This window comes from Oncorhynchus gorbuscha, linkage group LG24, assembly GCF_021184085.1.
Source record: "Oncorhynchus gorbuscha isolate QuinsamMale2020 ecotype Even-year linkage group LG24, OgorEven_v1.0, whole genome shotgun sequence".
Lineage (NCBI taxonomy): Eukaryota > Metazoa > Chordata > Actinopteri > Salmoniformes > Salmonidae > Oncorhynchus > Oncorhynchus gorbuscha.
Window position 1 is genome coordinate 15767913 of NC_060196.1, and position 72089 is coordinate 15840001.

General features: G+C 43.4%; 3 protein-coding genes across 7 annotated transcripts in view; all 3 read left to right on the forward strand.

The window, feature by feature from the left end:
• The first annotated feature begins 9233 nt into the window (after positions 1-9233).
• LOC124012309 (platelet glycoprotein Ib alpha chain-like) lies at positions 9234-35693 on the forward strand. Of its 3 annotated transcripts, none has more exons than XR_006834699.1 (3): positions 9234-9959; positions 16090-16403; positions 17554-18822. XR_006834699.1 is itself a non-coding variant. In XM_046325789.1 (3 exons), exons 1-3 carry the CDS (start codon positions 9914-9916, stop codon positions 35339-35341), a joined length of 546 nt encoding a protein of 181 aa, XP_046181745.1. In that variant the 5' UTR covers positions 9234-9913; the 3' UTR covers positions 35342-35693. The 3 variants fall into 3 exon arrangements, 1 of the variants encoding a protein (XP_046181745.1); XM_046325789.1 differs by lacking the exons at positions 16090-16403; positions 17554-18822 and adding exons at positions 32213-32313; positions 34943-35693; XR_006834698.1 differs by lacking the exon at positions 17554-18822 and having other exon boundaries at positions 16090-17464.
• Positions 35694-49206: 13513 nt separating this feature from the next.
• LOC124012307 (SLAM family member 5-like) lies at positions 49207-67372 on the forward strand. Of its 2 annotated transcripts, XR_006834693.1 has the most exons (6): positions 49207-49375; positions 61147-61464; positions 61544-61825; positions 61921-62041; positions 63150-63329; positions 67318-67372. XR_006834693.1 is itself a non-coding variant. In XM_046325786.1 (5 exons), the coding sequence occupies exons 1-5, from the start codon at positions 49306-49308 to the stop codon at positions 63175-63177; spliced, it is 819 nt and encodes a 272-aa protein (XP_046181742.1). In that variant the 5' UTR covers positions 49207-49305; the 3' UTR covers positions 63178-64214. The 2 variants fall into 2 exon arrangements, 1 of the variants encoding a protein (XP_046181742.1); XM_046325786.1 differs by lacking the exon at positions 67318-67372 and having other exon boundaries at positions 63150-64214.
• A 4530-nt stretch (positions 67373-71902) lies between these two features.
• LOC124012308 overlaps positions 71903-72089 on the forward strand; it is a 26045-nt gene continuing 25858 nt past the window's right edge. For both annotated transcript variants that reach the window (XR_006834695.1, XR_006834697.1), the window contains exon 1: positions 71903-72089. This exon is cut by the window's right edge and continues 80 nt beyond it. The gene's annotated coding sequence lies outside the window, so the exon portion shown is untranslated.

A 72089-nucleotide genomic window follows, 5' to 3' on the forward strand; every position in this document is an offset into this window, starting at 1 on the left:
GCGAGGGCCAGCCGATTAGAACATACAGGTCGCAGTGGTGAGTGGTATATGGGGTTTTGGTGACAAAACGGATTGCACTGTGATAGACTGCATCCAGTTTGCTGAGTAGAGTGTTCGAAGCTATTTTGTAAATGACATCGCCAAAGTTGAAGATCGATAGGATAGTCAGTTTTACTACGGTATGCTTGGCAGCGTGAGTGAAGGAGGCTGTGTTGCAGAATAGAAAGCCGATTCTAGATTTGATTTTGGATTGGAGATGTTTAATATGAATCTGGAAGGAGAGTTTACAGTCTAGCCAGACACCTAGGTATTTGTAGTTGTCCACATATTCTAAGTCAGAACCGAGCAGAGTAGTGATGCTAGTCGGGCGGGCAGGTGCAGGCAGCGAACGGTTGAAAAGCATGTTTTTATTTTTTACTAGCGTTTAAGAGCAGTTGGAGGCCACGGAAGGAGTGTTGTATGGCATTGAACCTCGTTTGGAGGTTAGTTAACACAGTGTCCAGAGAAGGGACAGATGTATACAGAATGGTGTCGCATGTGTAAAGGTGGATCAGGGAATCACCCGCAGCAAGAGCAACACTGTTGATCTATACAGAGAAAAGAGTCGCCCGAGAATTGAACCCTGTGGTACACCCATAGAGACTGCCAGATGTCCGGACAACAGGCCCTCCGATTTGACACACTGAACTCTGTCTGAGAAGTAGTTGGTGAACCAGGCGAGGCAGTCATTTGAGAAACCAAGGCTGTGAAGTCTGCCGACAAGAATACAGTGATTGACAGAGTCGAAAGCCTTGGCCAGGTCATTGAAGACGGCTGCACAGTACAATCTTTTATCGATGGCGGTTATGATATTGTTCAGTACCTTGAGCGTGGCTGAGGTGTACCCGTGACCAGCTTGGAATTGCACAGCAGAGAAGGTATGGTGGGATTAAAAATGGTCAGTGATCTGTTTATTAACTTGGCTTTCGAAGACTTTGGAAAGGCAGGGCGGATATAGGTCTGTAACAATTTGGGTCACGAGTGTCACCCCCTTTGAAGAGGGGGATGACCGTGGCTGCTATCCAATCTTTAGGGATCTCAGATGATACGAAAGAGAGGTTGAACAGACCGGTAATAGGGGTTGCAAAAATGGTGGCGGATCATTTTAGAAAGAGAGGGACCAGATTGTCTAGCCCAGCTGATTTGTACGGGTCCAGGTCTTGTAGCTCTTTCTGAACATCTGCTATCTGGATTTGGGTGAAGGAGAAGCTGGGGATGCTTGGGCAAATAGCTGCGGGTGGTGCGGAGCTGTTGGCCGGGGTTGGGGTAGCCAGGAGGAAGGCATGGCCGGCCATAGAGAAATGCTTGTTGAAATTCTCGATTATCATGGATTTATCGGTGGTGACAGTGTTACCTAGCCTCAGTGCAGTGGGCAGCTGGGAGAAGGTGCTCTTGTTCTCAATGGACTTTACAGTGTCCCAAAACTTTTTGGAGTTAGAGCTACAGGATGCAAATTTCTGTTTGAAAAAGCTAGCCTTTGTTTTCCTGACTGACTGCGTGTATTGGTTCCTGACTTCCCTGAATAGTGGCATATCGTGTGGACTATTCGATGCTATTGCAGTCCGCTACAGGATGTTTTTGTGCTGGTCGAGGGCAGTCAGGTCTGGAGTGAACCAAAGGCTATATTAGTTTTTTTTAAATGTGCATGCTTATTTAAGATGGTGAGGAAATTACTTTTAAAAAACGACCAGGCATCCTCAACTGACGGGATGAGGTCAATATCCTTCCAGGATACCAGGGCCAGGTCGATTAGAAAGGCCCGCTCGCAGAAGTGTTTTAGGGAGCGTTTGACAGTGATGAGGGGTGGTCGTTTTATCTCGGACCCATAGCGGATGCAGGCAATGAGGTAGTGATCGCTGAGATCCTGATTGAAAACAGCAACACTTTGTCCAGCTGATCCTCTGAGAACCGGCACTGTTTATTTGGAAGCACCGCGCTAGGATTAGCCCCCTTGATAGCCTCTGGAGCTAAGTAACTTGCCAGCTTTCCATTCATCAGTGGTGTGCAAATGAGACCAGCCTCCTCTATACCCCCTACACGGCTCCTGAGTGGCAGAGCGTTGTAAGGCACTGCATCTCAGTCCCTGGACTGAATCCAGGCTGTATCACATCCAGATGTGATTGGGAGTCCCATAGGGCGGCACACAATTTCACCAGCCTGGCAAAAAGGGGGGTATCCCATGTCGCCAAAATCTTTAAACATGGGTTAGCAACGCTTCACCTCTGGAGGGACAGGAGGTAAATACCTTCCCCCAAAGCTGGTGGAACTCTGCTGTGGCGGAGAAGACCAATAGTTAACTCTCCCCCACTGAATCCAAAGCCAGGGTTTTAGGCTGCCCTGGACTGAGTTAATCCTATTCACACTCTGAAAATCCTCCAGAGCCAACCAGGGATAGTATATCATCCCACTGCCAGAGAAATCGGCTCTGCTCTCAGACAACCCCATTCCTGAAGTTGCTTCACCGGAAGACCCTTTCCCAGCAGCCCCATCTCTTTCACAAAGTCAGCCAAACGCTCAATGAAAGCTGATCGCCGGAGGCAATGGTCACACAAACTGGCACAAGCCAAAGCCTCCTGTGTGTGTTTCTACTCCAGGCAAACAGGACAGCACTCCTGAGTATATTTCATTTTCATTGTGAAACCACATGCCTTAAGGTATGGCCGGAGGTTCAAACTCGGCTGGTTAGCTTTGTGAACTTACACTTACCACCATCTTACTCAAGCAAGGAAGGACTGGCTACACAAGTAGAGCTGAATGAAGTGGGGTTTTAGCAAACACAAATCCTTCCCAAGCAAGGAAGCATTAGCAGAGCAGAAAATAGTTAGACACAAGACACAAAACTCACAACATCTAGGGGCACGAGTACTCTCAAACCACTAACATAGACCTAAGTCAGAACCGAATTTTGTTAGTCTTTGTGCGAATGAACATTTTGTAAATTCCTTGACACATTCTTCCTTCGGGCGATCTGAAGAGCAAAGAATTGAAGAAATAAATGCGTGCCCCGGTATTAGAGCCAGGAAGGCAGGGCTTCCAAGTGCGGACTCGGCCCACATTGACCCGTTGGGCGTGATTTCAGTTTTCAGATAAATATGATTGGTCGCTAACTCCACACAGTATGTTATACCAAGTGACCGACTGAAAGAGAAGAGAACAGATAGAAAATATGTAGAAATGATAATGGACCTATATATTTTAAAATAACTTGCCCTTCTTCTGGACAGCAAACAGATTTTAACATACAAATCTGTCAGAAAAAGTCAGCTAGCGGTTTCATTCTGCTTCATTCACCTAAAAGAGCCGGCTCTGAACTGCCCTTCGTTCAGCAACTAATGATTGTGTTTAAATAGACATGGGTGGGTGCCTCAGACATGGCCTCCAAATCACCAAGTCCGCCCTGCCATCACACACACACCACTACCCTTGCACTCATAACAACAACACCCATGCTCTCTCTCACCCGCTGTCTCTACCTCCTTTGTAAATACTAGTGTAATAAAATGCCGTAGACAGGCCTATGCTCAGATAGGATAAACAAGAGGATGTCTCTATAAACAGCAGTGGAAAGATAAATTAATCTGCTGATAGGCAAGCAACTGGTAGCCTAGCCCATGATGGCTAGTCTACTCCTTTACCGTCCACAAATGTTCTATTTTATGTCCACAGGTGAATGGGCTCTGACAGACAAAACAGTCTGAGTATTTTCAGTTACAACACTTTTCTGGCTCTTCCCTCTTCTGTTACACACAGGTGTTCTGAAATGCTGGATAGCTAATTTTGGTTGACTTTCTGTTACATAAAAATAAAATCACACAGAGTTGGTGTCACGATTGTCTTCGGGTGAAAGAGAGGAGGACCAAGATGCACCGTGATGATAATCCTTATTTAATGGGAATACTTAAACACCGAACAAAAACAACAAACCGGCAAAAGGAACAAAGACGAAACAGTCCCGTACCGTGAACACTGGAACAGTGGAACAATCACCCACAAAATACCCAAAGAATATGGCTGCCTAAATATAGTTCCCAATCAGAGACAACGATAGACAGCTGCCTCTAATTGAGAACCAATCTAGGCAAACATAGACTTACAAAAACGCCTAGAATAGAAAACACCCCCATAAACATACAAAACACCTAGACAAGACAGAAAAACACATGCTCCACCCATGTCACACGCTGACCTAACCAAAATAACAAAGAAAATAAAGAATACTAAGGTCAGACAGTTGGTGTAACATGGAAATATGGCCGTGGGATCCTTTTTGCTTTTGAAAATGATTTCTCTATGATTTGAAAGTAAAGTTTCAAAGGTTTCCAAAACCGTATTGCAACCGAGGATTATTCAAGTTTACACAGAGCGTCATCGGGACTGCTGTAGAATTGTAACAACTGATTCTTGTTAGGCCTATCTAAAAAACACATCAATCTTGAATTCTTGCATTGATCTTGAAATATTGATGGCTATTCAGAGTAGGCTAAGCAATCTTTGGATAAGACATCCCTTCACTACAACTATATTGCAGTGCAGTAGGAAGGTATATATTGCAGTTACTACAAACTTACTGCAAACAAGATCCATCGTGACGTATTTAATTATGCCGTACATCATCTTCATGCAATTTAGTTCCGGTACTGGACAAAGAGCTCAGGGAGGAGGAGCACGTGATGCCGCGGAGCTGAGCAGACATTGACAAACCGAGCTCTTCAAAGTTATTCTATTATTATTAATATTCTAACATCGGCTGATAAATTGTCAAGTACTTACCTTCCCAAAGAGCCATGGGACCTCCGACCGAGAGGCAAGAAGGGCGACCAAAACTTTGTTGATTCCCAAGATAACGATAATGCTACAGCTAGCAAGATTAGCATTAGCCCTCACAACTCAGACGACAGTTCCAGACTGTTGCTCTTGCGAGCCTGCCGACATGCTGGCTACTCTCCTCCGGGAAATTCAGGGTGGTAACAAAGGTCTTTCTATGAAAATTGATGAGAAATTGGCTGAACTCCATTCTTCCATTGACGACCTTAAATCCTCCATGGATGATCTCCTTTTGAGAACGACTAAGGCTGAGTTGCGCATTAGCACAGTTGAAGATACCATCGCTCGACATGACCAGGTCTTGATACAACTGCAAAGGGACAATGCCTACCTCAAAAACAAGGTAGATCAGATGGAGAACCAGAGTAGAAGTAGTAATATCCGTGTGGTGGGATTGAAAGAGGACAGCGAGGGCCGTGACCCGGTCCGTTTCTTCACTCAATGGATCCCGGATGTCCTAGGCATAATCAACTTCACCAAGCCACTGGAAATCGAACGCGCCCACAGAACATCAGCGCCGAAACTCCGGCCAGATGAGCCCCCACGGGCCGTCCTAATCAGGGTCCTCCGTTTCCAAGACAGAGAGAAGATACTGCAACTCGCTAGTGCCAAAGGGGACATCAGCATCGATGGAAAGAGGGTCAGCCTTTTCCCGGATATTAGCGCAGATCTCGCCAGACGTCGCAAGCAGTTCAGACCTGCCGCCAAAGCACTGAAGGAGAAGAACATCACCGACTACCTCATCCACACTGCGCGGATGAAAGTTCAGTACAAAGGCCGAAGCCATCTCTTCAACACACCGGGAGAAGTGTTTACTTTTCTCAAAGAACCAAACAGCGTCTGAGCCAGGACAGATAAGATGCAGTTTGTTTTATTTTCTCTTATCCGCACTGAATTGCTGATATCTTCCGGTCGCTATAATTGATTTGTAAATTTGCAACGAACCATATTTTTCCGGGGTGAGTTCTATTACATTTACAGGAGAGTATATTTTGGTTTAGTCCATATCCACTGGGCGAAGCAATAAGTGGGATTAGGCCCACTGCTTCCCCCCCATTTATGTTAATCTTTCGAAAAGACTCAAGCAGTCCTTACCGTGGGCCGTATATATTGAGCCATAAATGTCTATTCACAACGTTTGTTTTCAACTTAGAGAGCTCGTAGGTTTTAATTTGTTTACGCCAAGATTTAGCTAGTAAGAGCAAGATGGAAAGCGAGCAGCAACGTATCTCTACAAGTGTATTCATGTTTGATTGTTGGGATTGTTGTTTTAGTCTGACAATCGGGGTGGGCGGGATTTTTCCCCCTCCTTTTTCTATGTTTATCGTTTCCTTCCTAAAAGAGACACATAGGTCACTTCTGTGTTCAAACCAAAGTTGAAACATTTCCTAACTATTTACAGATTTCCATTCAGTTACATATTTGAAACCCAACCTATGCTTAATCCACTAAAATATGTCACATTCAACGTAAAAAGGTCTTAACAGCCCGATTAAAAGGAAAAGAGTCTAAACATACCTTCAGAAATTAAAGGTTGACATTGTGTTTTTACAAGAAACACATCTTACAGCCAGTGAACGAACACAAGAAATTGAAGAGGGAATGGTGAGGACAAGGTTTTGCGTCCTCTTTTAACTCCAAAGCAAGAGGAACTGCAATTTTGATAAGTAGACACATCCCCTTATGCGTCAACAACACCATCTCTGATCCCTCTGGTAGGTTTGTTTTGGTGCAGGGGCGTACGTTTTCAGAGTCTTGGACCCTATTGAATATTTATGCTCCTAACTTCGATGACCATATGTTTATTCCGAATGTCTTCCTTCAGGTCGCTCAAGCACCACCAGGATGGCTACTGGTTGGAGGAGATTTACATTTTTATTTAGATACAGTTCTTGATAGGTCCTCTGATAAACCCTCACTTCTTACCAAAGCCGGCAAGCTCACCATGTCATTCATGAAAGATCTCAATTTACTAGACATCTGGAGACCGTTGCACACAATGGCGTCTCATCGTGTAACCCAAACATTTCATTTGGGCAAAACTGGTTGTAGTGACGTCAGGCCGGGTATCAAACTCAGGCGGTCTGTGCAACTCACATTAACTCACTGACACTGACTTAAAAATCATACAATGTGATTTTCAGGATTTTTGTTTTAGATTCTGTCTAATGATAAAAAATTACAGACAAATACATACTTTGTAAGTAGGTAAAACCTGCTAAATCTCCCCACTGTATATATAGTTGAAGTCGGAAGTTTACATACACCTTAGGGGAATACATTTAAACTCAGTTTTTCACAATTCCTGACATTTCAGCCTCAGTGGGTAAGAGGTTTACATACACTCAATTAGTATTTGGTAGCATTGCCTTTAAAAATTGTTTAACTTGGGTCAAACATTTCGGGTAGCCTTCCACAAGCTTCCCACAATAAGTTTATTTTTATTTTGGCCTATTCTTCCTGACAGAGCTGGTCAGGTTTGTAGGCATCCTTGCTCGCACACGCTTTTTCAGCTCTGCTCACAACTTTTCTATAGGGTTGAGGTCGGGGCTTTGTGATACCTTGACTTTGTTGTCCTTAAGCCATTTTGACACAACTTTGGAAGTATGCTTCGGTTCATTGTCCATTTGGAAGACCCATTTGCGACCAAGCTTTAACTATCATTGTGTTTACTTGATACCTACCTACACAAATAGCTAGCTAGAACAAAGTGTTAATAAGATAAATTCATTAAAAAGATTAAAAACAATACAAATAAGTTCTCCAGTAGACATCTACTGAGGGAGCTAAGAGCTGTGTTGTACTGATGTCTTGAGATGTTGCTTCAATATATCCACATAATTGTCCTGCCCATCTATTTTGTGCGCCAGTCCCTCCTGCAGCAAAGCACCCCCACAACATGATGCTGCCAACCCCGTGCTTCACGGTTGGGATGGTATTCTTCGGCTTGCAAGCATCCCCCTTTTTCCTCCAAACATAACAATGGTCATTATGGCGAACAGTTCGATTTTTCTTTCATCAGACCAGAGGACATTTCTCCAAAAGGTACGATCTTGGTCCCCATGTGCAGTTGCCAACCGTAGTCTGGCTTTTTTTATAGCGGTTTTGAAGCAGTTGCTTCTTCCTTGCTAAGCGGCCTTTCAGGTTATGTCGATATCGGACTCGTTTTGCTGTGGATATAGATACTTTTGTACCTGTTTCCTCCAGCATCTTCACCAGGTCCTTTGCTCTTGTTCTGGGATTGATTTGCACTTTCTGTGTAACGGATGTGAAACGGCTAGCACAGATGAACATGGCATCTTCAGGTGTTTGGAAATTACTCCCAAGGATGAACCAGACTTGTGGAGGTCTACAATTTTTTTTATGAGGTCTTGATTGATTTATTTTGATTTTTCCATGATGTCAAGCAAGATTTTTAAGGTAGGCCTTGAAATACATCCACAGGTACACCTCCAATTGACTCGAATGATGTCAATCAGAAACTTCTAAAGCCATGACATCATTTTATGGAATTTTCCAAGCTGTTTCAAGGCACAGTCAACTTAGTGTATGTAAACTTCTGACCCACTGGAATTTTGATACAGTGAATAAAAAGTGGAATAATCTGTCTGTAAACAATTGTTGGAAAAATGTAGTGTCATGCACATAGTAGATTTGCCAAAACTATAGTTTGTTAACAAGAAATTTGTGGAGTGGTTTAAAAACAAGTTTTAAATGACTCCAACCTAAGTGTATGTAAACTTCCGACTTGAACTGTATATAGAAGCAACATTCACCATCGACAGTGAGATTGCATTTCTGAAATGTTTTGTGTGTATTGAAAATGTCTAGCTGATAAACTCCAGAGTTGTAGAGGGTGAGATCTCTGATGCTGAGAGATCCAGTTTCTCTGTCCAGCTGCAGTCTGTCTGGGAATCTTCCTTTGAATTCTGTGATGTTCTCTCCTCTGATGACCTGACTTTGAGGTGTTTGTAATGACTGGACCACAGAACCAAAATACCAAAATATCAGCCTGTAGTCCAATTAGTCCAGTGTGTAGAGTGACCGACTGCCTCTCTGTCTGTGTAAATGTATTTACCTCCGCATTCACAGCTCCCCGAAAATAATCTTTGTTCAGTAGCAAAGACAAATGGCACAAATCATACTGTGTTTAGTGTTTATATATTAGATTTTTATGTGATATTCAGTTTAGTTTCAGTTAGTTTTCAGATCCACTTGACTAGTTTTTATTTAGTTTAAGTTTTATAGAAACACTACTTTGATTGTATGTTATTTAGTTTCCGTTTTAGTGTTGGGGACAGAAAGACGTGCATTTATGTGTTGTATAGTTTTTGGGGATGTCACTTCTTGCCTTTCTGAGGCGTAATGCATAAGTTGATGGGTCAGGTCATAGGTTAGGTTAAGTTTAAAGGTAGACTCAGGCAGATGAAGTACACGCACAAAGTAAACTGTAGTAGTGGGTCAATTTCCACAGCAGCCAGGGCCCGAATTCCCAAAGGCATCTTAAGTTCTTTGTTCAAACCTTAGTAGGAGTATCGTCAAACATGGCGCGACTCGCTACACCTCGGTCTCAGGGGAGAACTGCAAGCCTGCTGGAGCGAATCATACAGTCAGTCTCCTGATTTTGCGGTGTAGGCACGGTCTCCGAACAACAAAGCAAGTCGCAAGGTCAACAAATCCTCAGCACCTCAATACTGGCAGCACACAGGTTGGTACACTGTCACAAGTAATAAAAAACAAGGACACAACCCAAACGATGGCACAAGCGACAGCAGAGCACCCTGATGGAGGCTAGCTTGCTTGCTGCTCCAAGCTATTGAATAGATTCCGGTATCCTATACTTCTGCGCTTATACACTCTAACATTGAGCTCTTACCAACGAGCCCTTCCTGGAACACGCGGAGAGAAGGAAGTGGAAGTAGTGCAGCGGCTGTTATTTAAACGGGTTATCCGCAGCACAACAGTACATAACTCAGCCCGCCTAAAAGATTATTGGAAATACTGCGGCTGTGAAGAGACTTATGAAGTCCCAGCAATAGAGAACTAGAAAATGACAACGCTTCAATATTTGGGAATATCAGTACGTTTCATCATCGGTAAGTAGGCTATTCCTGTAGAAGTTGTACTTTGTGTTGGTTACTGTTGTAATATATAGGCATGTCTTCTCATAATGTATAGGCTTGCCTACTAGACCTACTGTTATTCATTTATACATTTCATTCGTTGTCAATCTATTGTTTAGCCTATAGTCCTTGTCCTTTTTGAGCACCATTCCCCACGAATAAAGTCGCACAAAAAGTATACAGCTCTGGTATCAAAATCTGCCATTTCTCCGGAAAGAGGTTGTGAGTGAGAACAGTGCTGTTAGTCTGGTTCAGTCTCTCATCTCTACCGTACCACGACAGAGTCACATAAATCTCTCACACAACACACCACTGAACAGCTCTCACTGCCAGGGGGAAATCGCCAGTTATGATACCAGATGACACGGAGTACAAGGAGTGGAATGTCATACCTGAACATGCTAACCAAACATGGGCTATCAGCAAATTGTAAAAAGCATTCCAAAAATAAATGGTGTCAAATTTGAATGTAGACTAGATTATTCATATAGCCTATGACTTATCATCGGATAAGATCAAAATGTGTATATTTGTATTATGCCTTATGGACTTTAAAAAAAAGAGAAGCAACCCCGACACATGGAGATGGATATGTAAACTATCTTGTGCTGACTGACTACCTCAAATTATAATAATTTAACAGAGAGCGCTTTGCGCCATGTAGTCTCTAGCCATCTGTTTTCTTTCGTTTTGTGTGCACTATTTAGCCTACTAACTTAGGATCAAGGTAAAAACAGTTTCAGGTTTGATATTCATCAGAAATTCGGGCTTTCAAACCTCAATAGCTTTAAACCACTTAGGCCACAGACTCCAAATAAGTGTCATGATGTTAGAAAAATTGTGCACAACATTGCAGAGGTCTTATTTTCACGATTTTGACATTAATTCGCATTCCAAAGCTAATAAACATTTGGAACTGTGAGCATCATTCCGTATTCTGTGTTGAATTAGTTATGGAGCGCAAACAAAGTACAAACTTTTTTTACATTCTAATTTCAATAGCTCCTTGGTCATGTGACCTACTGACCTCAAACACAGTTCAGAATGTACATTCAGTGCGCCTATGTAGCCGATGTGAAGTGGCTAGCTAGTTAGCGGTGGTGCGCGCTAGTGGTGTTTCAATCAGTGATGTCACTTGCTCTCAGACCTTGAAGTAGTGGTTCCCCGTGCTCTGCAAGAGCCATGGCTTTTGGGGAGCGATGGGTAACGATGCTTCGAGGGTGACTGTTGATGTGTGCAGAGCGTCCCTGGTTCGCGCCCAGGTCGGGGTGAGGGGACGGACGTAAAGTCTATACTGTTACACCTACAGATTGCACACCCTTTAGTTTGTCCATTTTCATCTCACACTTTGTTACATGAATTTTGTAAATTCTCTCATTTCAATACCTCCTTGGTCTTGTGACCTACTGGACTCAACCAAGGTTCAGAATGTCCACTGACTATCCTATATTGCACACCCTTTTCACACGATTTTACATGAATTTGCCTGCTATGCCCCGCTGAAAGACAGTGTCACTCACACACCTATTCACTTGGGTCTTCTCCCTGGAGCCTTCCTGACCTCCAGGCAGGCCCCCATTGACCTGGTGACCTCTGACTCCAGGCCTCTAAGCCTACACTCCATGCCTGCCTGCCTGCCCTCTCCCTGGGCCTAAGAGTGTATAGCTTACTCCCTGGAACTACAGACGTCTAGGCCTCCACCCTTATTCTCCCTACCCGGTCAACACCCCTCTCACTGGGCATCATCTATCACAGTGTCCTGGCCGGGGCTCAGCCAGCTCCATAACTTTGCCAACCAGGTGAACCAGGGCACCCACACTTAAGCACCCCTCCCCAGACACTAAGATGTCTATATTCCCGCTGTCAGGAACCACGTGCACCTGGAAAATCAAAACAGGACATGTGCACCTGGTAACCTGAAACAGGCTCTGTGCACCTGGTGACCCGCCCACTTTGTGTCCCCACTCAAACCTCCATGGCCTGAGTGCTGCCCATAGCCCCCGAATCCGGCTGCCAGTGCTCGGACTCTTGAGTGCCCCCTCCTTGTATGGAGGCCTACTTGTGCACCTGATAACCTGACTCACAGTCACACTAGAGGATGGGCCTGGTTGGATGGGCGACCATCACCTAGCCCCCTACCTATCCATAGCCCCATGTCAATATGTTATGCCTTCTACCCACCTGCCTGGTTTCTCTGACACTCAGTGTCTGGCCCCTGGCCCTTCTGCGTGCACCTGGTAACCCCTAAGTAAAAAATGAGGATGGTGGAGGAAGACGCCTTCCGTCCCTGACAAAAGCTTGGATCGAGGGCTGACTTTCAATAGATCGCAGCGAATGAGCTGCTCTGCTACGTATGAAACCCTGACCCAGAATCAGGTCGTCTACAAATGGTTTAGTACCAGAATCTCCTTAAACATGCTGTGCGCATCAGGAGAGGGGCGGCAACTCATCCGGCCACACCCCAACCCCGTCACGAATGGCTCTACTCACCTGCCAAAAGAGGCAGGCTATCCCGGGCCAACCAATGGTCCGTGGCGCTACGGTATCATTGCATTTAGGCGGGATTCTGACTTAGAGGCGTTCAGTCATAGTTCCACAGATGGTAGCTTCGCACCATTGGCTCCTCAGCCAAGCACATATGTACTTGGGTGATTTGAGTGCGAACGCAACAGGTGGATATGCTCCTTTGAATTTGATCAAAGTTGACATTCAGTGATCCGTGCATGGTGTGAACCTAGGCTTCATTCGTCTGTTTTATGGGTCCACAGCAAATGAATTGGCATGGATGGTACTACCCACATCAGATGTAGGCCTCCCTCCTCAGACGAGCTGTAGCTTCCTCTCCCCACTTCATAGGGCATGAGCCAGATCCATGCAATGCCCTATCACTGCGGGGCCAATGGGTTTAGTCTCCGCCTCGTCTTGTGAGCCTAGAGGAGACCTCGCCACCTACAATGTGTGGTGTCCCACACTCAGGTAATCCTAAGGCCTGGTAGTGTCAGCAAATGGTTAGGCACATGCCATCTCCACTACATGCTCCAAGGAGCGTAGAGGAGAGCTCCCGCATAGAATGTATAGAGTCCCGCACCCAGGCGGACCTGAGACCTGGCAGTGTCTATAACCGCTGAGCACATTCCATCTCCATTTAGTGCTCCACTGTTAACGGGTCCAGCCGAGGCCAGCGTTCGTTTCAAATTTTCAAAGTTTAGAGTTAGCTAAGTATACACACATCCACTCTGTGATCAGACTGATGCCAGTAGTACACTTTCATCAGCATCTCCCAGGACTTAACTCCCCCTCCTAGCTAAAGCCAGGGATGTGCTAAAGCCATCATTCTCTGATTGGCTTCCTGTCAAGGTCAGGATTCACATACAAGAGCACCACAGCAAATCATTGAGTCTTGTGGAACCGCCCTCACATTTTCATGCTTGACCGAAAGCCCCATATTCCAGGACCGACTGCCGCCTTCCGTTAACGATCAACAGCAGTCACCATCTGCAGGACTCTTTGCGTACAGACTAGTACCGAGGTAACTGCCGTTTGGTTTACATCGTTAGCGACACCTGAAAACAGGTGACATACAGGGAGGGATTGGAAGAGCCCTGCTAGAAGGTTACCTTGTTATCTCCCTTACCCCCACTGTCCTAACATGCTAGAGATAGTTTGTCTTCTAGCCGTTGGCTAGTATAAACGAATGTGTATCATTTATTATTCAAGACTAAATTCACATTCTACAGCACACCGGCAAAGTCATCAAAGACTCAATAATCCATGATTTCTGGGAATGCTATAAAATCCCAAAGTTATGGGCGGAGATAGAACGTTGGCTGTCAGAAGTAGCCTATTACAATGTAAACATACTTTTAATCCGTCTGTCTACCTATTTCAAGACCTGGCATATGGAGGTGTAGTGAGATACCCGATGGGCTGGACAATTCTCTTATCACTCATCTTGAAAAAGTATACTAGAAACTTGTAAATCAAACAATCCGCCATCATTAACAATGGGCGACCAATAATTTGTTTTGTACAATTTAAGGCCTTGTGGCAAACAATTATGCAGGCACTAGGAGGCATGCGGGTCTGGGCAGATGTGTGTGTGTGTGTCTGTCTGTACGTTGTTTTGCGTATGTGTAAGTTTGTATCGGGTGTGAAAAAGAAAACGAAATAGATTTAATAATAGAAATAAAGAAAGTAGAGAAGGTGCATCTGCGACAGCCGAAAGTCAGAAACGAATATCGTTTTCCAACAGCAAGACTCAGATCAACATGGCAGTGTAAGGCATTGTTTATAAAAGGTTCTTTAAAATGTAAAAATAAACATGCATCTAAACCCCCACGTCACACACTCGCAAACTAAAATCATAATGTAATATGTGTGTGTAGGCTACATTTTAAATATTTTTTTTTATTTAACTAGGAGAGTCAGTTAAGAACATCCTTATTTACAATGACGGCCTAGGATCAGTGGGTTAACTGCCTTGTTCAGGGGCAAAATAATATAATATAATAATAACAACAGATTTGTATCTTGTCAGCTCGGGATCCGTTCTACCAGCCTTTCGGTTACTGGCCCAAAGCCCTAACCACTAGGCTACCTGCCACCCCATTACAATCACTTAGCGAGGGAGACTCAATTCGCATTTATTTGGGTATATCCACTGTACACATACATTGCAGCAAATTGGTTCCCGTTTCAGTCATGTCTTTGGTCACGTTCGCATGTGTCAAATAAAAACACTCTCATGATTGGTTGACAATTGGAGCCTCCCAAAATGTGATGGCTGCAGGAGTTTGTAAAAGAGCAACTGCAGAAACTTGCAGTCAAAGTTTAATGACATATAATTAACATGATTTTTGTAAAGTTAACGCAGTTGACATGTAGACGCAAGTTGGAAAATGTTTATCCCCAGAATGCAACAACACACTTGTTGCTGGAACGAGCACATTGAGATGAGCACAATGCGACGGTTTCCGCTTCATGTTGCTAAAAAGTGGTAGCTACGGGACCAAAACAGCAGAGAGTTTAGCCTTGTTGTTCAACGCTCCAGGGCCCGGTTTCCCGATTGTGGTGGATTTTAGGCTTAAGAGTTTTTTTTTAATGATGCCCTTATAAATATATTATCACTTATGGCTGCAAATATTGAGGCGGCTCATTCTAATGCACATCATGTAATATATTGAGACAAATTACAGACAACCTATAAGTATTAAAATATAACTAAATTGACTGAACATGAAATACATTTGAATATTATTCTCCCACTGTATTTACATTTTAATGCAGTCATCTCGGTTTTAATTTGAAGCATATTTTTATACGTCGCTGGTTTGCAAAGACCGTGGCAACTTTATTTGTAGTCCACTTTGAAGTTATCAGCGTTAGATTACGAGCTTGTTCAAGTGCAATATTAATAAAGATTGCTTTGGGAAACAGTTTGGAGATTTAAAGATGTTCTTATGAAGGTTCTGTAAATTAAATGTTTTGGGCTTTTGGGAAACCGGGACCAGGTTGTGGCAATTGACCCACTACTACAGTTTATTTTGTGCATCTACGTCATCTACCATTAAACCAAACTATCACCACCTTATGCCGATTTCAAAACTACTGGGAACTCGGAACCAAGTGCGTTTAACACAACTAGGAACTCGGAAGAAAACAAGCTCCTACAGGGAAAAATCTTTTCATTTGTTCCAACTCAGGCCTCTTTCTAGACCTCTGACTTTCCTACCTGAAGTTCATTATTTTTTTTTCATTGATATTTAAAAAACAATATACTTGCAGTGAAGCCGCTGAACAACTACATCACATGTCATGATTTTCCCAGTTGTCTTAAACGCACCATTACTGCCCCACAGCTGCCTGAAGTGACGTTCCCCAAAACACTAAAATATAAATGGCAACAGAGGCAACTTTCTGTCCCTAACACTACATTTTTTTAAATAAAACTAACTAAAAACAAAGTGGATCTGAAAACAAACTTGCGCTAAACTGAATTTCAAATAAAAAATTCAAACAAAACAATAACCTTGACACGCACACAAACAGTATGATTTGTGCCCTTTCTCTTTACTACTGAACAACTCATATTCATTGATTCCAGATCTATTGGGAGCTGTGAATGCTGAAGTCAATACATTGACAGGGAGAGAGAGGCAGTCTGTTATTCTACACACTGGACTAACTGGAGGCTGATAAGATATTTTGGTTCTTTGGTCCAGTCATTCCAAACACCTCAATAGTTGAGAGTCAGGTCATCAGAGGAGAGAACATCACAGAATTCAAAGGAAGATTCCCAGACAGACTGCAGCTGGACAGAGAAACTGGATCTCTCACCATCCGAAATCTCACCCTCAACAACTCTGGAGTTTCAGACATTTTCAATACACACAGAATTTCTGAGATGTTTTATCGATGGTGAGTGTTGGTTTTATATATAACTGTGTTTCAAGTGGGTCCCAATGCCCAAGAGTATTGTGGCATGTATTGTAAAACAGAAGCCTACATACAGTAAAAGGTATTGCCGTTGTGTACTGAATACCATTTCTGCCCCAAGCAACATTACACAATATCAACTTTTCTATGTGACTTGTTACTGTAACTGCTACAGTATCATCAGCTTACAGTGTATCAATTATGATGTTTACAACCCAATTGTAGCGATTGTTAGGAATAGGCCTAACCAGACATTGAGAATGTTTATGATAATGACATGTATGTTCTTCTAATAATGTCGGGTTAGTCATGTTACCCGATGTCTTGTTTTTTGATCACCTGTCAAATGAAATGACCATTTCCAGAGTGTGTGGTCGAACGCAGACAATCGGTTTGTGTTCGCAAAACCTCGTGTTGCTCGGTTGCCTAAAATGCTCTGTCTAATCATATATTTAGTCTAGGTCAACTTGTCGAAACTTAAAACCACAATGTGATCATATAAACAATTAAAACGTGAAGGTATATCAAAACGAATATTTAACGATTACCTTGTTTATTGGTACGAGTTCTCACTGTCAAACAGTGGGTGCGTTCAAGGTCATAGTTTATTCAGTGTAGCCTGCGGGTATAAAGGAAATAGTTTATCCCAGAGGAGGCAGGAGCTGTATGTTTTGGGGATTATCCTGTTTGTTATTTTTGTTTGTATGTTGTGTTCAGTCAACGGCATAATTCTTCACTTTCTAAATTAAAAGCCTCAGTCTGGCAAGAAAAACTAGATCCGCATTGTTGCCTCCTACCACTGTGTCAACGTCACACCAAGTTTTGCTTTGTGACGAGCAAATACTTTGAATATGAATGCCAATTGAAAGAGTGATTTTGTGCAGTGAACAAGTGACTGTTTGTTGCACTCAGTCAATTGAGAATGTGCTTAGTTTTGAATTGAGCAGTTTTGATCTGTTTAGATTTGTGCTTAAAGTTGTGAAACTGTACCACATACTTATGAAAATGGACCAAAGTGATAAATAAAAAACTGAATGTGCTCACCACAATTTTGTTACTAGTGAGAGTTGTCCTCCTACCCAGAGGACCAATATTAATGACATGAATCATTGTTTTAATTTTAAAATCCCAGCTCCAGTATCACTTCCTCAAGTCAGAAAAATCCCTCAAGGTGATTTTCTGGACAGTTCATCAGAGAAGGGGAGCTGTTCAGTGGGTGTTCTGTGGAGAACCAGATAGATAGGAACGTGTCCTGGTACAGAGGGGAGAAGAGACTCAACCAGACCAGCAGCCTTGGCCTCTCCACCAACCTGTCGCTCCCTCTGGAGACAAAGCTACAGGACAACAATATCTACAGCTGTGTGGCTGCCAACCCAGTCAGCAACCAGACAACCAAATTCAACATTGAAACACTCTGCCTTCAGTTTGTAGGTGTCATTAATTGTAATGTGAAACATTTTCTTTGTCATTGGACTGGTTAATTAGTTTACTTTGATCCCCTGTCACTTATATTCTTCCAGCGTTGTGGGTTAGACACCATATAAAATAATATTATACTAATAATCTAATAAATATTAGTATTTACTACGGTATTAGAAGCCTCCAACTGGACTCACCACATCATTTCAATGTGGAAATTTGGGTAATATTTGGTTGAGACATTGTTCAATGAGATTTCCACCTTTATTCACCCACCCAAAAAGACAGAAGTTGGATGAATTCCGAATATGTTCAACTATCTAAAAGCACAACCAAATTCCAATAGAAAAACAATGTCGGATTTTTGGTAAAGTTGTCATCTAAATGTGTTCTCATGCGCTTTCAACCATAACTGCAACAAAGTTCAAATCGGAATACATTGTCAGATATTTTATAGTTGTACAACAACTAAATGTATTATCGTGGTACTTCATCTAATGGCACAACCAATTGACCTAGAATGCAGTTTAGATTACATTAAAAGTACATAGTTCAATTGTGAAGATTCCCACAGACCTGCTACCTTTCCATGCTACAGTACAGTGAACATGCACACTTGACATTTATAGTTACAGTAACCTCAATGTGGCCATGTATGTGTTACTCATTTTAAGGTTGAATAAATATTGTTACATTGGCTTGTAATATAGCCTTGACGGGCAATTCCGCCACTTTTCAACCTCATTCATTATTTCCAGTACCAAACCAGTGTCTACAGCGCGTTTTTATGATCTGTGGTTTAAAATGCTTCTGTGACAACACAGTTCTCCTCACTTCACTGCGATTCCAACACAATCTCCTATTGCGAGATTGGGTTGCAAAATGCAACACAATCTCACATTCAATGCGTGCATATATGTACATAACGCATTTCATCAAATTTCGTGCGGTTTTGTGTGGCTTAATTCGTAAGAAAAGACACGAATTTGTGTAATACTTAATTCGTGCGAAAAGACACATTTAACCAGTAGGCTACACACACGCCTTTGCAACAACCATAGATGCGACAGACTATTCTTCTGTATGCTTAATTAAACGTTTATAAATATACATAAACGGTGTCTTTGTTTAACCCTGTTTTAAAATGTGTAGTTGAATGCTTTTATGTAGTGTTTTAAACTTGCTGAACCGAATTTGTGAGAAAAGACATTTACGTGCAAATTAATTCGTGGGAACAATGGCTTAATTAATGCCAATGCTGTTTTCTATCCATGATTTTGCTTAATACTTTGGGAAACTGGTGCACTTGTAACCAGAATGGCTTTTTTTCCGTGTAGGCAACAGTACACGATTTTCTTCAAAACACATTTCATATTTTGTGGAGACTAAATTGCACAATTTTATTCATAATGCATGTATTACATGTTAAACAGGTTAATGTAAAATGAATTATGGCACTTCCAAGGCCTTTCCATGAAGATTATTACGGACATGTCAATCATGTTATATACTTAGACAGCTGTAACGCGTTCAATCAGTTAGCAAGTCAGAAATATCAGTTTCCTAGTACCGACTAACACTTGAATGCTGTATTATGCTGGCTTCACATTTTCATGGGAAAATGGGAATGTGTAACTCCGACATGATTGTGTTCAAGTGCTTTTGAAGTCGGAATAATTCTTAAGCCAATAAGATTGACAACATTTTCTCATTTCCCACTTGTACTTCCTATTTGGAGGTTCATTCAAGTGAAACTTCCCAGTCGAAACCAGGAGTTTCCGAGAACTCCGATGGCACCTGAACGAGACATTGGTATGTGTAAAAGACAAAAGTAGGGTCTGGGTCGCGGCGTGTCCACCCCTCATACCCATTCACGACCACCGCTCCAAATCGTACGAGAAAATAACGGAAAACTGATAGAGGAATTTTAAATTCCCTTATGTTTTATTGCCAAAACCAATTTAATTCGCACTCATTTCTAATTCATGATAAGTTGTAAGTTTATCATTTGCATGAATTAGTAAGAGACCAGTCTTAAAAAACAAGTTCAGCATTTATTCTTGATGAGTACTGAATGCTCACACACATTACCACAGGTTATAAACTGAAAATGACGTCAGCGTTTTCCAAACGTTCCGTTTCACAAACAGAGGGCCCCTCTAATTCTCAAGCCTCCGCGTTATCAGCACGAAGTCAAGGCCAGTCAGCATAAATCAACATTCCCGACCATTTTGGAGATGGCCCGTTCCCACCACCTGGAGATTTGTACAACTGAATGAACTTAAAGAACAGACCTTCATTGTTACTTAACTTCCTGACTACATTATATACAATTGTGAAAGGGAGCAAGAGGGACAGTACATTATAGCATTTGGACTAGTCAGTTTCTGATTGGAATGTATACATAATTAGTCATTTCAAACATATTTTCCTCTATCAATCCTCCCTTTGATCAAATATTATACATTCAATTCTACATCTAGTTTTATTTAATCATAAAAAATGAAAGTATAAACGAACTTAACTAACCTTTTTATAGAGGTTTATCAGATTATCATATGAATAGACAAATAATCAACAAATCAATTATAAATGTTTATCCAACTCTCCACATTTCATTAATCAATTCTAACCTTAACTCCAACTGTTTTTAAATCTACATCAGAATCATAACTCTTCCTTCCAGGATTCTTTTTTGTTTTTCTTTTTACAATCTTCATCAAAAAAACAGTTTAATCATTGAAACAAATTACAATCTAATTCCCCTTCATGTCAACACTATTCTCATCAAACATAAATTCCCCACAAATGACAGATCCGGATTCGTCCACTTCCTCTGTAGACATGCCTCCAGTCCTACACAGGTCAGAATCTGGAATCGGCCCATAACGCACCATCCGTTGGGTCCTTGATCTTTCCAGAGTCCTGGAAACAAGGCCTCGCACACAGGGAATTAGACAACAGCCGCATAAAATTAATACAGTCATACAGGTTGATACAGCCCAAAACACCACATTTTTCCATAAATACTGTCTACCCAATTTAGTTCAGAGAAGTATCCACCCCAGAGTTTCTGCCAACCCATGAGCCAGGGTGGTCAAACCAGCTGAGGCTTCGGGCACTGATTCGTCCGGAGCCGTGCCACCCGGGATGTAAGACATGGTCCTGATTACCACGCCCACTTCCTCCTTTTATCCTATGCAATTCTATTCTGTCAGGTCTTCCAGCTGGTTGCGTCAGTCTGTTCTACAAAACCTTTAACAACACCTTTGGTATTCCTGCTAAAGCGCTGTTGATTACCATAACTATAATTACACACCTCGTGGAACACCAATGTTATCAATATATATACTCTGTCGTCAAAAGATCCAGATGGAGCATCTCTCTCGTTTTGGCTAACTTCACGTCTTGGTGTTGTATGAGTGTAAAAGGCATTCCTAAATGTACTAGAGCGCATAGCCCAGTCCAATCAGTCGGTAATACCGACCACAAATTCATTCCCCCGCACAACCACCAGATGTCAGCCCTGGCCACCTTCAACATTTTGAAATCTCCAGAGTTCAACCAGCCTGTCAAATCAGACATGGTCTCGTCAGTGGTAATATTCTCTGTCTTATTGCAGGTACCAACTTCCCCCACGTATTTCCCGTGTGTACTGTATCTGGCCAAACAGTAATATTCTCCTCTCGTCATGGTAAAGGGAGGAAGTCTTGATTTAAATGGAACCTGGGGATATAAATAGTGTAAATCAATACAGCTATCATTACTTGGCATTCCTGCTTTCATGAACAGCTTTACCATACATGCCATTCCCTTACTATACTTTACCTGGTCCCAAATTGAGTGTATGGGTTTACATAGCCATCCCTTTCAGTGTGAGCTATGACCTGGCTCCACGACTTACACGGTGATTTACACAAATACTTCCCATAGAGTCCCATGGTTCTAGACTGCCAAGGGGTGAATGACCCCAATTGATCTACACAAAATTCTACTGAGAGATCCTTGCCCAATTCCACCCTCACTTCCTTACTATTTTGTTTCAGTGACCTTCAGAGAATCTTAGGTAACATCCCATTTCCCTCATCTAGCACATGAGTCAAATTATCCTCTTTGGCACTTTCCGGGGGATCATGGTGAATCAGGAATATGGCCCCCACAATAAAACAGCTCAGGACGGTCAGTGCACACGTGAAGCCCCACCCTCTCCCCGAGAACATATCAACAGCCAGAGGCCAAGCCATCACTTCACTTCTATGAACGCTCACAGCTGGGGAAAGGTCAGGTATAGGGAATCTTCAGAAGGAGTTTGACCCCGTTCCATATGGGTCACGGTTCCTCTCCTTCCCCTGTGACCGCTCGACAGTGCCAGTATGACTCACCCCCTTACAATGTGTGACATGTACCCAGGTAGCTCTTTCGGCTATTCTCACCGCGAAGGCAGTCACCAGTAGTACTTGGAATGGTCCCTCCCACCGAGGCTGCTTCCAGTTTTTTTTTCTTCAATGATTGGATCCAGATCCAGTCTCCTGTTTGAATCTCGTGTGCCACCTCCCTCTAATTCTCCTGCTGGGCATAAAACTTTTGACATGCGTGTTTGATTAATGAACAACCTCCTCATGTGTCCCACCATACTGCTTTCTATTTCTAATCGCCCTAATTGGGGCATTCTATAGGGTCTACCAAAAACCTTCTCAAATGGAGATAGCCCCTCCCTATCAGGGGTTATTCTAATAGTCATTAACACTATGGGCAGGCATTTTATCCCGTTCATTCCAGTACTTAGGTGTGTTTTCCTTAATCAACCTTTTACCGATCGATTCATGTTCTCGATAAGGCCAGCGCTTTGGGGGTGATAAGAACTATGTTTCTTCATATTTATATCCAATTTCTGACCTATATGCTCAATTACTTCTGGTAATCCAAATCACGGAATTATCTCCTGACATAATTCTCTAGCCACTGTTTCTGCGTCTGCTGAGGATGTAGGAAACACTTCTACCCATTTGGTATATTTATCAATTATTGTTAAACACCACTTCTTGTTTTCACTCCTAGTTAATTCAATATAGTACACCGTGAGCAAAAGTTTTTAAAATAGTTAGTTATTCCATATGCTACAAAGTGCTGTTTAACCATTCCTACCATCCCCCCTGTTGATACATGGCTTTGCCCATGTATCAATACAGCAGCATATTTAAACAGTGACTTAGGTAAAACAGGTAGATTCCCTTTATGCCAAATACCTCCTCTATCTACAGCTCCCATTCTGACCCATTTAGAAACTTATTTACCCACTATGTTATCTTTGCTCTTCCTGCACCCCCCTCTAACTTCTCTGCTCTCCCACCTTCAAGGTCTCTGCGGTGCGTGGGAGGGCTCCTCTGTATGTTTCTCATGTTTTCCAAATTTGAACTACATGGGAACTACAAACCCATGGACCCTCTTTTAGAAAAAAAATGTCTATGAGCGGCTTTTCTCCAAATTCCTTAATCAATCTATCTTAATCCCAACAATAATCCTAACTCTTCATAGATGTCCTATATTCCTGTTAAATATAATACTATTTAAAAACGTATAATCTAATAGATGCTAACCATATTAAAAATCCTTCCTACACTAACAAGCCCTCTCCTTGGGGACCCTCAGTATTCTATCCGACAATAACATGGGTTTAATATGTGTTGCAAAGTGTGGAATAAAACTTTGGTCCTGGAAAACAGAGTAAAGCAGAACAAAGCATTCTTATAACCCATCTGGTCCTCTCAGCTATTCTTATCCAGCATCAGGTGGGCACCATGCCACCCTTCACGACAGGGAGAACAAACATACATGGGTCATCCTCAGTCAGTAAATAATACAGTAATTAGGGTCAGAAATCCAGTAACCACCATACCGGTATACTTCAAATCAAATCAAATCAAATTTTATTTGTCACATACACATGGTTAGCAGATGTTAATGCGAGTGTAGCGAAATGCTTGTGCTTCTAGTTCCGACAATGCAGTGATAACCAACAAGTAATCTAACTAACAATTCCAAAACTACTGTCTTATACACAGTGTAAGGGGATAAGGAACATGTACATAAGGATATATGAATGAGTGATGGTACAGAGCAGCATACAGTAGATGGTATCGAGTACAGTATATACATATGAGATGAGTGTGTAGACAAAGTAAACAAAGTGGCATAGTTAAAGTGGCTAGTGATACATGTGTTACATAAGGATGCAGTCGATGATGTAGAGTACAGTATATACATATGCATATGAGATGAATAATGTAGGGTAAGTAACATTATATAAGGTAGCATTGTTTAAAGTGGCTAGTGATATATTTACATCATTTCCCATCAATTCCCATTATTAAAATGGCTGGAGTTGGGTCAGTGTCAATGACAGTGTGTTGGCAGCAGCCACTCAGTGTTAGTGGTGGCTGTTTAACAGTCTGATGGCCTTGAGATAGAAGCTGTTTTTCAGTCTCTCGGTCCCAGCTTTGATGCACCTGTACTGACCTCGCCTTCTGGATGATAGCGGGGTGAACAGGCAGTGGTTCGGTGGTTGATGTCCTTGATGATCTTTATGGCCTTCCTGTAACAACGGGTGGTGTAGGTGTCCTGGAGGGCAGGTAGTTTGCCCCCGGTGATGCGTTGTGCAGTCCTCACTACCCTCTGGAGAGCCTTACGGTTGAGGGCGGAGCAGTTGCCGTACCAGGCGGTGATACAGCCCGCCAGGATGCTCTCGATTGTGCATCTGTAGAAGTTTGTGAGTGCTTTTGGTGACAAGCCGAATTTCTTCAGCCTCCTGAGGTTGAATAGGCGCTGCTGCGCCTTCTTCACGACGCTGTCAGTGTGAGTGGACCAATTCAGTTTGTCTGTGATGTGTATGCCGAGGAACTTAAAACTAGCTACCCTCTCCACTACTGTTCCATCGATGTGGATAGGGGGTGTTCCCTCTGCTGTTTCCTGAAGTCCACAATCATCTCCTTAGTTTTGTTGACGTTGAGTGTGAGGTTATTTTCCTGACACCACACTCCGAGGGCCCTCACCTCCTCCCTGTAGGCCGTCTCGTCGTTGTTGGTAATCAAGCCTACCACTGTTGTGTCGTCCGCAAACTTGATGATTGAGTTGGAGGCGTGTGTGGCCACGCAGTCGTGGGTGAACAGGGAGTACAGGAGAGGGCTCAGAACGCACCCTTGTGGGGCCCCCGTGTTGAGGATCAGCGGGGAGGAGATGTTGTTGCCTACCCTCACCACCTGGGGGCGGCCCGTCAGGAAGTCCAGTACCCAGTTGCACAGGGCGGGGTCGAGACCCAGGGTCTCGAGCTTGATGACGAGCTTGGAGGGTACTATGGTGTTGAATGCCGAGCTGTAGTCGATGAACAGCATTCTCACATAGGTATTCCTCTTGTCCAGGTGGGTTAAGGCAGTGTGCAGTGTGGTTGAGATGGCATCGTCTGTGGACCTATTTGGGCGGTAAGCAAATTGGAGTGGGTCTAGGGTGTCAGGTAGGGTGGAGGTGATATGGTCCTTGACTAGTCTCTCAAAGCACTTCATGATGACGGAAGTGAGTGCTACGGGCGGTAGTCGTTTAGCTCAGTTACCTTAGCTTTCTTGGGAACAGGAACAATGGTGGCCCTCTTGAAGCATGTGGGAACAGCAGACTGGTATAGGGATTGATTGAATATGTCCGTAAACACACCGGCCAGCTGGTCTGCGCATGCTCTGAGGGCGCGGCTGGGGATGCCGTCTGGGCCTGCAGCCTTGCGAGGGTTAACACGTTTAAATGTCTTACTCACCTCGGCTGCAGTGAAGGAGAGACCGCATGTTTCCGTTGCAGGCCGTGTCAGTGGCACTGTATTGTCCTCAAAGCGGGCAAAAAAGTTATTTAGTCTGCCTGGGAGCAAGACATCCTGGTCCGTGACTGGGCTGGATTTCATCTTGTAGTCCGTGATTGACTGTAGACCCTGCCACATGCCTCTTATGTCTGAGCCATTGAATTGAGATTCCACTTTGTCTCTGTACTGACGCTTAGCTTGTTTAATAGCCTTACGGAGGGAATAGCTGCACTGTTTGTATTCAGTCATGTTGCCAGACACCTTGCCCTGATTAAAAGCAGTGGTTCGCGCTTTCAGTTTCACACGAATGCTGCCATCAATCCACGGTTTCTGGTTAGGGAATGTTTTTATCGTTGCTATGGGAACGACATCTTCGACGCACGTTCTAATGAACTCGCACACCGAATCAGCGTATTCGTCAATATTCCCATCTGACGCAATACGAAACATGTCCCAGTCCACGTGATGGAAGCAGTCTTGGAGTGTAGAGTCAGCTTGGTCTGACCAGCGTTGGACAGACCTCAGCATGGGAGCCTCTTGTTTTAATTTCTGCCTGTAGGCAGGGATCAGCAAAATGGAGTCGTGGTCAGCTTTTCCGAAAGGGGGGCGGGGCAGGGCCTTATATGCGTCGCGGAAGTTAGAGTAACAATGATCCAAGGTTTTACCACCCCTGGTTGCGCAATCGATATGCTGATAAAATTTAGGGAGTCTTGTTTTCAGATTGGCTTTGTTAAAATCCCCAGCTACAATGAATGCAGCCTCCGGATAAATGTTTTCCAGTTTGCAAAGAGTTAAATAAAGTTAGTTCAGAGCCATCGATGTGTCTGCTTGGGGGGGATATATACGGCTGTGATTATAATCGAAGAGAATTCTCTTGGAAGATAATGCGGTCTACATTTGATTGTGAGGAATTCTAAATCAGGTGAACAGAAGGATTTGAGTTCCTGTATGTTTCCTTCATCACACCATGTCCCGTTAGTCATGAGGCATACGCCCCCGCCACTCTTCTTACCAGAGAGATGTTTGTTTCTGTCGGCGCGATGCGTGGAGAAACCCGTTGGCTGCACCGCCCTGGATAGCGTTTTCCCAGTGAGCCATGTCTCCGTAAAGCAAAGAACGTTGCAGTCTCTGATGTCCCTCTGGATTGCCACCCTTGCTCGGATTTCATCAACCTTGTTGTCGAGAGACTGGACATTGGCAAGAAGAATACTGGGAAGTGGTGCGCGATGTGCCCTTTTTCGGAGTCTGACCAGAACACCGCCGCGTTTCCCTCTTTTTCGGAGTCGTTTCCTTGGGTCGCTGCATGCGATCCATTCCGTTGTCCTGTTTGTAAGGCAGAACACAGGATCCGCATCGCGGAAAACATATTCTTGGTCGTACTGATGGTGAGTTGACGCTGATCTTATATTCAGTAGTTCTTCTCGACTGTATGTAATGAAACCTAAGATGACCTGGGGTACTAATGTAAGAAATAACACGTAAAAAAACAAAAAACTGCATAGTTTCCTAGGAACGCGAAGCGAGGCGGCCATCTCAGTCGGAGCTTACCAAACCAGTCTCCCAACCAGGGTGGACAGTCAGACTCCTCTACCCCCGCCATGGTCCTCATCTCAGCAGATAGCCCATTTAAGGCCCTTAGATATACTACCATCTGGACTGGTGTTATTAGGGATATACGTACAACATTGTTCACTGAACATTTTGTAGACTCCCCCCTGACTAGCAAGAAGCATATTCTAAGCAAGTCCATTCTGTATAAGACAGCCACAAATTGTCCCTACCATCAAAACCAGTCTCCGTGCCTCATTGATCAATAGCTGAATAGTCTAACACTAATTACCTGAATGGGATTTTTAGCATAGTGGTGACAGATTCGGTCCAGGGGTGATAGAGGAGTGTGTCTGGCCCCGGTCCGTCTGAGACCTCCGGTTTTGGCAGTACCTTAATAGAAAACACACCCACCGTGTCTGTCCCGGTCCTTTGTAGTCCGGGGGTGCAAGTGCCTGCATCAGAGAGCTTAATAGTTTTGATGGTTAGTAGGATTTCATCACCTTTACAAAGTTCAACAGTGCTCCCAGGTTTTCCCCATATCATGGAAAGCCTATCCACCTTTGTGGTATCCCCTTTCTCCAGTCCCAAAACTGTCCCAAGTTGGTTATCATACGGACACCCTCCCCTATTACACAGGTAATGTCTCCCGTCTTTTGACACTCCTGTAACCGAGTGTTAAAACCAAACAAAAATATCTCAATTTCTTCCCTGCCCTGTTGGCTCTAAATATGTTATCTTCCACTATTTATTCTCAATGATAAATATGACTTTCTCTCTGTTACAATACCAAATCCCTAATAGCCCATTCAAAAAACTTCACAGCTAATGTTATAAGACAGAATCCTGAACCACTTTCTCATTTGCGGTTCAAACAGTAATTCTAACCCTCAACCAAAACTGCTTCATTTCTAATGAATTTACCTTAATACTAGTAACTCAATATGACCCCATTCATTATACAAATGACTCTCCCCCGAGGCTGATCAGACCTTGGGAGCCAGTCATGATAAGGTCAAAAGGTCATACCATATTAGGCATAAAGAACCCTTTATCTTTTGAATAGAAAGTCACCTGTATAATTCAAACCCATAAAAAACATCTCATAAGGTTCCATATGTGAGCCTGCCTCTAAAATACCCTTGCACTAAACAAACAGTTCTAACAGTTGTTCCATGTGTATAATTTGCAGACCTTTTTAAAGCTTATCTCTCCCCAAAGTTGTAATCCCAGGAGGCCTCTAAAGTGAGCCACCTCACCCCTAACTATCATTCCCTAATGCTATTTCGAATCAGAAACTCAATAGGTGAACTATAACTAAACCTAATGATAATTCCCCTTTGACTCAAATCATTAATCATAAGTTTTAAACATCGTCTACGGATATGTTTACTTAAATGACCATGCTACTTTTAGATACAATTAACCCGATAACATTATTATCCAATGAATTACTTTTTCTCTCTGCCGCAAATGTCATACATTTCACAGTGTAAGGAATTCGTAATTTAATCCCCGATATTTAATAAATATGCATTCGCATTCTCTCATGGCTCCTTTAATTTACTTATCTTGGGTAACTTTCATCCGTTCCGGAACAAAGAGTTCTACCTAAACCCGCCAGAAAACACTGTTCAACTAAGTTAAATCAAACCCAAAAATTGACTATAACCAATAAACAAATAAACAAACTTTTATCTCAACTTCTGAAAGGTTTACTCGAAGCCTCGATACACACTCTAATAGCCATACAGTTTGCTCCGTTATTGCCCGTTTTCTGGTGACAAAAGTGTCACGATGGTGACGTCATCATCAAGCGCTCAATCTGCCAATTCGTAGCGACTTCAAATGAATTGTAAATAATTATTGTTCGATTAACCAAACCTAATTTGTCACATCTGTTCAAATTCTGAATTATAATTTACCACCCCAACCAATCATCTCTAAATTCGCCAATTTTATAAAATCTTTTCGATGGGCATAAATCATGATTGTCTCTTTGTTATCATTTAGAATCCAATTTGCTCTAAATACCTGTCTCGTCTTTGACTTAGTATTTTAATTACAACTCTATTCCCAATACGTTATTCACTTGTCTAATTACAACTCAAACCACTGTGATTACCGTGCACTGTCCCTTTAAGATAAGACTTTTCCTTTGTTCCCCGCAATGAGAACGGAAACCAGATCGTTTTTAGAATACGTTACTTTTTTGTTCAAATTCACTGGCGTTACCTTAACCAAACATCAATAATCAGAAAAACAATCACAACTTCTTACGATTAAACTATTCTTACCTAATTTATAGTCAAAAGCGTTGCACTATATAGCCCCATTTGAGTGTCTAGCAATTCCGTTGCTTGGCTATAGACACAAATCTGCCCGCCTTTGTAAAATATATATTCCCTATTCCGATTGAGTTCAGTTTTAAATTATAATCAGAGTAAACCCAACCGAACTTCTCAATTTAATTTACCCTAACATTTAACGTACCCTGTTTTTGTGTTAAACTTCTCATGTCAATTGATTCATAAATAGCCATAACGTCCAGGCAGGCTGGAATTGTATTGTATCTCTCCGTTATCCCCTTTTTCACAGTTAATTGTATTTGTTACTCTGACATCTAGACAACAGAAAATAGCCCAAATTTGAACGCCCAAAGTTTTCCCTCAGTTCCCTTTCTTTACTCGATTGTCGCCTCTGACTTCCCCACAGTTAAATTACAACCTGTTGATGATTTTTTCGTGGAGTGTTACACTCCCAATTTTGTTACAATTAAAACATCTTGTATTTTTCTTTTTCACATTATTACCACATTCCTTATGTATTTGTTTTACCAGGAATTCTAACTTTTCGACATCTAGGCGTCCGTCAAAACCATACCCTTTTTCCCATTTAGGACAGAAATCTACATTCCTTCTATCTTTTTTGTTTCATATAACGGTAATCTTCCGTCTCTTCAGAAAGCAGTTTAGAAGGGTTACTACCCATTATAATACATTCCTGCCCCAAAATAATTCCAATCTCCAACCCTTTATGTTAATTTCTCTTTATTGTAATCCTTATCTACTTACGCCTAATAATTCCAATATTTAACACCTTATGGTTAATATCTCTTTTATTGGGATCCTCATCTACTAAAGTTTGACATTAAGTCTCACCCGTATACGATACATTACTGTTCCTTTAGGACTTTTGCTAAGATTGTCGCTCCAAATCAGCCTACTTGTAGGGTTGACCGAAGACAAATAGACCGAGTCTCAAGAGTCTCCGTCCACTCGTCGTTCAATCTGATACTAGTTTTCACCCGTATACAGCGATCAATGTTCCTATAGGACTTTGAACTTAAAATATCGCCCCAAATATAGCTTAATCTGTAGAGTTGATTGAAAATGACCAACGGAAAAGCAACTCAATTGTTCCCCATAATCTAAAAAATAAGGACCACCAACCTGCAGTGTCTATTTCCAAGATCTATATATCTATGGGGTCACTTGTTCCGTCTCTCCGCTGGATACATTTACATTACATTTAAGTCATTTAGCAGACGCTCTTATCCAGAGCGACTTACAAATTGGTGCATTCACCTTTGGATACATTGTTCAATCTGACATTTAACTCACCCGTATACAGTAATCCTCGTTCCTTTAGGCCTTTTAACTTAAACTATGTCGCTCCAAACATAGCCTACTTGTAAAGTTGACCGAAAACAAATGGACCGAGGCCAGTCCCAAAACCAATCCTGCAGTGTCTATTCTTGAAAGCTGATGGCATAAAATCACCTGTTCCGTTTCTTCCCACGGAACCTCAACCACACGATCACTTTTCACTATCAAGAACACCGACTACTAAAAACCGGGAAAGACCCCCCCCGTCCATTCATCGCTCAATCTAACATTAGTTTTCACCCGTATACAGTGATCACTGTAGGACTATACAGTAATCCCTGTTCTCTATAGGACTTTGAACTACAATGTCGCTCCAAGCATAACCTATTTGTAGAGTTGACTTTTAAACTGAGAACAACTTAAATCACTCTATGATAATTTAAATCATTCCCCCTTAATCAAGAATAAAACATACTGACCTTATCGCCGACTGGGAAAGCAATGTTCGTTGTATCTAGTCACTCTCTCTGTTCTCTGTGATAATACGCAGGCCTGTTTAAGTTAACCTCAATTCAGAGGTCAGGTCTTTAGTAAAACGAGTCAAACTCGTCCGTGCACGATTTTCAGCGTATTACCTTCAGATAACAGATAAAGATATTTAGATCCGGCTCGAAGGACCAAATTGATAGAGGAATTTTAAATTCCCTTATGTTTTATTGCCAAAACCAATTTAATTCGCACTCATTTCTAATTCATGATAAGTTGTAAGTTTATCATTTGCATGAATTAGTAAGAGACCAGTCTTAAAAAACAAGTTCAGCATTTATTCTTGATGAGTACTGAATGCTCACACACATTACCACAGGTTATAAACTGAAAATGACGTCAGCGTTTTCCAAACGTTCCGTTTCACAAACAGAGGGCCCCTCTAATTCTCAAGCCTCCGCGTTATCAGCACGAAGTCAAGGCCAGTCAGCATAAATCAACATTCCCGACCATTTTGGAGATGGCCCGTTCCCACCACCTGGAGATTTGTACAACTGAATGAACTTAAAGAACAGACCTTCATTGTTACTTAACTTCCTGACTACATTATATACAATTGTGAAAGGGAGCAAGAGGGACAGTACATTATAGCATTTGGACTAGTCAGTTTCTGATTGGAATGTATACATAATTAGTCATTTCAAACATATTTTCCTCTATCAAAAACTGACCCAAGATCAGTCCTGTACAGGCAACTTCAACACAATGTAATGCGGAGCGCGTTCCTGCTCGTCAACACAATCGGCTGCAGGGGAGGTTACTTTCTGAGTTCGGTTTATTTATTAATATAAAATGTAATTAATCTAAGTAACGTATATTCTTATTCTGTGCAGAATCTGTGTATTTTGACCTACAACACATGCGCATCATGACTTCAACAAAGAAGGCAACTTGGAATGTACCGGATCCTCCTATGCGATCATCCTCTTTCCCGGTGAGTGAAGTATGCAATAAAACAATGTGGTTGTAATCGCTAGTATGTAATGCTATGGAGATTGATTTATAGCTTTTTAGACACTTCTCAAACCAGTATGCATTTTCACTGATCTGTCAAGGTTTTCAATTAAAATCTTAGCCTACTCAACAGTTTCAGCTAGCTAGAGCTAGGCTAAAGTCTATGGAGTTTCATGGTGGGCGCAGGGTTTTGTTCTGGGCAACATCTACACACCTGATTAAACTAGTTTGAGTGGTTAATTACTTTAATCCACATGTGTCAAACTCCTACCATGGGAGGTCCGAGTGTCTGCAGATTTTTGCTCCACCCTTGATTGGTAAATGAAGGTCACAAATGACACAAATTACTAAGGAACTCCCCTCACCTGGTTAGGTTGTCTTGGTGTTAATTGAAATGAAAAACCAAAAACCTGCAGACACTCAGCCCTCTGTGGAACGAGTTTGACACCCCTGCCTAATAGAGCTAGTTCAGCTTGTCTCTGCAAAGCCTTTCTAAAGACAGTTTTTAGATCTTGTGGAGCAAACAATGGATGAATTGGGACAACAAGACAACAATCCTCCAATCCACAGTGAATTGTGTTTATATTCAATGGTCATCTTATTATCCATCATTCACATTATTTACATTTTTTTACACCACCTGTAGTTTTAATGATGTAAAATAAGTAACCAAATCCCACTGGCCCAGGTACTGTTTCATCTGTTAACTAACACTCATTGCACTATGCACCTGAGGCTATGGCAGGTAGCATATATCTAGGTTACAATAGTAGTCAAGTTAGTATGACACATTATGTTAAAGTGTAGCATGTGTGGTAATGTTAAAGCCTCGGGCTTCGTTTTAGTACCAGGTGAGGTCCATTATCAGATTTGACCCATATGATTGAGTCATTGAAACCCATGTCACCTTCAAACACACACACAGCACTTTGATTAGTTTGAGAAAGGTCAGTGCTTGACGTTTATTGTGAACTCAACGTCGCGGCCATAGTTGGCCAAACTCTGTTTATTAATTGCTGTTAGTATGGTAAGACTGTAAAAAAAAATATATATATATATATATTTCACTTACGCAAATTAGCCATAGCCAGCCCCTCCCGCTACTGTCCTGCTGGTCAAGAAAGCATGGATGAGAGTTATCTTCTCCCGAATAGACTATTGCAACTCACTACTCCCCGGCACTAACACAAACTGTCTCGATAAGCTCCAAAGGGTTCCAAAGCCCATCTAACCCACACTAAATCATCCTGGCACCATCCTCTGAACTCCGCTGGCTCCATGTCTCCCACCGCATTAATTACAAAATCCTCCTGACCCAAAAAGCTCTCCCTCACCTTGCTACCCCTTACCTCTCTGACCTTCTTCTCTCATACTACCCCTCATGCTCTCTCCCCTCAACCACAGTTGGCCACCTTGTCATCCCCAGGTCCAAGCTCCAGACTTTCAGTGACAGGGCCTTCTCCAGGGTTGCTCCTAGGCTCATGAACTCACTCCCTCCAGCCATCCGTGACTGAGTCCATCATCTTTCAGTCACCCCTAAAAACCCACCTCCTCACACCTCTTATGTTTCACATATGCGCAACACCTGCTCGCTCACTCACCTTGCCGTCTCACTCACATACACACACATAACAAACACCCTTTCCTAGAGCCCTTAACTCTATTTAGCCCAGTTTATGCCTGGTTCTAACATGCATTATATGTCCTGATCTTGTCCACAGTCTGATTGTGCCCACATTTTCAGACGGGTGTAGATGATTAAAAGAAGCATTGTGATCAGATCTTCCTGACCACATCTGGAGGTGACAGTGAAACCATTTAAATCGTCCTGCCTTCTAAAATCATTGACAGGTGGCAACCATTGACTTACGGAATATATATATATATATATATGCGTCTTAAAAATAAACAAGTTTTATTTTGAAAGAATATCTGTCAAATAATTAGCATACAAGGTGGGACCAGTAAAGCTGTTCACATTGCGGATACAGTCGGCAGTTAAGACTGGGCACAATCATAATGTGGACAAGATCAGGACAAAGGACGCATGTTTGCGCCAAAGTATTTTGGTTAATGTTTTTATTTTTGTTTAGTCTGGTGTTTAGTTAGATTGTTTGTTAGTTTCTACAAATGTAAAGCTTGTGTGTATGTTTGATGTATAATTATTGTTATTATTAAAGTAGAGGAGGTAGTTCAGGCAAGCAACATTTCAACACATTCTTTTCACATAACCTGTGTAGAGGTTTATCTATAAACTGGGTGGTTCCAGCCCTGAATGCTGTTTGTCTGAAAGCCTTGGTATATCAGACCGTATATCATGGGTATGACAAAACATGTATTTTTACTGCTCTAATTGCATTGGTAACCTGTTTATAATAGCAATAAGGAACCTCTGGGGCTTGTGACATATTACCAATATACCTCAGCTAAGGGCTGTGTCCAGGCACTCCGCATTGAGTCATACATGAGAACAGCCCTTAGCCATGGTATATTGGCCATATTCCACACCTCCTCGGGCCTTATGACTTAAATATACATGCTCACCTCTGCCAATTGGAAACTGTTGTCCACTTGTCTGTTCCATTTCCTTAATATGTTCTATTTCGCAGTGGCAATCAACACCCATGCCCCCACACTACAACCCTCCTCCTGTTGCTGCCCAAGAACTGTCTGATACAATTGCCCCCCAGGAGACCAGCTACACCCTCACCCAGGTTGAACCCCCGATATCCCCCACCACCCAGGAGACCAGCTACACCCTCACCCAGGTTGAACCCCCGATATCCCCCACCACCCAGGAGACCAGCTACACCCTCATCCTCAACCAGGTTGAACCCCCAATAATCCCCACCACCCAGGAGACCAGCTACACCCTCATCCTCAACCAGGTTGAACCCCCAATAATCCCCACCACCCAGGAGACCAGCTACACCCAAACCAAAGAAGACGGGGAGAAAGATGAGGAGAAAGTCCTGCCGTGTCACCCTCAAAACCCTCCAACCCGTTGAGCATGACACAGTCAACCCCCTGCCTAGAAGTCCAGCATTCCAGATTCGCCTCTTCACTGTTGACGTTGAGACTGGTTTTGCAGGTACTATTTAACGAAGCTGCTGAACCTTTCACCTATTACTACCTGTCAGGGCAAGGAGATTGAGGTTGTAACCTCATAAATATCTTGGAATGTTAATTAATGACCGGCTCTTTTTAAATTGCATATCCAACAACTTACAGTATCAGCCAGTATCAGCTACATTTATGCCTTTACTAGACTATGGGGATATTTTATATATAAATTTTTGAGAACAATTGACACCCTTTACCATGGCACTTTGAGATTTATTTTAAACTGCAAAACCCTTACGCACCACTGCACTTTGTATACCAGAGTTGGCTGGCCTTCTCTAGTCACTCGTGGGCTCAGTCACTGGTATACTTTTATTTACAAAGCCATTTTTGGGTTTACTACCTTTTTTATTTGTTCAGAAATGTGGTGGGTACTCTCTTCGTTCACTGGACTTTATCCTGCTAACTGTTCCAAATGTCCGAACTGAATTTGGTAAAAGGGCTTTTATGTGCTCTGCGCCATCGTCTTGGAACGCCTTACAAAATACTTTTAAACTCGAAGAACTTGTCCCGATTTGGTGTTTTTAAATCACTGATGAAGGATTGAGGCTGATTCCCTGACCTGTCAAGGTTTTTTATTTGCTGTTTTTTATTTTGTTATACTCTTGTAAATGCAATGGTTTTTACTAGATTACTTGTAGTTTTTTATGTTGTCTGTCTGTAATTTTTGTAATGACTTGGTGCTGCTTATCTTGGCCAGGACGCTCTTGAGCCCTTCCTGGTTAAATAAATAAAATAAACAATATTGGTGGAAATATAATTGGCGGTCTTCTTTTTGAAGGGCATTAATTTTAAGAGTTTGTCCTGAAAATCTATTGTTTCAACAATATTTTATATGTTTATATACAGTATAACGACATGGTTGATGTTTTATGTACAAGTATATTTGTATAGACTACTACACCTAATATAGAACAGGCATTTCACTGAATTCAAATATTCAATTTGAATTACATTCTGTTTCCTTTTTACTACAGTATTTTGAATTTAATTCAAATGTAAGAATTGAACTGCAATTTGAGGCACTCAATTAAATTCAGAACCCTGTTTCCTATGAAAGATTGACAGTATAATTTAAAACAGTTCTCCAACCTTTTCTAAAAATGAGAGCTAATTTTAATAATGAAACATGTTGTGAGCTACACTTTTTCTAGCTTTCAAATAGTCACATTCATCTCATGTCCATGCTTAAATCACATTAGAAGAAGAAAAATGGTCTTGAAGAATGTTGTGTAATTCCCCTATGATTGCGAATCTGGCCCTTTAATAATTGTACAGCTTGTCTAGCCAGTGAGGAATGTGCGTGTAATGTGCCAGTCTAGCGATGATTCTGTACTGCTGCTGCTCATTTCATGGCAAAGTTTGCCATAAACAAATAATAGATACAAATACATGTACTCATGATATACTGTACTCCTGCCAGGTAAGCCTACTTTGCAGTTAAAGTTGCAATATGTAACTTTTTGGGCGACCACCAAATTCACAGAAATATGAGTTATATCTGTCATTCTCATTGAAAGAAAGTCTAAGAAGCAGTATCTGTTCTATGTGCACTATTTCTATGCTTCTCGTGTTTAAGTTTCAAGTTTTACTTTCGGTTTTGTACACCAGCTTCAAGCAGCTGAAAATACAATACTTCTGGTTATGGAAAAGATATTCCACAGTGGTTTAGATGGTACAATGATTCTCTACATTATACTTGCTTGTTATTGTCAAACTAAAATTAGAATGTAAGGAACCAGGAAATGGAGAGTGATTTCTGCATAGAGTGAAGGAAGGGTTCTGTCAACCCAAAAGAGGGTTATCACATCAACTGGCTACACACCGAGTGAAAGACAAAGGCGAGCATCACACAGACAGGCGCAATATTGCTGGAAATGAATTGGCAGATAGTGTTTAGTTATTCTATATTATATTATATTAATCTAATAGCAAAACATGTAAGATAAATATTTCAAACATTTCCCTTTGAATGTTGTGTAAATTCCAGCACATTACGGTTTTCACATTAGGCAATAGACTTGCACTACCCATTTAAAATTTACTGAGCATCCAATTTCCATCATTTCTATTCCATGTGTGAGCAAAGGTGTGATCATTGAAGTCATATTTGACAACGTAATCAAATGAAAGAAAATAAAAATTGGAATTCATTGGACAACACCTAGCAAACAAAATATCCAAGATGGCGTTGCAGTCAGACGTCTTTGTCCTGTCGTGTCCCTTGTATATATCTTTTTTGATATTTTTCTTCGCATATCTTTAAAATATTTTCCTAAACCTCAACTTCTAAATACTCTCCTGCAACCCGCCTCACCTGTAACAACAGATTTCCTCTTCTTCGTCTGAAGAGGTGTAGCAAGGATTGGACCAAAACACAGCATGGTAAGTGTCCATGTTTTAATAGTATAAACTGAACATGACACAATACAAAATAACAACGTGAATATAAATGAAACAGTCCCATGTGGCACTGACACAGGAAACAAACACCCACAAACCAACAGTGAAACCCAGGCTACCTAAATATGGTTCTCAATCAGGGACAACGATGAACAGCTGCCTCTGATTGAGAACCATATCAGGCCAAACACAGAAATAGAAAAAACATAGACTGCCCACCCCAACTCACGCCCTGACCATACTAAATAAAGACAAAACAAAGGAAATAAAGGTCAGAACCTGACATCACCCAATGTGGCGAGGAACTGTTTTTTTTTCTAAAGTATTTCTATTTACTTCGGATCTGGAATCCCTCAACTGAATCTAGCCAGCTAACTACCTGCCAGCTATCAGTCAGCAAACCACTGCTAGCAGTCATCAGCTAGCCTTTAGCTTGGAAAGCTCACGCCAGTTCGTACAACGTGACTCAAAGAGCATAACGGACCTATTATTTTCTCTCTCCAAATCCCCGGATTCCGACTGCAAACTCGGAACATTTTCATCTGGATCTTTGCAACTAGCTAGCCGCAATCCCGGGTGACTACTCTTGGCTAGCGTTTCCAGCAAGCACCAATTAGCCTGAAGCTATCCCGACTAGGGCTCCTGGGCTACCACCAAAGCCCACTCCTGGGCTACAGCATCCGGACCCCTTCTACTGCCGGTACAGCGCACAGAACCCCGCCGATCCTCTACGACTGGAATACCGACATAATCTGCCCGAGGATTCCAATAGGCCCCTTAGGCGCAACGTCCTGTGAAAGCTCATTCTGTTAACCGCGACCTGCAAGCTACCACAAGCTACTTGGAACCCTACTAATCCACGACTGGTCTATCGACATCACTGCATGAAAACGCAAAAACAGAATTACCTCCATCGCGACATCCCCCAAAGGCCCTTCTGCTAACTTGCTAGCCCCGGTCTACTAACTGCTAGCTTGCTAGCCCCGGTTTGCTAACTGCTAGCTTGTTAGCCACGGCCTGCTAACTGTCTGAATTGCAGTGTCCCGAGTCAGCCCAACCACTCACTGGACCCATATGTTCACTTGGCTACGCATGCCTCTCTCTAATATCAATATGCCTCGCCCATTACTGTCCTCATTAGTGATTACTGTCTTATTTCACTGTAGAGCCTCTAGCCCTGCTCAATATGCCTTAACCAACTACGTTGTTCCACCTCCTACATATGCGATGACATCACCTGGTTTAAACGTCTCTAGAGACTATATCTCTCTCATCATTACTCAATGCCTAGGTTTACCTCCAATGTATTTACATCCTACCTTACCTTTATCTGTACACTATGCCTTGAATCTATGCTATCGTTCCCAGAAATCTGCTTTTTTTACTCTCTGTTCCGAACGTACTAGAAGGCCAGTTCGTATAGCCTTTAGCCGTACCCTTATCCTACTTCTCCTCTGTTCCTCTGGTGATGTAGAGGTTAATCCAGGCTCTGCAGTGCCTAGCTCCACTCCCACTCCCCAGTATTAGAAGCACACTCCCTAAGTTTGTTTTACTCAGTGCTTCAGCACACTCTGCCAACCCGGATGTCTTAGCCGTGTCTGAAAACCACCAACAAACCTTCAAATTCCCATCCCTAACAATAACATTTTCCTCCAAGATAGAACTGACAAAGGGGGCGGTGTTGCAATCTACTGCAAAGATAGCCTGCAGAGTTCTGTCTTACTATCCAGATTTGTACCCAAACAATTCGAGCTTCTACTTCTAAAAATTCACCTTTCCAGAAACAAGTCTCTCACTGTTGCCGCTTGCTATAGACCACCCTCTGCCCCCGGCGGTGTCCTCGACACCATATGTGAATTGATTGCCCCCCCATCTATCTTCTGAGCTCATGCTACTAGGTGACCTAATCTGGGACATGATTAACACCCCATCCATCCTACAATCTAAGCTTGATGACCTCAATCTCACACAAATTATCAATGAACCTACCAGGTACAAACCCAAATCCGTAAACACAGGCACCTTCATAGATATCATCCTAATTAACTCGCCCTCCAAATACACCTCTGCTGTTTTCAATCAACATCTCAGCGATCACTGCCTCATTGCCTGCATCCGTAATGGGTCTGGGACCAAATGACCACCCCTCATCACTGTCAAACGCTCCCCTTCCGGGGTATCCTTGAATGACATTGACCTCATCCCGTCAGTAGAGGATGCCTGGTTATTCTTTAAAAGTGCCTTCCTCACCATCTTAAATAAGCATGTCCCATTCAAAAATAATAGAACAATGGTTATAGTTATAGTCCTTGGTTGACCAGCACAAAAACAACATCCTGTGGCGTTCTGCATTAGCATCGAATAGCCCCTGTGATATGCAACTTTTCAGACAAGTCAGGAACAAATATTCACAGGCAGTTAGGAAAGCTAAGGCTAGCTTTTTCAAACAGAAATTTGCATCCTGTAGTACTAACTCAAAAAGTTCTGGGACACTGTAAAGTCCATGGCGAATAAGAGCATCTCCTCCCAGCTGCCCACTGCACTGAGGCTAGGAAAAACTGTTCATACTGATAAATCCACTATAATTGAGAATTTCAATAAGCATTTCTCTAAGGCTGGCCATGCTTTCCACCTGGCTACCCCTACCCCGGTCAACTGCCCAGCACCCTCCACAGCAACCCTCCAAAGCCCCCACCATTTCTCCTTCACGCAAAATCTGGACCCCTACAAATCAGCCGGACTAGACAATCTGGATCCTCTCTTTCTAAAATTAACTGCCAAAATTGTTGCAACCCATATTACTAGCCTGTTCAACCTCTCTTTCGTATCGTCTGAGATTCCCAAATATGTGACCTGTATGCTCTCGCTGGTTGGCCCTCGCTTCATACTCGTTGCCAAACCCACTGGCTACAGGCTATCTACAATTATCTGCTAGATAAACCCCTGCCTTATCTCAGCTCGCTGGTCACCATCGCAGCACCCACTCGTAGCATTCGCTCCAGCAGGTATATCTCACTGGTCACCCCCCAAAACAATTCTTTCTTTGGTCGCCTTTCTGCAAAAATCACTTAAGCTGGAGACTCATATCTCCCTCACTAGCTTTAAGCACCAGCTGTCAGAGCAGCTAGCAGATCACTGCACCTGTACATATCCCATCTATAAACAGCCCATCTATCTACCTCCTCCCCATACTGTATTTATTTATCTTGCTCCTTTGCACCCCAGTATCTCTACTTGCACATTCATCTTCTGCACATCTACCATTCCAGTGTTTTAATTGCTATATTGTAATTACTTCGCCACCATGGCATATTTATTGCCTTAACTCCCTTATCTTACCTCATTTGCACTCACTGTATGTAGACTTTTTTTTCTTTCTATTTTTCTACTGTATTATTGACTGTTTTGTTTATTCCATGTGTAACTCTGTGTTGTTGTATGTGTCGAATTGCTATGCTTTATCTTGGCCAGGTCACAGTTGCAAATGAGAACTTCTCAACTAGCCTACTTGGTTAAATAAAGGTGAAAATACTATAAACATTAAAAGTTTAAATACTGTAGACATGTTATCAAAATGCAAATCAAGGTTAGAAGCATAAAAAAAACAATAAATAAAAGTTCTCACCTTGAATATGACTGGGCAAAGTGGTGAGTATAGGAGATCTATTTTATAGTACATACACTAGATCACAGCTAACAAGGACCACAACAACATAGCTGAGGGCAATAAAGCATTATGTCCACTAGATGTAGGCAAAGAGACTCTACAGGAATGGTGAGAAATTCATATCTTCATTTAAACCAGGATACTTAACTTAGTGGCCCGTAGTACGTAAATCCCCAAACTTTCACTTTGGTTTAGCTGTTTAACCTCTACAGGATCGGTGGGTCCTCCGGACGGTTGAGCTAACGTAGGCTAATGTGATTAGCATGAGGTTGTAAGTAACAAGAACATTCCCAGGACATAGACATATCTGATGTGGGATAAAAACTTAAATTCTTGTTAATCTAAAAACACTGTCCAAATTACAGTAGCTATTACAGTTAAATAATACCATGCTATTGTTTGTTTCAAGTTATGAACTTAGGCACATTTGGGCAGTCTTGATACAACATTTTGAACAGAAATGCAATGGTTCATTGGATCAGTAAAAAACTTTGTACATACACTGCTGCCGTCTAGTGGCCAAAATGTAAATTGAGCCCTTGGCTGGAATAATACATTATGGCCTTTCCCTTGCATTTCAAAGATGATGGTACAGTCCCCTTTTCTAATTGAGGCCGGAACATGATCAATACATATAGCTTGTATGAAGTCTGGGTTGCAATGGTGTAAGGATTTGTAGTGCCTTGCCATGGGGTAGTCTTCGTTGCCTACCCATATGGTGTACTTGTGTTCCGTTAAGCGGTCTTGAAGGTGTCTCTATGTCCATGTGAAATACCTTGCACTGTGGACATTCCAATCTGTAGATGAGTGGTTTTACAGTTAATTACATGCTTATCTTGATACTCCGTTTTGTGTCAACAAAATACTTCTGTGCAATATTTCTGCATTGGTTATATTTTTTTACACATTATTTAGACAGTTACAGACAGGTGGGAGAAACAGATTGAAGGGCCGGTGCAGAGATTTTAACCCTGGTCTTCAGTGGAGACAGGGTGAAGGGTCTATGCTGGATGCGTTGCCGCTGTCCGCTAGACCAAAGGCTCTGCACGACTTGCCCACATTTTTATTAAGTAAATGTTTTTTTGTTTTTTTGTAAATTTCAGTTCACGCCAGAACTATTTCTTACACGGAACACAATCCAGCTGCACGTGTGCGCCATCGTACACACATATATTTTGTCCACAACACCAAACGTGATCACAACATGCAGGTTAAAATATCAAAACAAACTCTGAACCATTTACATGAATTTGGGGACAGGTCGAAAAGCATTAAACGTGTATGGCAATTTATCTAGTTAGCTTGCACTTGCTAGCTAATTTGTCCTGGGATATAAACATTTAGTTGTTATTTTACCTGAAATGCACAAGGTCCTCTACGCCGACAATTCATCCACACATAAAACGGTCAACCGAATCGTTTCTAGTCATCTCTCCTCCTTCCAGGCTTTTTCATCTTTGAACTTATATGGTGATTGGCATATAAACTTTCATAGTATTACTACACCGACCGGCAACACAGTTCATCTTTCAGTCACCCACGTGGGTATAACCAATGAGGAGATGGGAGAGGCAGGACTTGCAGCGCGATCTGCTTCAGAAATAGAAAGGAGTTCTATTTTAGCCCTTGGCAACGCAGACGCTCGAGCAGTGTGGGTGCAATAATTGAATAACATGGATTTCTAAATGTATTTTGCAACGTGAGCAGTGTGGTCAGCCTATTGCAGTGTGGCTATGTGGTTGGTTCCAACTAAATGTACCATCGTACTGCCCCTCCTGTTTTCAATATGTCTAAATAAAGCATTGAAAAACTAAAGGTGGAATTCCACAAAGAATATTCTCAATAGGCCCTTATTATCAATACATTTTAGGCTATAAACCATTTGCATGTCTAAACCATTGATTGTATGAAAAATATTTTTTGTGTTTTGATACTGCCTTTTACATACAGTATACTGAAACCCCCAAAAGTTTCAGTATAAAAACACCCATATTTAGGTTGAATGTTTCAGGGCACTTAATTTCTATGTATTAAAACACTCTAAAGCACTTTCACAATCAAACATTCAAACACCAGATCTCAGCTTACTGCCTGCCCTCAAGGATATCTACAGCACCTGGTATCACAGGAATGCCAAGAAGATTATGAAGGATCTCCTCCCCCTGAGACACCCTCATCGAGTAGGGTTACAGCCAGGGTTCAGCCAATATTGACGGTGACTCTGGAGCAGTTAGGGTTAATTGCCTTTCTATATTTGTACTTTTCGCTTACTGGCCCAATGCTCTAAACCACCGGCCTCTGACGCCCCAATATTACAGTATAGCTCTGTTGGATCTAGAAACAAGCATTTCGCTACATTTGCGATAACATCTGCAAAATATGTGTATCCGACCAATAATATTTGATTAGATTAGATTTTTGATGAGGTGCACTACTTTCTATGGCTTCATTACACAACCATGCTGTTTTCGGACTTTCTCCTTTTACAGTTTCGTACAGCAGCAATTCCTAATCTCTGCTAAGACTCCACCATGGGAAAGAGACAATAAAGCACTTACTATATTCTCAAAAGGTCAGATTCTATACAATTAACACTACTTTATTTGGCATTAGTCCTACTCTGAATCCCACATTTGAACACTTTCAATTCATCTAGTTAATCTAGTAACAGGTTTTTGGTACTTGTCAAATTAAAGGAGAGCTGCACACTCTAGGACCTCTGATGCAATCATTTAATAACCTAATAGCCAACGTTTCGACAGACAAGCTGTCTTCATCAGGTTTTTGGTGCCTGTCACCTTGGCCGTGTGGTTGATGATATCAGTCAGAGATGGTGTATTTCTCCCTGCCCCCCGTTTTCTATCATCTGTGTTTCTCTGCAGCCCCACCACATCCTGTCTAGCTTAGAGACAGAGACCTTAACTACACGTCTCCATAAAGAGAAATAAATATCATTGATCATACCTCTTGTACCTTAAAATGATCTTATGAGCATTTAATCCAATTAAGATGCTATTGATGAGCTTGTGGTGGTGTACTTAATGAACACATCTCAAACACTAAGACCCCATCTCTCTTACCCTCCTGCCTATGCATCGCAACCACACATTCAAGCTCTGTCTAATCCTGGCAAATCATAATTACCACACCATTCAAGCACTTTAAAATGTTTTCCAATGGTTAATGCATCATCTTATATCTGACTCACTTTCTCTCTAGTGTCTCTCTCTCACTCTCATTGTGTCTGCCTCTCTTTCCTCTCTCTATCTCTATCATGTGAAAGTGAGAGGCCATATAATGTTAAAATGTCAGCATGCAGCTAGAAAGTTCATTCAGTATACATTGTAGAATCGTTATGTAATTTAGCAGACACTTTCATCCAAAGTGACTTACATTTTACGTACGGGTGGTCTCGGGAATCAAACCCAGTATCCTGATGTTGCAAGGGCTACGCTCTACAAATGAGCTATGGAAGACTATGCTCCCCGGAGAACTAACAGAGGTCCACTTTGATAACAGGTCACAGTTGGAAGCTGTCCTGCTGCCTCTGACCACAGAACAACATGTGTCATTATCTGTTCTGTTCATTTCCACTTCTGTTCAGTTAAAACTAAGTTGATGTTGAAGGTTAGGCACAGGAGTGCTTCATTTGACTAGCTACCTAGCACAGATCTGACTTGCACAGAATTATTGGCCGATATAAGATTTTGGGGAATTATTGTGAAACTGTATGTGGTTATCTTACCTATTTTAGTTGAATACACTTATTGTAAGTCACTTTATAAAAGTTTCTGCTAAATGTGGGTACAGGGGACTGAGAGCATGGTTTGTGGTGACAGCTTTCTTGCTTGAGAAAAGCTGTGCAGAGATAGAGGAAGGTACCACATCTCCCCTATAATGAGAATGGCAGCGACTGACCCATATATACTGACAACAGAGAGAACAAATAAGCGATAACCACACCTTGACATAGATGGCAATAGAGAAGCGTACATGCACACACACGCACACTACCACACGTACACAGACAATGTGGGGGGGTTGATGGAATCCATGTATGTTGACACGTTCATTTTGATACATGTATTTGTGTAGTTTTACTTGAGATATAGCAGCCACAAGGCTCCCACTCTCTCTCTCTTTGTGGGTGCTGTTTTGAGACTAACATCAGGGCCTTATTCAAAGAACCTTGCAGAGTGATGTACAGAAGAGGTGGCTTTACAGTTCTATACAGCACATTTCTATCAGGACCACACCATGCTCATAGAAAGAGACATGCTACTCTGATCTGATAGAGGCAACATGTGTATTAACTTTCAAATACATTATTGAAAAGATGTAGCAGCTGCACTTTTTATAGCATTTTCTTTTGAACTGCATTTATTTGTTTTTACACATGAACTACAATTTACCATTCTCTCTAATGGACATTAACATTCAGTAACCTCCATTGTAAATGTACCTAATACTCCATCAGTAACCTTCACTATACTCTACATAATACTCCTTCAGTAACCTTCATTGTAATCTACATAATACCCTGGCCTGATACCTTGGCCTGATACCCTGGCCTTCAGGCAGTTTTACTTTCTATCTAATGCATCGTATTTCATAGTCTGATTGAAAATATGATGCAATAGATAAGGAGCAGGTGATGGCTTTATCAATCTGTCATCTAGAGCAGGGTTTACCTACCTCGGGTGCACGTTTAGTTTTTCCCCCCTAGCACTACACAGCTGATTCAAGTCACCATCTCATCGTCAAGCTCTGTTGAAGTTATCGTGGGGGGCCCCAGGAGCGAGCTTGGGAAACCCTGATCTAGAAATACACCAGAAAATCCTGTTCAAGTGTCAAAACACCTTGATATCCTATTCAATGTAAACACATGAGATCAACTAACAATCAACCACAACACGTATGACAATTGGGTACTTTTTACTGCAACACACACCAGGTTAACTTATGAAGGGAATGAGAGAGTCAGAGATACAGATGTCCTTCCGAACTCAGCTGCTGGAGAGGAAGGAAACTGTTCAGGGTTTTCACCATGAGACCAATGGTGACTTTAAAACAGTTACAGAGTTTAATGGCTGTGATAGGAGAAAACGGAGGATGGATCAACAACATTGTAGTTGTCCACAATACTAACCTAAATGACAGAGTGAAAAGAATTTAGCCAGTACATAATTACAAATATTTCTGAACATGAATCCTGTTTGCAATAAGACACTAAAGTAAATCTGGAAAAAAAAGACTCAAACCGGTGCATCTGGCAACTACTGCTATACACTGTTCAAGGGACACTTAAAAATGTTGTTATATCCATTCAGCCTTTGAATGGATACACAAATCCATGACTCAATTGTCTCAAGGCTTAAAAAACGTTCTTTAACCTGTCTCCTCACCATCTACACTGATTGAAGTGAATTTAACAGGTGGCTAAGACATCAATAAGGGATTGTAGCTTTCACCTGGATTCACCTGGTCAGTCTATGACATGGAAAGAGCAGTTTTTCCTAATGTTTTGTACACTCAGTGTATATACCTCACATAATAGAACATAGAAGGCAAACATACAAGAAAATAGCAAACCATTCACAGTGAAATTCTCAATTTTCTCCACTAGAAGGTGCTCTTTAATCTACAAGAATGTGCTCTACGACACTGGCTTTGATGCTCGTCGGATGTAGCAGGGCTTACAAACTATTACGGGCTACAAAGGGAAGCCCAGCCACAAGCTGCCCAGTGACACAACCCGACCAGAGGAGCTAAATTACTTCTACACGCGCTTCAAGGCAAGAAACACTGAATCCTCCATGAGAGCACCAGCTGTTCCGGACGACTGTGTGATCACACTTGCCATAGCCGATGTGAGCCAGACCTTTAAACAGGTCAACATTCACAAAGCCGCAGGGCCAGATGGATTACCAGGAAGTGTACTGCCAGCATGCACTGATCAACTGGCAAATGTCTTCACTGACATTTTCAACCTGTCCTTGGCCAAGTCTGTAATACCTACATGTTTCTAGCAGACCACCATCGTCCCTGTGCCGAAGAAAACTAAGGTAAACTGCCTAAATGACCAACCCATAGCACTCACGTCTGTAGCCATGAAGTGCTTTAAAAGGTTGGTCATGGCTCACATCAACACCATCATCACAGAAACCCTAGACCCACTTCAAATTGCATAACCCCCCCCCAACAGATCCACAGATGACACAATCTCTATTGCACTCAACACTGCCCTTTCCCACCTGGATAAAAGGAACCCCTACGTGAGAATGCTGTTCATTGACTACAACTCAGCATTCAACACCATAGTGCCCTGAAAGCTCATCATTAAGCTAAAACACCTCCCTTTGCAACTGGATCCTGGACTTCCTGACAGGCCACCCCCAGGTGGTAAGGGTAGGCAACAACATCTGCCACACTGATCCTCAACACGGGGGCTCCTCAAGGGTGCATGCTTAGTCCCCTCCTGTACTCCCTATTCACCCACGACTGTGTGGCCAAGCACCACTCCAAAACCATCATTATGTTTGCCAACGACACAACAGTGGTAGGCCTGATCACCAACAACGATGAGACAGCCTATAGGGAGGAGGTCAGAGACCTGTAAGTGTAGTGCCAGGTCAACAACCTCTCCCTCAACATGACCAAGACAAAGGACATGATCGTGGACTACAGAAAAAGGAGGGCCTGATCACGCCTCCATTCTCATTGACGGGGCTGTAGTGGAGCAGGTTGAGACCTTCAAGGTCCTTGGTGTCCACATCACTAACAAACTATCATGGTCCAAACTCACCAAGAGAGTCGTGACAACATCTTTTCCCCCTCAGGAGACTGAAAAGTTTTGGCATGGGACCTCAGATCTTCAAAATGTACTACAGCTGCACCATCGAGAGAATAATGACTGGTTGCATCATCGCCTGGAATTGCAACTGCTCGGCCTACAGAGGGTAGTGCGTACGGCCCAGTATATCAATGGGGCCAAGCTTCCTGCCATCCAGGACCTCTAAACCAGGCGGTGTCAGGGGAAGGCCCTAAAAATTGCCAAAAACCCTAGTCATAGACTGTTATCTCTGCTACCACACGGCAAGCACCAAGTCTAGGTCCAAAAGGCTTCTTAATCATTTCTACTTCCAAGCCATAAGACTGCTGAACATGCTCAATTACCTCGACTAACCTGTACCACTGCACATATACCGGTACCCCCTGTATATAGCCTCGTTGTTATATATCTTTTACTTTTTACTTTAGTTGATTTGGTAAAATATTTTTCTTAACTCTTATTTTTCTTATAACCTGCATTGTTGATAAGGTGACAAATACACATTTATTTGATTTGATTTAACAACCTACACCCTGGTTCATCACTACACAACAAGTCTATTAACTGTTCTATAGTGTAATGAGCTCAGAGATGATGGCCTCCATCTCCTCAGTGATGCTTATGGTGAAGTGTAATTACCGACAGTGTTTGCAACTACACCACTGTAGATGGGAGAGACAGGCTGGTGATGAGATCAGGGGTGTAATCATTAGTCCAAACAGTTGCAACTAAAACAACAGGTTCTATTGGACAAATTCAGGTACGTCCTCCCCTGTTCTTTTTTTCACTTCCGTTTAAGAAAGGTTTTACAACAGAATTGGTGTAATGAATACACACCAGAGGGCTGCTGGTCTGGTTGAGTCTATTTTCTTCTCTGTACCAAGACAAGGTCACATCTTTCTGGTTCTTTACAGATCACACCACTGAACAACTCGAGCTTTAGAGAAATGAACCATTTGCTCGGATGGAGAAGGCTCGCCAGACTGACGTTCATTCTGCTATATTTCGTCATTAATGGTATGTTTATTTTATTCTTACTGATTTGCTGCACTAACTAAAAGTGTATGTGGGAGATGATAGATAAGTAGCCTAATTATTGTTAGATTTGAGATGTACAATGTTTTAATGAATAGATTTGGAAATGTAAAAAACATTTAGGTCTATTGTTGTACGATTGTTGACTTTCCTGACAGGGAAGCCTAGACTAGTGCTTAGAGCACAGACCGAATGTGAATTTCTCTAATTGCATTCCGAACTTAAGCAACTATTATAGGTTCATGGACCCACAGCACAGCACGTTTTTTTTAAACTTTGCCTATTTTTTTTTATAAATGTTTATTCAAAAATGTTTCCTTATAACTTAAAGGACAACTCCACTACTTTCCAAACTCATTTTCATAATCTCCAGCACAATACAAGTGTCGACATATGTGAAAACGGCACATTCCTATGTTTTGTCAACAACAACAAAAAATAATTATTTGCGGTGATGTGGGGAGCAAAAGAAAATACCCTAGAAACTCGTTGCAGGTTTTGAAAATCACTGTTTATAATCTTTAATCCTACCCTGTGATGAAACTTTCTTCTTATCTTCATAACCACAGATCACAGAAATACGATGTTTTCACATATGTAGACACTGGTTTGGTGCTGAAGATGATGAATATGATGTTGAAAAGTGGCGGAATTGCCCTTTAAATAGCTTCCACCCAATATGACATTCATAAATACAACCACGGTCACTGGGCAACTGTTATTGGTTCAGGGACCTCACCTCTAGCCTGAGTACCAGTCTCTTAGCTAACATTCCACTCGTTACCACTCCTTGTCATTGCCAAAAGGACTTGGCTTTTGGCAATCTTCAAATATGAACATTCTTTCAATACTGAGCTCAAGGAAATCTGAGGATTTGATCCTGATTGTATAACCCTCACAGCTGTCCTCCGATCACAATGTTTATACAAAAAAGTGCATTCATAGGCTGGGCTAATTAAGCCACCATTAGTATTGGAGCCTATATTAGGCCTAGCGTACTACAGTGAATGCAGGCGACCACCACCTGTGCTATGCAAGCCAGAGAGCCAGGTCTGACGCACGCTTGTGGGACAATGAATTTAAGTTGAACTTGAACATCACCAAATGCGTCATGTTTATTTAAATATGTAACAAAACAAATATGGTGCCTTGGCCGATTTAATGAAACCCTTGCTGTTGAGGTAGACAACAGATCATAGAACAGCGAATCTCCGACTCCCCGCCGAGCTCCTTTTTGGAAATGGCAAGTTCACTTTCTCATTCATAAAAGCATATCAATTGCAAGTGTACTACCTGTCATGCAGGTGAAAGAGGACCCAAAAGCGACTTAACAGAAACAGAGTTTATTCAAGTCCAAACAGGGAATAACAGAAATCCTCTAGTCTGTAGAGGGGAATAACAAGAGAAGCGGCCACAGACTGCAGGTCGCTTCGGGTCGGGTAGGCGCAGGCCGTAGTTGACAGAGACACCTGCTCACACGCAGCATCTGATGAAGGCAAAAAACACGACAGGACAGGGCGAAACACAATCACAGCACGGTGAATACTAAACAAGGAACCGACGGGACAGGAACGGAACACAAAGGAATAAATAGGGACTCTAATCAGGGGAAAGGATCGGGAACAGGTGTGGGAAGACTAAATGATGATTAGGGGAATAGGAACAGCTGGGAGCAGGAACGGAACGATAGAGAGAAGAGATAGCGAGAGAGTGAGAGGGGGAGGGGGAGAGAGAGGGATAGAAAGAGGGAAAGAACCCAATAAGACCAGCAGAGGGAAACGAACAGAATGGGGAGCACAGGGACAAGACATGATAATAAATGACAAACATGACAGTACCCCCCACTCACCGAGCGCCTCCTGGCGCACTCGAGGAGGAATCCTGGCGGCAACGGAGGAAATCATCGATGAGTGAACGGTCCAGCACGTCCCGAGACGGAACCCAACTCCTCTCCTCAGGACCGTAACCCTCCCAATCCACTAAGTATTGGTGACCCCGTCCCCGAGAACGCATGTCCATGATCTTATGTACCTTGTAAATAGGTGCGCTCTCGACAAGGACGGGGGGGGAGGGAAGACGAACGGGGGTGCGAAGAAAGGGCTTAACACAGGAGACATGGAAGACAGGATGGACGCGACGAAGATGTCGCGGAAGAAGCAGTCGCACAGCGACAGGATTGACGACCTGGGAGACACGGAACGGACCAATGAACCGCGGAGTCAACTTACGAGAAGCTGTCGTAAGAGGAAGGTTGCGAGTGGAAAGCCACACTCTCTGGCCGCAACAATACCTTGGACTCTTAATCCTGCGTTTATTGGCGGCTCTCACAGTCTTCCCCGCAGACAAAGGCAGACCGGTAGTGAAGCCTAAGGCGATGTGAGACCATGGTCGAGAAGGAATGGGGAGCGGTCTGAGACGACCGGCAGGAGGAGAGTTACCCGACTTAGTCTGCGCGCAGTCCGAACAAGCAGCCACGAAACGGCGCGTGTCACGCTCCTGAGTCGGCCACCAAAAGCGCTGGCGAATAGACGCAAGAGTGCCTCGAACACCGGGATGACCAGCTAACTTGGCAGAGTGAGCCCACTGAAGAACAGCCAGACGAGTGGAAACAGGAACGAAAAGGAGGTTACTAGGACAAGCGCGCGCGACGCAGTGTGCGTGAGTGCTTGCTTAACCTGTCTTTCAATTCCCCAGACTGTTAACCCGACAACACGCCCATAAGGAAGAATCCCCTCGGGATCAGTAGAAGCCACAGAAGAACTAAACAGACGGGATAAGGCATCAGGCTTGGTGTTCTTGCTACCCGGACGGTAAGAAATCACAAACTCGAAACGAGCGAAAAACAACGCCCAACGAGCTTGACGGGCATTAAGTCGTTTGGCAGAACGGATGTACTCAAGGTTCTTATGGTCTGTCCAAACGACAAAAGGAACGGTCGCCCCCTCCAACCACTGTCGCCATTCGCCTAGGGCTAAGCGGATGGCGAGCAGTTCACGGTTACCCACATCATAGTTGCGCTCAGATGGCGACAGGCGATGAGAAAAATAAGCGCAAGGATGAACCTTATCGTCAGACTGGAAGCGCTGGGATAGAATGGCTCCCACGCCTGAATCTGAAGCGCCAACCTCGACAATGAATTGTCTAGTGACGTCAGGAGTAACGAGGATAGGAGCGGACGTAAAACGTTCTTTTAGAAGATCAAAAGCTCCCTGGGCGGAACCGGACCACTTAAAACACGTCTTGACAGAAGTAAGAGCTGTGAGAGGAGCAGCAACTTGACCGAAATTACGAATGAAACGCCGATAGAAATTAGCGAAACCTAAAAAGCGCTGCAACTCGACACGTGACCTTGGAACGGGCCAATCACTGACAGCTTGGACCTTAGCGGAATCCATCTGAATGCCTTCAGCGGAAATAACGGAACCGAGAAAAGTAACGGAGGAGACATGAAAAGAGCACTTCTCAGCCTTTACGTAGAGACAATTCTCAAAAGGCGCTGTAGAACACGTCGAACGTGCTGAACATGAATCTCGAGTGACGGAGAAAAATCAGGATATCGTCAAGATAGACAAAAACAAAGATGTTCAGCATGTCTCTCAGAACATCATTAACTAATGCCTGAAAAACAGCTGGCGCATTGGCGAGACCGAACGGCAGAACCCGGTACTCAAAATGCCCTAACGGAGTGTTAAACGCCGTTTTCCACTCGTCCCCCTCTCTGATGCGCACGAGATGGTAAGCGTTACGAAGGTCCAACTTAGTAAAGCACCTGGCTCCCTGCAGAATCTCGAAGGCTGATGACATAAGGGGAAGCGGATAACGATTCTTAACCGTTATGTCATTCAGCCCTCGATAATCCACGCAGGGGCGCAGAGTACCGTCCTTCTTCTTAACAAAAAGAACCCCGCCCCGGCCGGAGAAGAAGAAGGCACTATGGTACCGGCGTCAAGAGACACAGACAAATAATCCTCGAGAGCCTTACGTTCGGGAGCCGACAGAGAGTATAGTCTACCTCGAGGAGGAGTGGTCCCCGGAAGGAGATCAATACTACAATCATACGACCGGTGAGGAGGAAGGGAGTTGGCTCGGGACCGACTGAAGACCGTGCGCAGATCATGATATTCCTCCGGCACTCCTGTCAAATCGCCAGGTTCCTCCTGAGAAGTAGGGACAGAAGAAACGGGAGGGATGGCAGACATTAAACACTTCACATGACAAGAAACGTTCCAGGATAGGATAGAATTACTAGACCAATTAATAGAAGGATTATGACATACTAGCCAGGGATGACCCAAAACAACAGGTGTAAACGGTGAACGGAAAATCAAAAAAGAAATAGACTCACTGTGGTTACCAGATACTGTGAGAGTTAAAGGTAGTGTCTCAAATTTGATACTGGGAAGATGACTACCATCTAAGGCAAACATGGGCGTAGGCTTGTCTAACGGTCTGAAAGGAATGTTATGTTTCCGAACCCATGCTTCGTCCATGAAACAACCCTCAGCCCCAGAGTCAATCAAGGCACTGCATGTAGCACCCGAACCGGTCCAGCGTAGATGGACCGACATAGTAGTACAAGATCTAGATGAAGAGACCTGAGTAGTAGCGCTCACCAGTAGCCCTCCGCTTACTGATGGGCTCTGGCCTCTTACTGGACATGAATTAACAAAATGTCCAGCAACTCCGCAATAGAGGCACAGGCGGTTGGTGATCCTCCGTTCCCTCTCCTTAGTCGAGATGCGAATCCCTCCCAGCTGCATGGGCTCAGTCTCAAAGCCAGAGGAGGGAGATGGTTGCGATGCGGAGCAGGGAAACACCGTTGATGCGAGCTCTCTTCCACGAGCCCGGTGACGAAGATCTACCCGTCGTTCTATGCGGATGGCGAGAGCAATCAAAGAGTCCACATCTGAAGGAACCTCCCGGGAGAGAATCTCATCCTTAACCACTGCGTGGAGTCCCTCCAGAAAACGAGCGAGCAGCGCCGGCTCGTTCCACTCACTAGAGGCAGCAAGAGTGCGAAACTCAATAGAATAATCCGTTATGGACCGTTCACCTTGGCATAAGGAAGCCAGGGCCCTAGAAGCCTCCCTACCAAAAACTGAACGGTCAAAAACCCGAATCATCTCCTCTTTAAAGTTCTGGAACTTGTTAGAGCAATCAGCCCTTGCCTCCCAGATAGCTGTGCCCCATTCTCGAGCCCGGCCAGTAAGGAGTGAAATGACGTAAGCAACCCGAGCTCTCTCTCTAGAGTATGTGTTGGGTTGGAGAGAGAACACAATCTCACACTGCGTGAGAAAGGAGCGGCACTCAGTGGGCTGCCCGGAGTAGCAAGGTGGGTTATTAACCCTAGGTTCTGGAGGCTCGGCAGGCCAGGAAGTAACAGGTGGCACGAGACGAGACTCTGGAACTGTCCAGAGAGGTCGGAAACCTGAGCGGCCAGGTTCTCCACGGCATGGCGAGCAGCAGACAATTCCTGCTCGTGTCTGCCGAGCATGGCTCCTTGGATCTTGACGGCAGTGTAACGAGCGTCTGAAGTCGCTGGGTCCATTCCTTGGTCGGTTCCTTCTGTCATGCAGGTGAAAGAGGACCCAAAAGCGACTTAACAGAAACAGAGTTTATTCAAGTCCAAACAGGGAATAACAGAAATCCTCTAGTCTGTAGAGGGGAATAACAAGAGAAGCGGCCACAGACTGCAGGTCGCTTTTGGTAGGCGCAGGCCGTAGTTGACAGAGACACCTGCTCACACGCAGCATCTGATGAAGGCAAAAACACGACAGGACAGGGCGAAACACAATCACAGCACGGTGAATACTAAACAAGGAACCGACGGGACAGGAACGGAACACAAAGGAATAAATAGGGACTCTAATCAGGGGAAAGGATCGGGAACAGGTGTGGGAAGACTAAATGATGATTAGGGGAATAGGAACAGCTGGGAGCAGGAACGGAACGATAGAGAGAAGAGAGAGCGAGAGAGTGAGAGGGGGAGGGGGAGAGAGAGGGATAGAAAGAGGGAAAGAACCCAATAAGACCAGCAGAGGGAAACGAACAGAATGGGGAGCACAGGGACAAGACATGATAATAAATGACAAACATGACACTACCTTGCAGCTTACATCAGCAGGCTCCTTTTCTCATGGAGGGACGTCTCACATGGATCACTAAAATAATGATTATGATCACATTTCCTCAATTTAAATATGAGGCATATGGGGACACCTACACATTTTTCAGCCTGGCACGTGTGATCAGTGTAGCCTTGTATGGTCCAGACTTTTAGCTTGTGTGTGTGCGTTTGCTAATTCTGTCCATTCGGGATATTTCCTAAAGTATCCTGTCTCGACAGATCATATAACTAATGACCATACAAACATTTAAAAAGTCATCATTATCAGCAGGTATTCCCAGTCGGTATTAGAAAGAATGTTGCGACCCTGCCCACCTGTGGGGAAAACAACCTTTGGTTATGTAGGTCATTGGCTCACAGCCTTTTTCTTGTTGTCTGCTTGTTTTAGTCAATTACAAAACTACATTTAACAAAAGTACAACATATCTTAAGATTACTTTTAAACATTGCCTGCTCCCGAGCTTTCTCACAACTTAGAAAAGTGTTACATTGTAGCGCTTCCCTCATGCCCTTTTTCATGACGTGCTAGCAGTGCTTGCTGCTGACCAGAACGTTAAGCCAGCCAAGAACAACACAAACGGACTATACAGATACAAGTAGTGAGTGGAGTTACAAACGGACTATATACTACACAAGTTAAATGTCTTGCTTGAGATTAAATGTTTTCCACACACAAAGCTACGTGTAAATACTTGGACAACGGGGCCCCACATTTCCCGCTCTCCTACGCTGAATAGCCTGAAGCCGCAGGGATTTTCTCACAGGCTTTAATTCCCTACATGGGAGCACTGCGAACCATTGGTTGGGATTTTTTACCTGGTTAAATGTACATTGAACAACACAGCAGCCTTTCGGCATGTTTTGTTATTTCTATATAAGTAAAAATCTCCTATGAAGTTGGCTCTTTTACAATGGGGGTCGATGGGAAAGAATGTTTGTTATTCCCAATTTGTGGGCGTGGCTCAAGGGGAATTCCTTCTTACGACGTGAATATCAACTCAGAGTATGAGTGAGGAATGATGACAGGTGCCAACAATTCAGTTGATTTTCTCTCATTAGCATTAATGGGATGCAACTGAAGCAAGCATAGTTCGATTGAATATGTAGGTAAATATTTTCAGTATCATTCTCTTTCTATCATTAAGAAGCCCTCTCGAGCCACTTTGAACAACATGAACTTGCATTGACACGGCCATCTCACAATGAAATGACCGCAGCAGGTAGTAACGGTATATAAGCAATAATACATGAGAGGACGTGTTATTATGACATTTTTATCATGGCTGTGATGTGGTCAGAGTCACGAAGCAAAGTCGAGTGGTGTAGACCTGTCACGGTTTTCCTCCTCTTCAACTGAAGAGGAGAGGCGAGGAGGATCGCAGGACCAATATGCGGCGTGGTAAGTGTCCATGGTTCTTTTAATAAGAAAATCTCAACATGAACACAACTACAAAACAAGAACCGTGAAAACCTGAAACAGTCCCGTGTGGAACAAACACTGACACAGGAAACAATCACCCACAAACACCCAAAGAATATGGCTGCCTAAATATGGTTCCCAATCAGAAACAACGATAAACACCTGCCTCTGATTGAGAACCACTCTAGGCAACCATAGACTTACCTAGACAACTAAACTGAACACAACCCCATTAATCTAATAAAAAACCCTACACAAGACGAAACACAATAACTCACCAATGTCACACCCTGGCCTAACAAAAATAATAAAGAAAACAAAGATAACTAAGGCCAGGGTGTGACAGTACCCCCCCCCCCCAAAGGTGTGGACTCCCGGCCGCACACCTAAACCCATAGGGGAGGTTCTGGGTGGGCGTCTGTCCACGGTGGTGGCTCTAGCGTGGGACGTGTACCCCACGCCAGCATCGTCCGTAGTCCGTTTTTGCAGCATCCTAGGAACGGCGACCCTACTAAATGGCCCCACTGGACTGAGGGGCAGCTCCGGACTGAGGTAGCTCAGGACTGAGAGGTAGCACAGGCTGGTTGACAGCTCTGGCAGCTTCTGGCTGAATGGCGGCTCTGGCAGATCCTGGCTGAATGGTAGCTCTTGGCTGAATGGCGGCTCTGGAGGATCCTGGCTGAATGGCGGTTCTGGAGGATCCTGGCTGACTGGCGGCACCTGGAAGATCCTGGTGACTGGCGGCTCTGGAAGATCCTGGCTGACTGGCGGCTCTGGAAGATCCTGGCTGACTGGCGGCTCTAGAAGATCCTGGCTGACTGGCGGCTGGAGGATCCTGGCTGACTGGCGGCTCTGGAGGATCCTGGCTGACTGGCGGCTCTGGAGGATCCTGGCTGACTGGCGGCTCTGGCGGCTCTGGACAGACGGGAGACTCTGGCGTTCATGACAGACAGGAGACTCTCGGCTCATGACAGACGGGAGACTCTAGGGGCTCTGGACAGACGGGAGACTCTAGCGGCTCTGGACAGACGGGAGAATCTAGCGGCTCATGACAGACGGGAGAATCTAGCGGCTCATGACAGACGGGAGACTCTAGCGGCTCTGGACAGACGGGAGAATCTAGCGGCTCATGACAGACGGGAGAATCTAGCGGCTCATGACAGACGGGAGACTCTAGCGGCTCTGGACAGACGGGAGAATCTAGCGGCTCATGACAGACGGGAGACTCTAGCGGCTCTGGACAGACGGGAGACTCTAGCGGCTCTGGACAGACGGGAGACTCTAGCGGCTCTGGACAGACGGGAGACTCTAGCAGCTCTGGACAGACGGGAGACTCTAACAGTTCTGGACAGACAGGAGACTCTAGCAGCTCTGGACAGACGGGCAGCTCAGGTAACGCTGGAGAGGAGGAAGGCTCTGGCAGTGCTGGACAGAGGAGCTCTGGCACCTCTGAACGGAGGGGCGGAAGCTCTGGCAGCGCCGAACAGGTGGGAGACTCCGGCTGCGCTGGAGAGGCGAGGTGCACTGAAGGCCTGGTGCGAGATGCCGGCACTGGTCGTACTGGACCTAGGACACGCACCTCAGGGCGAGTGTGGGGAGGAGAAACAGGGAGTACTGGGCTCTGGACACGCATAGGAAGCCTGGTGCGGGGGGCTGCCACCGGAGGGCTGGTGCGTGTAGGTGGAACTGGATAGACCGGACCGTGCAGGCGCACTGGAGCTCTTGAGCACCGAGCCTGTCCAATCTTACCTGGCTCGATGCCCACTCTAGCCCGGCCGATCTGAGGAGCTGAATGTACCGCACCGGGCTATGCACCCGCATTGGAGACACCGTGCGCTCCACAGCATAACATGGTGCCTGCCCGGTCTCTCTCGCTCTCCGGTAAGCACAGGAAGTTGGCGCAGGTCTCCTACCTGGCTTCGCCATACTTCCTGTGTGCCCTCTCCCCAAGACATTTTAGGGGCTGACTCTCGGGCTTCCTACCGCGCCGCCATGCTCGTTTCTCCAATACGATTTGATCTGATATGACGTCACCATGGTCTAGGACCGATGGGAACGTGGACTGAATAATCTGCTTTCTCCTATTTATCGACAGGCAGGACATATTTCCATACAAGAAGCCCATTTTGTTTATTGTAGTCTTAACGAACTGGTCGAGATGCTTTTTAAAAGGGTTTTCCATCTATCCAGATGCCCAGATACTTGAAAACAGGGACACACTCAATATGGACACCATCCAAAGTACATATGCTTAAATCATCAGAGTTATTTTTATGCGCTCTAGAGAACAACATACTTTTTTACCTGGATTCAATACGAATTTCAGGTCAATAAAGTTTTTCTGTAATACAATGAAGGCAGATTGTAGTTTAGATAGAGCCTTGTCAACCATGGGGGCAATGACATATACAACAGTATCGGCATACAAGTGCAGTCAATTTTGTTAATGTAAACAGTAAAAACTATAGAACCCAAAATCGACCCCATGCGGGACACCTTTGGTAATATCCAGGAAACCTGATTTAACACCATCAGAGAACATTGAGTTCTCTCTGTCAAGTCATTTTTTAATAGTCACAGTTACTGGTCTAGGCCAATTGAGGAAAGCCTATGAATTAGCAGTGAGTGATCAACAGTATCAAAAGCCTTTGACAGGTCATTGAAGACGGCATCTCAATGTTGCCTTTTATCCACACAATTATCCACATCATTTATAAATAGGGATGCAGCAGATACGCTCTGAGCAACTCCCTAGCAACGTGTGAAAAACAGTTAGCTTGTTAGCTATCCAGCTGAGTTATCAGGAGAAAAGTTGTCTTCTGATGTTGTATTCTTAGTCCGTCTTCCTTTATCTTTTAATTTTCCATTGACCAACATGATCCCCCCCCCAAAAAAAAATCATTGCAGTTGTGCAGTTATATGGCTACTGCAATAGCTGTGTCCAAAATAACACAGTTACAGTCACGTTTGTTTCTGCAGGGTGAATATTAGATTATACTGCACGATTCAGTAATTGTGTAGTACAGGGGTAGGCAATCCTCTTCCTGGAGGGCTGCAGGTACTACAGGATTTTGTTCCAAATACTAGGCACCACACACAAAGGAATAAATAGACCAATCTGAGCTAATTGATCAGTTCAGTTATAAGACCAGCAGAGGGAAACGAACAGAATGGGGAGCCCTTCCAGGTCGGTTAAATGAAAAACATCAATCACCTGCGTCACTCCAGGATCAGGGTTGCCTAACCTCTGGTGTAGTGGTTATGTTCTAACTCTGGTTATTTTGCAGATATACTGTAATTGCTGCATTATAAAATAACCATTATACTGCGAATACTGTAACTGCGGTTTCACAATTGCAATTAGTTACAAGTTGATGTCACAGCCAATTCTTTGGTGCAATTATTGTCAGTTTTACTCTCAACTGTTTCAGTTGCCAGCTCTACTTAAGTAGATTTACAATCAAATACTTTTAGACTTTTACTCAAGTAGTATTTTACAGGGTGACTTTCACTTTTACTTGAGCCATTTTTATTTAAGGTATCTTTACTTTTACTCAAGTATAACAATTAGATGTTTTTTCCACACGTATTATTGATATACATTACTTCGGTCTAGATAATTACATTTGAGTAATTTAGCAAACACTTTTCTACAGGCTACAGATGCTTACAATCATAATATTTCTGCATTGTCCATATGTACATAATCTCTGCCACTTTCCTACTGCTGGTAGGACAATCATGCCCCTGATCTCTGTATCTGTGTTCTGAACAAATAACACATTGTCTAACGCCTACATTAGTCCTCTATCATGCTGCAATGTTCCTCTGACCCTGAAAATCAAAGGACACAATCTAGGCTGTTTAAAAGGCTGCACTGGAAAATCTTAATTTAATTTCTTACAAAATATTCAACTACTAGTCCAAACAATTATTTCCTGTCCCCAACCATCACATTAGACCTGTAAATATCTAAGAAGGACTGTGATACTCAAGTCAGTAGTGTCAATCCAGATCACTACATTGCAGACGTGCAGAAAACATGAACTAATGGTTGAATTTCAATGTCATCTTCAGTGCAGTCTGACATCAGATCACAACATCATATGGATGCAGTTACTGACATGTTAAACACTTATCCAGGTATTATGAGATATAGTGTGCGACTGCAGTCATTGTGTTGATATTGAGTCTCTCTTTCCACAGTACTCTGTGCTTCCCAGCAAACAGTCCAGTCTGAGACTCAGCAGGTGAAAGGCATCGTGGGACAGTCTTTCTCTTTTCAAGAGAGGGTGATCAAGTCTGGCAATTTACTTTATGGAGAACTTGGCAGTATTGCAAATGTGTTCCCTGGTAAAGAAGGCAACATCACCCTTGAGAAGAGATTTGAAAACCGCCTCCACTTGAACAATGTTACAAGATACTTCACTCTGTCAGCCCTTCAGATAGACGATGCTGGGGTTTATACTGTTGAGAATATAGACGAAGAGAAAAAAACAACAACATTTGAGCTCACTGTATACAGTAAGTGTTTGTGTGTTGTATATTACAAAAACATTTAATATAGGTTCTGATTTCAATTTATTTGTATTTTTTCTTCCAGATTCTGTTTCCAAACCTCAGGTGACAGAGTGTGACAGCAGCTCCTGTAGTGTGGTGTGTTCTGTGGACAATGAAAAAGAGGTGACCTTGACCTTGTACAGGGGAGAGGAAATACTAAACCAGACCAGCAGTCCTGATCTCATCACTGATCTTTCTCTCCATTTGGAGGTAGAGGTAAAGAACTACAACTCCACCTACAGCTGTGTGGCTTCCAACCCTGTCAGCAATGAGACAGTTCTTGTCCCAAAATGTTGCAGTGAAGATGGTCGTGCTAATGATGCAGGTAAGAGACATTTTGAATTAAAACCATCCAGAAATAGTAGTTGAACTCATTCAAAACATATTTTACAAAAATAATTTCCTTGTGTTTTATTTCAGACAGTGGCGAGATGACTCTGGGTGTGCTTATTATTGCTGTATTCTGCATTCTGGTTGCCTCTGGGCTGGTTGGACTTGCAATCTATCTAAGGAAGAGTAGAAATGAACACTCACAAGGCAGGTATTTATCTGTTACAGGTGTGAGGTCACTCCCCAAAGTCAAAACCTCTTTAGCCTTGTTTTGTTTATGTGTGATTTTTTACAATCAATGGTAGTGTTTTGGAAAAGGTAGGAAATGTTTGCTTGAACACAGGATGCAGGTCAAATATATACTACACTTCCTCTGCTTGATCAGACAGTGTCATTATCCCAGACGACTTCTAAATGTTGAAAAAGCAGAAGGTACACACACTCTTGACAATGATTACTTGAAAAGCTCATCTCATCTGACACTGTCTTAAAGACTGCAAGCACAGACACTGATTTACATAGTAACAAATGAGTCCTGAGTGTTTACAGAACCTGTCCAGGGGGGGGTGAGCATCTGTATGTCTCTGTCAGTTAGTCACACGTCATCTTAGGCCCATATTTACTTTACTTTATGTGCCTTCATAGATTCAGCCGAAAGAGTGCAAGTTGACATTGAGTATGCAACGATAACTCCTAAAAAACGAACAGATAACCAGGTTAGTAAAAATGTTACAGGCTGATTGACAATACAGCAGCTTTAGCAGCCCTCATGTCTACAACTGTAGGCTTTAGCTCTGTGCCAGTGGGTTAATGTGGTCTTGAGTTGCACAGACCACCTGAGTTTGATACAAGGCCTGATGTCATTGCAACCAGTTTTGCCCATCCGATATGGTTGGGTTGCACAATGAGAAGCCACACAGCACATATAGTATATAATAATGCATTTGATCAGTTAACCGTTTCCTTCCTCTGGCACAAAGTTTTATTATAAAGAGGCCTATCATCTTTTTTAATTTATTTTTTACATTTGTTGGTTTCCTACCCCTTTTATCTCCCCTCTCAATTCAATTCATTTCAATTCAAGGGCTTTATTGGCATGGGAAACACATGTTAACTTTGCCAAATCAAGTGAAGTAGATAATAAACAAAAGGGAAATAAACAATCAAATGAACAGTAAACATTACACTCACAGAAGTTCCAAAAGAATAAAGACATTTTCAAACGTCATATTATGTATATATACAGTGTTGTAACGATGTCCCTGTCGTTCTCCATCCCTCCCTCCCCTCCCCTCCCCTCCCTCCCACTCCTTGCCTAGGAGGAGCGAACAGCTATACAAGAACTGAAATGGCTTAGAGACAACCCTGAACTGACATCGGTTTACTATACACTCCAGTTACATCGCAGCGTTGCCAGCGGGGATGTTGACACAGCGACTTTCCATTTTGCTCCTTCATGCTGAGAGGCCAACATGATAACTCATATCCTGGAGAGGACGGTAAATGTCATAAGGAGGACATTGAAATATTCACTCAGAAAACCTTTTAGAGACAAAATTGTTATGGGAGAACATTCCCCTGGAACTTTTGCACTGATGTTATAATTTCAGGCTTTCTTTGCAGGTCATTCTGTCAAATAGGGGGCTCGATGACATCCACTGATAAGGACCAATTCAATAGCTATGCATTGAGTAATTAGCAGGATCAGGATAATCTCTCTTTTCAAGTGCCTTTTATCCCAAATCCCAATGTACAGTTTAGGTTCAAACAAATGGAACCTCTTTTAATACAATTCACTAGTGTGTTTGCTATGTTACTGCTGGGCCAAAGCTTATTTTTCTGTTCTGTCTGTTCTGTTGTTTAAAATGTAGGTGCCTCCCCTGTATCTTTTTATAGCTGGTCATTGTTTAGCTTGCCAGTGGATAGCAGCTGTGTACATCATATAAAAAGAGCAGGCGTTTGAGATAAAACCACCTACTCCTTAGAAGGTAAGGCTGTTAGGCTTCTTTAGAAACAAAAGGTCCAAAGATGTGTTTTCCTTTCACCGTGTATGTTGTATTGAAACATTTCTGAGGGGAAGATTTTCCGTTTTTCTGTTTGATCTTGAGTGACATTTTATCGCTTTTTGCAAAATTTAGGGCAGGGATAAATTGTAGCTTTTAATTTAGCTCATTTCCTTTATGATGGACCATTTATTAATTGTCCCAATCTATGTAGCACATCAACCCTTAATTAGATATTTGATGGTGTAGCTACATTATTTATGGCCTGTATGTGTCCCATATATGCAGTTGAAGTCGGAAGTTTACATACACTTAGGTTGGAGTCATTAAAACTTTTTCAACCACTCCACAAATTTCTTGTTAACAACACGTTCCACGTGTCCCGGGCTCCAGGGAAACGCTCTGTCCCGTACAGACTGGGGGGAACTGTAACGGGAAACATAACCTCCTCCCATCCGTCCAACTCCCGTCTGCTCATTCCAGTCACCCTTTCCTGTGACAACCACAAGCTTCACCTTCAAGCCTTGGTAGACTCTGGAGCCGCAGGTAACTTCATGGATGGTGTCTGGGTGAAGGAGAATGGCGTTCCCTCTGAACCTCTAAGTGACCCCATGAGGGTTACTACATTGGATGGAAGCCCTTTGGGATCTGTCACTCATGTCACTACCTCCTTGCGACTTTCAGTTTCACAACACCAGGAATTGATGAACTTTCATTTGATCTCCTGTTCCGAGTTCCCTCTCGTCCTTGGATACCCCTGGCTTCACAGCCATAACCCTCACATCGACTGGTCTGTGCGCACTATCAAGCAGTGGGGTCCTACGTGCCAAGCTACTTGTATTTTCCCGAATTCCCCGAGTTCTAGTCCCGAGTCTTTAGAATCCATTGACCTGACCCGAGTTCCCGAGTGTTACCATGACCTCAAACGGGTATTTAGCAAACAGAGGGCCACCATGCTACCACCCCATAGACCTTATGATTGATGCCCCATCGAACTGTTTCTGGGCACTTGCCCCCCCAGGGGTCCGATCTTTTCCCTATCTCCACCCGGACGACCTGCTATGGATACCTACATCAAGGACACTCTGGAAGCAGGCCTCATGCGTCCATCCACCTCCCCGGCGGGAGCAGGGTTTTTCTTTGTGGCCAAGAAAGACGGTGGATTACGTCCTTGCATCGACTACCGGGGACTCAATGCCATAACCGTTCATAACCGTTACCCGCTACCCCTTATGGCCACAGCCTTCGAGCTGCTCCAGGAAGCAGTTGTTTTCACTAAGCTTGACCTGCGGAACGCATACCATCTTGTGCGGATCAGACCTGGTGACGAGTGGAAGACCGCTTTCAACACGCCTACTGGTCACTATGAATACTTGGTGATGCCCTTCGGCCTGACCAACGCCCCAGCTGTGTTCCAAGCACTCATAAACGATGTGCTTAGGGATATGCTTAACATATTTGTGTTTGTTTACTTGGATGACATCCTCATCTTTTCGAGCTCTCTTCAAGAACACACAAAGCATGTCAGACAAGTACTCAAATGCCTCCTTGACAGCCATCTGTACGTTAAGCCGGAAAAATGTGAATTCCATTCATCCCGAGTACAATTCCTGGGATTTGTAGTGGAACCCGGTCGAGTCCAAATGGACCCCAGGAAGGTAGGGGCGGTAGCGGATTGGCCCACCCCCAAATCCGTTAAGGAAGTTCAGCGTTTCCTGGGCTTCACTAACTTTTACCGCAAGTTCATCAAGAACTTCAGCTTGGTGGCAGCCCCTCTCTCAGCTTTAACCAAGGGTGGCAATGCAAGGTTTTTGTGGGGAAGAGAAGCTGAGACGGCCTTCCAAGGACTCAAGCAGCGCATCCTCTCTGCTCCCATCCTGATACTACCGACTACGGATGAACCGTTTGTGGTGGAGGTAGACGCCTCAGAGGATGGTGTTGGAGCTGTCCTGTCTCAGAGGGGTGAAGACAAGAAGCTTCATCCGTGCGCTTTCTTCTCACACCGGCTTACCTCGGCTGAGAGGAACTACGATGTGGGGGATCGTGAACTCCTAGCGGTTAAGATGGCATTGAAGGAATGGAGACACTGGCTCGAGGGGGCTTCTCATCCGTTTCAAGTGCTTACGGACCACAAAAATCTGGAGTATATCCAGCAGGTGAAGCGGTTGAACTCTAGACAAGCTAGATGGTCTCTTTTCTTCAATCGATTCCAGTCCATCCTCACCTATCGGCCCGGGTCGAAGAATGTCAAACCGGATGCCCTGTCCCGAGTCTACGCTCCTGCCATTCGAGATGACACGGACATGCCTGTCCTTCCTGCTGCTAAGATCGTGGCAAGTTGAGGATACCGTGAGACGAGCTCAAGCTATTGAACCGGACCCGAAAGGAGGTCCTGCCAATCGGTTGTTTGTCCCCAAGGCAGTGAGGACTCAGGTCCTTCTGTGGGGGCACTCCTCTCGCCTCACCTGTCACCCGGGCGTAGGTCGCACCTTGGAGTTCATCCAGCGTAAGTTCTGGTGGCCTACCATAAGAGAAGACGTTGCCACTTTCGTCAATGCCTGCCCCGTGTGCTGCCAGGGCAAATCTTCTCACCTCTGCCCGCAAGGACTCCTTCACCCTTTACCTGTTCCCCACAGACCCTGGTCCCATATCTCGTTGGACTTTATTACTGGCCTTCCTCCATCCCATGGCAATACTACTATCCTAGTCATAATCGACAGGTTTTCTAAGGCGGCCAGGTTCGTCCCTCTGACTAAGTTACCTTCTGCCAAGGAAACGGCTGAGTTGGTAATTAATCATGTGTTCCGAGTCTTCGGCATTCCTCAAGATATGGTTTCTGACAGAGGTCCCCAGTTCGCCTCTAGGTTTTGGAAGGCCTTCTGCCAACTCCAGGGGCCTTCTGCCAGTCTATCTTCAGGGTACCATCCGGAGTCCAACGGCCAAACAGAGAGGATGAATCAAGAGCTGGAAACCACCCTCCGATGTATGACTCGTAACAACCCGTCCACATGGTCGTCCTTTATTGTTTGGGCCGAATACGCGCACAACACCTTGCGCTCCTCCTCCACTGGTATGTCCCCGCACGAGTGTCAGTTTGGCTATGCCCCTCCATTGTTCCCGGACCAGGAGGCAGAAGTCAGAGTGCCTTCAGCCTTGAAGTTCGTCAGACGCTGTCGGCTTATGTGACGGAAGACCCGTCTTAATCTTATGCGTTCCTCACAGAGGTACCAACAACAAGCCAACAGACGTCGCCGTCCCGGGCCTACCCTGCGCCCCGGCCAGAGAGTCTGGCTCTCCACAAGAGACTTACCACTACGGGTGGAGTCTCGCAAGCTGTCCCAAAAATACATCGGTCCCTTTAAGGTTGCCAGGATAGTTAACCCAGTTTCTTATCGCCTACACTTACCCAGATCCCTTAAGATTAATCCCACGTTTCACATTTCCTTATTAAAACCTGTTGTTTTTTCTCCCCTTGTCCCGGCAGACAGATCTCCCCCTCCGCCTCGTGTCATTGGAGGCCAGCCGGCTTATACCGTCCATCGGATACTGGATTACCGCCGGGTGCAGCGGTCCTGGCAGTATCTGGTAGACTGGGAAGACTACGGTCCCGAGGAGCGCTCCTGGGTTCCTGTCAAAGACATACTGGACCCTGACCTCATTCGTCAGTTCAGGGCCCTCCACCCTGAGAGAGCTGGTAGGAACGTCAGGAGCCGTTCCTAGGGGGGGGATTCTGTCAGGATTTGGCCAGGGTTGTTCCGGTTTTTGGTCACTAGAGGCCCCCATTGTGCCTTTTGACCTTTTGGTTTCCCTTGATCCCCATTATTATTTGAACCTGTGCCTCGTTTCCCCTGATTGTATTTAAACCCTTTGTTTTCCTCAGTTCTGTGCTCTGTGTTTGTATGTTAGCACCCAGCCCTAGTACTCTGTGAACTCTTGTTGATCCCGGTGGACTCTCTTGAGGAATTCTGTTTTTTGTTATTGTTTGTTTGTTTTTTGAGTATCTTTTGAGGCTTTTTGTGCTATACCGTCCACCTTGTGGATTTACCTTTTTGTCTTGGAGGATTACCTTTGTTCTTATGGAATTTCTTTTGAGGTTGTGGAGTTACATGTTTTCCTGAAGAACTTCACTTTTTACTTCATTAAATACACCGTCTCAAGTACTGCTATGTCTGCCTCATCTTCTGGGTTCTGCCGACTATTCGTGGCTCAGTTGGTTAAGTGACTGTTTCTCACTCCGGAGACCCGGGTTCGTAACCGGGTCCTGACACAAACTATAGTTTTGGCTAGTCGGTTAGGACATTTTTCATCGACAATTGTTTACAGACAGATTATTTCACTTATAACTCACTGTATCACTTATAACTCCCTGAAAATTCCAGAAAATTCCAGAAAAATCTTCTGATAGGCTAATTGACATCATTTGAGACAATTGGAGGTGTACTTGTGGATGTATTTCAAGGCCTACCTTCAAACTCAGTGCCTCTATGCTTGACATCATGGGAAAATAAAACAAATCAGCCATGACCTCTGGTTCATCCTTGGGAGCAATTTCCAAACGCCTGAAGGTACCATGTTTATCTGTACAAACAATAGTACGCAAGTATAAACACCATGGGACCACGCAGCCGTCATACCGCTCAGGAATGAGACATGTTCTGTCTCCTAGAGATGAATGTACTTTGGTGCAAAAAGTTAAAATCAATCCCAGAATAACAGCAAAGGACCTTGTGAAGATGCTGGAGGAAACAGGTACAAAAGCATCTATATCCACAGTAAAACGAGTCCTACACCGACATAACCTGAAAGGCCGCTCAGCAAGGATGAAGCCACTGCTCCAAAACCTCTATAAAAAGCCAGACTACAGTTTGCAACTGCACATGGGGACATAGATCGTACGTTTTGGAGAAATATCCTCTGATCTGATGAAACAAAAATAGAACTGTTTGGCCATGATGACCATCGTTATGTTTCGAGGAAAAAGGGGGAGGCTTGCAAGCCGAAAAACACCATCCCAAGCGTGAATCACGTGGGTGGCAGCATCATGTTGTGGGGGTGCTTTGCTGCAGGAGGGACTGGTGCACTTCACAAAATAGATGGCATCATGAGGAAGGTCATTTATGTGGATATTTTGAAGCAACATCTCAAGACATCAGTCAGGAAGTTAAAGCTTGGTTGCAAATGGGTCTTTCAAATGGACAATGACCCTAAGCATACTTCCAAAGTTGTGGCAAAATGGCTTAAAACCCTTGTGTTGTCTTAAGAGTAAAAAATGACCCACCACTATGTTTAACAGCAGAGAAAACCCCCTAAATTATATTTTTTCTACTTGAAATTGGATGACTTTTCCTAGAGCAGGGGTGTCAAAGTCAAATGGACGGAGGGCCAAATAAAAAATTTAGCTACAAGCCGAGGGCCGGACTGTTCGAATGTTCATTGAAAAATTTTTAAATGACGCATATAGTCTAGTGAACCTAATTGAACCTACTGAAAACCTAACAAATATATTCCAATATGATCAGATAAATAAAGCAATATTTTCTTATGGCTCTGTCAGTAATCTTTAATTTTCAACAGACACAAAAGACAAATTTCCTTTATATAAAAATCCCCATAACATGAACATTAAATGAAAGAAACCGGTATTCAAGGCACCATCAGTAGCCTATATTTTCTATTTTAGCAAAAGTGGGCTAAATTTACTTCAAAGAAAAAAACAATAATAGCAATTTTCTATCATCCACTCAACTGAAATATTTTAAAAATATAATTGGATTGAAATACAATAAAATAAAGTGCAAAAATCTATTAATCAAAAACAACACTTTGTTTAAGGAGAAGTAACATGCAGTGAAAACAAATATTAAACTTTAACTTTTAAACTTGAACTGAGTAAAAACTCTAAATATGTGATTGCACAGTAATGTTCACTTGTTTGAGGTTGAGGGTGATACTTGGTGGTGTCCCATCTTTTCCACAAGTTCATCAATGTTCGGGGTAAGGCTCTGAGCTGAGGAAATCCTCAGAATTGAGTGGAGGTGTTCAGCAGTAAGTCGACTTCTGTGTGATGTTTTGTTCAAGTTCATCAAAGAAAACAGTTGTTCACACAGGTATGTGCTGCCAAACATAGACAACGTTTGAGCAGCCTGGATGCGCAGCTGGGGCATTGTGTCGGGGAGGAAATGGGCGAACTCCGCAGCACCCACTGCCGCATATTTTGCCCTCAGTGCATCATTGCATTGGAGGTCAATCAACTCCATTTGGAGGTTTGGTGGTGAGCTTTCCACGTCAACAGCAAATGGGTTACCGAGCAGTTCCAACCTGCTTTTTTGTGCTTCAAAGTCAGCAAATCGGCGTCGAAAGTCAGCGGCAAGCATACCTATTTTATCAGCCAACTGTGCGCTCGGGAACGCACTGGTAGAGAGCTTCTCTTTCATGGTCTGGCAGCTGGGAAAGTGGCTCAAATTTTCTTTCCGCATCTGCGTCTCCCACAGAGTCAGTTTGGTTTTAAATGCCTTCACTGTACTGTACATATCAGAGATGACACGATCCCGACCCTGCAGCTGCAAGTTCATTGCATTCAGATGACTCGTAATGTCACACAGAAAAGCCATTTCACACAGAAACATTTCGTCTCGGAGTTGTGTTGTGTCTTTCCCTTTGAAATGAAGCAGCCTACTGCTCGGTGCGTCACCGTTGCATTGTGGGAAATGTAGTATTGGTGCGTGTAAAAGATCTGCGGGCTGCCGGCTTGCTGCGGTCTGCGGGCCGGTTCTAATAATAAATCAAGATCATCCCAGGGGCCGTAAAAAACCTTCTCGCGGGCCGGATGTGGCCCGCGGGCCTTGACTCTGACATATGTGTCCTAGAGTGACCCCAACATTAGAAAAAGCGAAACATCACCTTTATTCATATTTCCATGAAAGCTGTAGACCACCAGGGTACAAAAATTGTCTTAGGGTCATTTTTGACCTGGCAGTTCTAAAATCATTTACACACCACAAAAACCACAAAGACACACACCAAAAAAGTGTTAAAGAAATATATTTTATATTCTTCAAATTATCCACCCTTTTTCTTGATGACAGCATTGCACACTCTTGGAACACGCTGTGCTTCAGGCTTGGGTTGCAGAGGTGCAGTAGTGGCCTGAAGGTAGAAACCTGTCTCTCAACTTCGAATTGCATTGATGTCAGTAGAGTCATGTTAGTAACTTGCCCTATGTTTGACAGCAATACTTCAGGATAGTCAGACAGGGCAGACAGGGCATCTCCAGAAGAAGATTGATGAGCTTTACCTCAGTGTGAAACCGAAGAATCACTCCCTCTACCGTTTGACAGGTAAGGCCCAACAACAATATGACCTCAAACACATTATTCATCAAGCAGTACAACTGATTTGTGAAATACAATACATGATTCATATACATCAGACCATGTTTCTGATAAAATATAGGCATGACCTATGTTATTAATTGATGTAAACATTTAATTAAACTGTGAAATTACGTGACCTTAAACAGCAGTGTAACTTGAGTTGAATGCTTCATACTCTCTTTGTTTGTGCCTCTCTTGTAGCTCTATAACTTAAAGTCATGTAATATATCTGATTATAAACTGAGTGTTTCGAGCACCGAATGAGGATTGGCTGACAGACGTGGTATATCAGACCGTACACCACGGGTATGACAAAACATATATTTTTACTGCCCTAATTACGTTGGTAAACAGTTTTATAAAAGCAATAAGGCATCTCGGGGGTTTGTGGTATATTGCCAATATACGACGTCGAAAGGGCTGTATCCAGACACTTCCTATTGTGTCGTGCATTAGAACAGCCCTTAGCCATGGTATATTGGCCATATACCACACCCCCTCGGCCCTTAATGTTTAAATCTACAGTCCATCTAATCACCCTTTTTTATTCAGATGGCAACAAGAGGAGGCATCAGATTCGGAGAAATTGTTGAGGACAAGGCGGCCTTGACAGCTGCCATTGCTCAACTTCACGAGTAGCAGGCAGAGTTTAGGCTCCCCACAGTGGATGAGCTGCTCAATACCGACAAATTTGTGTGGCCATGGGAGAGACTTGGCAACAGTAAGTATATGACTGCAGAAGGTATCTATTGTGGTTTCATTTTTATCTTCAGCGTAGGTTGCAATCATTGCTGTTGTTCTGTTATATACCTCTGTGAGTTTACCACAGGCAACAGCCTTACCATCAAAAAGGAAATATCCGACAGACTGATGTTGGTGAACA

Excerpts from the sequence above, each read along its gene's own strand:
- LOC124012309 (XM_046325789.1), top strand. The coding sequence starts at position 9,914 with ATGACAACGCTTCAATATTTGGGAATATCAGTACGTTTCATCATCG. Across the intron at positions 9,960-32,212 it reads ATCAGTACGTTTCATCATCG|AATCTGTGTATTTTGACCTA; the intron begins GTAAGTAGGCTA and ends TATTCTGTGCAG. Across the intron at positions 32,314-34,942 it reads TGCGATCATCCTCTTTCCCG|TGGCAATCAACACCCATGCC; the intron begins GTGAGTGAAGTA and ends TCTATTTCGCAG.
- LOC124012307 (XM_046325786.1), top strand. The coding sequence starts at position 49,306 with ATGAACCATTTGCTCGGATGGAGAAGGCTCGCCAGACTGACGTTCATT. Across the intron at positions 61,465-61,543 it reads ATTTGAGCTCACTGTATACA|ATTCTGTTTCCAAACCTCAG; the intron begins GTAAGTGTTTGT and ends TTTTTCTTCCAG. Across the intron at positions 61,826-61,920 it reads TGGTCGTGCTAATGATGCAG|ACAGTGGCGAGATGACTCTG; the intron begins GTAAGAGACATT and ends GTTTTATTTCAG.